This window comes from Mercenaria mercenaria, chromosome 19, assembly GCF_021730395.1.
Source record: "Mercenaria mercenaria strain notata chromosome 19, MADL_Memer_1, whole genome shotgun sequence".
Lineage (NCBI taxonomy): Eukaryota > Metazoa > Mollusca > Bivalvia > Venerida > Veneridae > Mercenaria > Mercenaria mercenaria.
In genome coordinates, this window is record NC_069379.1 from 13,369,204 (window position 1) to 13,436,062 (window position 66,859).

The 66,859-nt window shown below is 33.5% G+C and overlaps 3 protein-coding genes across 11 annotated transcripts in view; 2 read left to right on the forward strand and 1 right to left on the reverse strand.

The window, feature by feature from the left end:
• The window catches only part of LOC128550974 (uncharacterized), an 11,403-nt gene extending 6,716 nt beyond the window's left edge, over positions 1 to 4,687 (forward strand). Inside the window, exons 4-7 of the mRNA XM_053531179.1 lie at positions 1,406 to 1,630; positions 2,176 to 2,490; positions 2,805 to 3,029; positions 3,733 to 4,687. Of these exons, the coding sequence (XP_053387154.1) occupies positions 1,406 to 1,630; positions 2,176 to 2,490; positions 2,805 to 3,029; positions 3,733 to 4,070 (1,103 nt within the window). The 3' untranslated portion in view covers positions 4,071 to 4,687. The remainder of the gene's footprint in view (positions 1 to 1,405; positions 1,631 to 2,175; positions 2,491 to 2,804; positions 3,030 to 3,732) is intronic.
• Positions 4,688 to 14,154: 9,467 nt separating this feature from the next.
• LOC128551059 (interferon-induced protein 44-like) lies at positions 14,155 to 27,244 on the reverse strand. 7 transcript variants are annotated; one of them, XM_053531367.1, is made up of 10 exons: positions 27,170 to 27,244; positions 26,648 to 26,843; positions 23,238 to 23,306; positions 21,647 to 21,727; positions 19,404 to 19,480; positions 18,381 to 18,575; positions 17,113 to 17,253; positions 16,740 to 16,917; positions 15,959 to 16,092; positions 14,155 to 14,877 (listed from the first exon to the last, which is right to left on the reverse strand). In XM_053531367.1, exons 2-10 carry the CDS (start codon positions 26,775 to 26,777, stop codon positions 14,716 to 14,718), a joined length of 1,167 nt encoding a protein of 388 aa, XP_053387342.1. In that variant the 5' UTR covers positions 26,778 to 26,843; positions 27,170 to 27,244; the 3' UTR covers positions 14,155 to 14,715. The 7 variants fall into 7 exon arrangements, with proteins under 7 accessions (XP_053387342.1, XP_053387343.1, XP_053387345.1 ...); XM_053531368.1 differs by lacking the exon at positions 27,170 to 27,244 and adding an exon at positions 27,092 to 27,116; XM_053531370.1 differs by lacking the exon at positions 23,238 to 23,306.
• A 1,225-nt stretch (positions 27,245 to 28,469) lies between these two features.
• Positions 28,470 to 55,420, forward strand: LOC128550886 (uncharacterized). Of its 3 annotated transcripts, XM_053530849.1 has the most exons (12): positions 28,470 to 28,653; positions 29,621 to 29,661; positions 32,835 to 32,968; positions 35,521 to 35,589; positions 38,451 to 38,525; positions 40,449 to 40,508; positions 40,891 to 40,974; positions 44,608 to 44,680; positions 45,527 to 45,751; positions 46,868 to 47,206; positions 51,574 to 51,801; positions 52,999 to 55,420. In XM_053530849.1, the coding sequence occupies exons 4-12, from the start codon at positions 35,584 to 35,586 to the stop codon at positions 53,439 to 53,441; spliced, it is 1,533 nt and encodes a 510-aa protein (XP_053386824.1). In that variant the 5' UTR covers positions 28,470 to 28,653; positions 29,621 to 29,661; positions 32,835 to 32,968; positions 35,521 to 35,583; the 3' UTR covers positions 53,442 to 55,420. The 3 variants fall into 3 exon arrangements, with proteins under 3 accessions (XP_053386824.1, XP_053386823.1, XP_053386822.1); XM_053530848.1 differs by lacking the exon at positions 32,835 to 32,968 and having other exon boundaries at positions 28,471 to 28,653; XM_053530847.1 differs by lacking the exons at positions 32,835 to 32,968; positions 35,521 to 35,589 and having other exon boundaries at positions 28,471 to 28,653.
• The last annotated feature ends 11,439 nt before the right edge of the window (positions 55,421 to 66,859 follow it).

Sequence of the window (66,859 nt, forward strand, 5' to 3'; positions counted from 1 at the left end):
CAACAGCGAAAACCAAAAATGCATTAATGTCAACACAGTGTTAGATATTTTATTAATAACTAAAGGGTTGTGTAGAAATTTGCTTGCCATTCATGCACTTACTGGTTATGACAAAATCATATTTCTGTTGAATCTTTACAAATGTGCATTTAAAGTTTTTAAAGCCAATGCAAAGCTATTAGAAGGACCGGGACATGACCGTCTCATGAGGTACTGAAAAACTTTGAAGTCAGTTTGCAAAATGTTTGGCCAACATACTATATTAGCTTTATTATGGAATCAAGCAACTGATCCCATTCAAGACCTGCCTGTACCTGCAAGGTGGTGAATGACACACTTACGCAAGCTGTTATTACTCATGATCCCATTCCTCAAGATTGTGTGGAGTTTATTGCTTGCAAGTGTGCATCAGATATAGGGCCCTTAGCTGTATACTTAGACTAGGCTCTTTTTCAAAGATATATGTCAGTGCGATAAAAGTATTACCAGCTGTATGAACTCTAGGCAGTAAATTAACAGATGAGATGGGGCTGTGAAAGCATACCTTACGATTCAGATATTTCAACCTATGCTATTTTAAGATGATTATATGGAGAGGACATTCTAGCTCTCTCTCCAATATCTTACTAATGCTATGTAATGTTTCATGTTTCATGAATTTCTGAAATAAAAAATGTTTTAACTTAATGATTTCATGATAAACAGCTTATGGATTTAGCTTCATTGGAGTAAACTGATTCCAAACATAAAATTATTGTAGTACTACTATATATAACAATAGCTTTGAATTATAACCAACGAGTATATTTATGTGCAATTATAACAAGCGTGAATAATTCTGTTACATAATCCTTTATTTCGGCAAAAATGCTAATGTTTTTATGTTGTTACTTTCTCCCTGTCGAATTGGTCATACCCGATTGACTTATTCTTTTCTTCTGAACAAAGAAGATCCACCTGAATATGTCACATGCTAAGCACCGCTTACTATTAAACAATATTAATTGACTGTCTTGACTTCGCTCCATGATATTTTCACATATTAAATGCTCCTGGCTAGAGATGTTTTTCAAACTGACGTTTTCAATACAAATTCTCGGCGATATAATGGCCTTTTTTTTGCGTCGATCACTCACTCACTCTTCATCGAACTTGGTTAGCGTCCTCCCCAAAGTTTCTTCAAAATGGGACACTTGGCTCCTTTAAGAGGACGCTAGAGCTCAAAATCGAAAATACCTGTATATGACTTTTCAAGAAACTTGGTCTGTAATATTATTGCAATGATTGTGTTTGGTCCAGAGATAAGGTTTAAAAAATAAACTAAATGCTTCGTCTAATCATACAGATTGCTCTGATAATAGCACAATTTTTAAATTCAAATTAATGACAATATTAAAATTTTCAGAAGAGCGAATCTCAATGACAGCACAACTATTTAATACAAGCGACACAAAACCTGCAAAATCGTTTCTAAAAGAATTACAAAAGACTTTGGGAACATTAGATATCAACGCAAATGTGCTAAGAGAATTCGGCGAGGCCGATCAGGCAAAAGTTCTTATCATCGTCTTTAACAAAAATGTCAGCGAAAATTGGCAAGCAGTCGACAAATGTTTATCTCATATAGAAGGTAGGACTAAGTACATTTTAAATACTAATAATCATTGTTTAAACTACTAAAGATTGTGTCTCAAAGAGCGGCATTAAGCGGTTTAGTGGTAGAACTAATTACTTCCAATCTTTACGCAATATGATTTCCTTCATAATAATTAAGATTTATAAGATGATCATCATACTCGTCATTGCTGGGGAAACGTTTGTCGTAAAACGATTGACCTCATTACAGTCGATATCATCATTAATTTAATTTGCTACATTGTAGTAATACTTTACATTTTACGGCGTTTGTCAACAGTTTTTCTGTAAGATAACCTTCCCAGTATTAGTGAATTCTGCACCAGTACTTAGCTGTTTTCCACAAGTAATTTGCAGCTGTCCCACGTGAATCAGAAGTGGCAGGCAAATATGGTCATACACATTGTCGTCTGTTAAGTCGAGGAGAATATATCCCTCGGCCAGTAATATAATAGCAGCATCTCTGATTATATTTTTGTGCTTAACCTACTAAGATAATCAAGTGGGATAAACAGTAATAACTTTGTCATTTTTTTGTAGAATGTCAGTACAGAAGGATAATATTTATTATATTGCATGTAACGAGAAAGCCTCCTCGCACGTCTGTAAGAAATTTACTAAAATCCAGTGACTTCCCAGAGCAATACAGGACAATAGGTAGCGTGGTCATTATGGCATTTCTTCTTGAGAAAGGAATATATGCGTGTGACGTCAATGATCTGGCATTCAAGGAAATTAAAGAATTCTGTTCGAAATTCTGTTCCATAAAATCTGCAGAAAACGAAATTAAAGGCAGACCTTCAGAAAACATGGCAGAAACTTGTTCATCTGTAGCAAACATAATTGAAGGCAAAGGTAAAACTATGAATTTTCAAAGCAGCTTTTAGTTTTTCATTCATTTTATTAAAACAACTTTGATAGACTTTATAGGCAAGAAATAGATTTGTAAATGAGCTAATTATAATTTGTATTTTATTTATTCAATAAATGGCAATCGCCTAAATACTTTACAAATGAAGAGGTGATTTAAATGGTTGCTTATGTTACTGTCTACATTGGGAAGGTAGTACTTTAAAAGATTAAATGTTAATACTACTATCCAATGTCTACTACTTGTAATTCTGAATTTCTTCAAAAAATACTTTTCCAGAATTATTCCTTTTATTCAGATATTCTTAAACCATTGGCTTACATAACGAACCCTACAGATACGGTGGCTTCTAACAACTTTACTTATAAATTAAAAGAAGAAATGAAGACGCATGATATTGTGTTGAGTGAGATACAGCCTGTTGAGGCAAGCCAAATAGACCCAGATGTCTTCTTAGTCTTAGTCTGTAATAACAATTCACGCATTGAAACCCACGTTGACAGATGTCTGGCTTTTATAAGCAGTAAGATTTTATTGTTATCATAAGTTAACTCGTCTACGAAAGCGTTTTTTACACCAAGGTAAGGTTTTCCTTCTATCAAATCTTGATAAAAACTTTCATTAGAATATGCTGCATTATTTAAATTCAGAATGACGTTGATTGAATTGTTTCTTGTGCTGTTTAAGGTGTCCGATCCATGAATAGATAATATTTCGATGTCTGGTGACCCCATGTTTTGGTACCATTTGAAAAGTGTTGCGTCTGCTTAACAAGAATTAGTAATGTAAAATAAGACGACCAAGATAATATTAACGAATCACTAAAGTCATGTTTTTGACTGCGAGATGATATTCGTACACAGTAATTGTTGCATTTCTTTTGGAATGTCACTGAAAACTATAAATTAAAAAAAATGAAACTTCTGTAATATATTTTTGATATCAAGTAACTCTTAATTTGTTCAGTAGAAAACGATACAAAAATGATATTAGCTTACCAGCTATCAATATTTGATATACATTTTGTATTTTTGTATTTGTAGTTTTGTATTTAATTAGTGCTGCTATATAAAACTCGTTTATTTGTAGGCCGAAAACCTTATGTGGTTTTGATTTGTTGGGAAATGAGTTAAACATTTATAGAATAAACGCAGTTTTATTTGACCGATAAATGATGTTTTCACATGATATAACCTAGTTTGTAAATCATAAATTTTAAATTGTAGGCAAGCAGTACAACAAAACAATTCTTATTGTTTTAAATATTGTCAACAAGGAGCGTAAACCTAAAGATTTTGGACAGTACCAGGACATATTTCGGATCATTGAGATGTCATTTACAAATGAAAAAGGAATATATGCATGTGAAATGAATGAAAAGGCATGCAGTGAACTAATTGAATTATTCAAAACCCACGGCAACACAGGTGCAGTGAAAACAAACATGGAGGGGGAAGAAAGTCCGAACAATACTGACAGTTGTAGCGGTAAATCATTGGACGAATCACAAAAAATTGAAAATGCCGTACCTGTAAAAAAGAAAAAGTCTGATCCGACAGAGTAAAGTCCGGAAACGTGAGCCTACGGAAATTCAATTGAGCAAAAGGGCAGATACAAACATTTACATGTATCAACATCGATATTTATTAGCGCTGCAAATATCATTTTGTTAGGTTTCGTAGAGAAAAAAAATGGATTGCTAGTAAACTTTTACGAGTAATCAGTTACACTTGTAAACTTCAGTGCGCAATACAGTCTGTATTAAAAAGTTTTCACTTGCGGCATTTTTGAACCGGATTTGTCTAACTCAGAAAGAGCTTTAAAATAATCATTCAAGTATAAATGTGATGAAAAGACGTCGCGTAAGGAATGATAAGAATATAAGAAGAGTTTTATTCAATTTGTCACATATTTGTATTGGCAATGATATTAAAGCAGTAATTCATTAGAAATTATCATTATATCCGTTTTGTCTTTGTTAAGCGGCAAAGGAAAGCTAAAACACAGCCTAAATTGGAATCAAATCAAAAGAAACTTCTTTTTAGCTTAGTTCCAATTCTTCATAAAATTTGAAAAATCTAGACAAACCGGACAATAGTACCAAATTTTGCACACAGGTAGTTTGGACCAACACAAGACTTTTGGCTGTAAGGGCCAAGGTCACAGCTCTTTGGAATTCTATTTTTAGAACATTCAAAATGGCCGCCATTAAAACAATTAGCTATTTTAGTAAAAATTAATTTTTATCTCATTCTTGATACATATTTATGCGTAAACAGGTTCATACCTACTCTTAGAGTCAAGTGATACATTTGCAGGAAGTGATGTCAATTTTCACGTCCGTCTGTTTGTAAATCCGTCTGTCTGTATGTCAAAAATGCTGTTTATAAACAGTATACTTGTGATTATAAGTATAAGATGGGCCCCGTAATGTGCAGCTTGACTTTAATTATGTACTGGTGCAGCTGAAACAAAATTCTGTCTGTCTGTCTATTTTTGGGTGAAGCATGTTATTATTTGTTCCGTCCGTCTGTCCGCCCGTCCGTCGCAAAATTCATATATATATTTCAGAACAGCTGTTTTGGCTATATCTCAGGGTTTTTAAGATTTTTGACATTATTTATTCTATAAATTGTTACATACCTATTGACTTTTGGAATTTCCTAGTGACTGTTCCTGAAATACCCTGTTAAAAATGAATTAAAAAAGTATAAAAACGATTTGTTTTAACTGCTTATAGGGCCATAATGGCTTTGGTTATTATGTGACTGCCGCATGTTCTGTTATAAACATAAAATATATTAATAACTTGTTAAATCTTATTTTTGATACTTTATTAATAACATATTTTTCAAAGGTACTTAAAGTATGATTCACAAAGTATAAAGTATTACTGAGTCCGTTCTTTTTTATAACCTCCCTTTTATGCAAAAGGATAAATACATGTGCAGCACTGAAAGAAGTGCTTTTCCAACCATATAATTATCATGCATATTCTCTTTTTTGAGAGTTGCTGTATCGGGTTAAAACATTATGGAATTTTAACACAGTGAAGTTCACCTAAACAGACGTGACAAAATATCCTATTGAAAAGTACTTTAGGCAAATTGAACAACTGTTAAAGATGGTTGAGGGGAACATTTTCTTAATGTCTATTCAAATCATGTTTGATACCTGTACCTATTTCTTAATGTCTTAAATAGAGAGCACCAATTACTACATGTACCTGTATTATCTAAAACAACTGTGTAGATGACAAAAGTTTTTAATGGTGAGATTGCCGGTGTAATGAAGTATTTCGACCCCCATAGAATAATGACCCCCGGTCATTATTCTATAGAAAAAGTGACCCCCGGTCATAGTATTATGACCTCCAGATCATAGTACTATGACTCCCCCACGTGAAGTAAACTGAACCTCACGAAGAATATTGACTCCCATAAAAAACGACCCCGGTCATTTGGTCAAATTTAGTGATAACTCATGTATCTAAGGCCTAATTGCAGCATTTTATGCCCCCACTCGGGGGAGGGGGCATATAGATTTACCCTTGTCCGTCCGTCCGTCCGTCCTTCCGTTTGACCATTAGCCCCAGATACCATCACTTGACACAGAAATCAGAGCATTCCGCAACGGGAAAAGGGATTCTATTTCTAGACGCTGTATCTTGGTGTATACATTTTTTTCAGGAAAATAACAATTCACAATACGCTCACAAAACACACCAGTGTCAACCTGCAAACTTCGGTATGAAGTAATTCTTCAGAAGAAAACTGCACAAGAAACTGCTAGCATAGAATTTAGTTTTAATAGAAGTTGCAATACTTAGCAGTGGCAGTAAAGTACGGTAGCGGCAACAATAGAAAGTAGTAGTAGTAGTAGTAGTAGTAATAGTGGCAGTGGTAGTGGCAGTTGCAGTAGCAGCAGCAGCAGAGGAATAAGTGACAGCAACAACAGCAGCAGGAGAAGAAGAGGTAGATGTACAAGACGTATTAGTGGAAGCAGGTATAGTAGTATCAGTAGTAGCAGTTGTAGTAGTAGTAGAAGTAGTAGTAGTAGTAGAAGAAGAAGTACATGTAGTAATAGCAATAGAAGTAGCGGCACCAGTAGTAGTAGTACAATCAAAATGTTAACTATTGGCAATGGAGGGTATTAGAGTTGTAGATCTAGTAAAATTGTCCGTTAGGTTTGGTGGGGATCACTTTTTAATAGATATTATTTCGTCGAAAGTCTTTTTAGGAGCCGGTGTTTTACACGGAAAGAGTAACTTTTTTAAATAGAATAATGCCCGGGAATCGATATTGTATGAGAGTTCGAATGTAGTAATTTCGGCAGTGAGTATTTTACATGGAAGGAGTCACTTTTTCTATACAATAATAACCGGGGTCGTTATTCTATGAGATTCGAAGGGAGTCATCTTTAGGGAGTCAGTATTTTACGTGGAGGGGTCAGTTTTTCTATAGAATAATGACCGGGGGGGGGGGGGTCGTTATTCTATAGAGTTTTCAAAGGGAGTCAGTTTTTTTATAAGGGGAGTCAATATTTTACAGGAAAGGAGTCACTATTTCTATAGAATAATGACCGGGGGGTCGTTATTCTATGGGGGTCGAAATACTTCATTACACCGGCATTCTTGTATCTATGTGTCAACGGGGCTGTTGCATTCTAGGGGTTATTTCAAGGTTAGAGAGTTAGTTGTAAGATAATTTCATAACATTACTAACTGCAAATTGCTTTATTAATCAATATAATGATAATAATTGTATAACAGCTTATGTATTTTATATGCTGAGAAAGAATGCTATGCTTATAAATGACTTATGCATAGATCAATCATTAATTTAAGTATATCTGAAATAAATTAACTTATTGCCCGAACAAATGCCATTTTAATCCAGTGTGATGAAAACATATTAAATTAGCATTGAAGATAAAGGGAAACTAGTTTATTCCATTTCTTTTATTGCTGGTGTAAATACTATATACTGTTTTCAATCTATTAAGATATGTTGTCGTCGTTTAAGAAGGAATTGATGTCATTGATCTAAGTGGGAAATTTCGAACTATTTAAAAGGCAATGCATGTATGCTGCAATCAATACTTTGACTGTTTAATTATGCTTTGCAATTTTGTTGCATAGTATTTCCATTTATATATTCATAAAGAGTATGTCATAAAGGTGCATATACTTCTGGTGATATAATTTGTAGTGAAATGGCATAATTACTTGGGAGCTTTTAGTGATAAATGTCAGCATTCTATATCTATCTATATCTCCTTTTGGCTTTTAATCATCATTCAGAAGAGAATATCTATATAAAAGAAGAGGCTTTTTAAAATAGAAATAAATCATTATGTTCAAAAAACGCATGTGCACACATCTATTCCTCTCTTGTCTATATGAATAACTATAGCTTTCTAGTTTATACTAATTTATTTTTAAGCTCAATTGTGATGAAAGCTAGAAGCTTATCTGAACCACACTCGAATCCTGGAAAACCGAGTACTTGTGTCATTTGAGAAGGCTTGATTATGATCCAAGTCGGTATCAAACTCTGGGTTGAGCGGCCAATACCTTAACCTCTAGACAACCGCTTCCCTTACCTATAGTTTCTTGATGAGTGACTTATCCCAACAAAAATGTCCCAGTACCAGAAGGCTCTGGCGTGATATGTGACCGGGATAAACATGAATAGTAATCACACCAGAAGATGTCGGTTTGATGATTTGAACAGGAAAAATGTCCTGTGTGGCCAAAGCTTTCAGTTGCAAGTAATGTTAAATTTGTTTGAGGCAACTATTTGTTCATGCAAAAGATGAAGTAAGGGTGCATATAAATCATGCAAACACCTCTAAATGATAAATTATAACAAGAACCCAGTAAATAAAGACATAATCATTAAATAAGAGTTTTAACTTTCCATTACAATAAAGCTTTTCAAGATACATATATATAAATATATGTAATATGTGTTCTATTATGGGAATTACAAAGCTAATCACAAAGCTTATTTAGTCACCGTATGACCTAGAGTTGTGTTAATGCGATGCTAAAACTACCAAAAACAAAAGAACAAAGCTTATTATTTTGATACATGTATATGATGCAAAAGAACCATAAATGAAAATGAGCTATGTCTCCCAATATAGCTTTATTTCAATAGAAGGATGAATGGAATTATCTGAGGCACTAGCGGACATGAAATGCTGCCTTTATATCATTTGATCTACACTGTACAACAGTAATATTAAACTGATGTTGCGTTCCACATATGGTTTCATTATGACTACAAATACAGAGCGGACACGATTTTGCGATAGACAGACAGACAGACGGACGAACGAAACAAAATGGAACATATCTTCTCCAAAACTTTAGTCGGTTACACATATTTATCACCTCTAGATCAATCGAGATCAAGCAGCACATTACAGGGCTTATTATGTATGTACGTAAAAGCGTATGGTTTTCATAAAGAAGACATTTTAACGTACATACGGACGAATGTACAGACAGACCGATATGTAGAATGGCCTAACTTTATGCAAATATATCACTTGACCCTAAGAGTAAGTATGCACATAAATATGTATCAAGAATAAGATAAAAATTATATTTTTCTAAAATAGCTATTTGTTTTAATGGCGGCCATTTTAAATGTTCTAAAAATAGAATTCCAAAGAGCTGTGACCTTGGCCCTTACAGTCAGAAGTCTTATATTTTCTCAAGCTACTGTTGTGACCTTGGACCTTACAGTCAAATGTCTTATATTGTCCCAAGCTACCGTGGTCTTGTTATGACTAAAAATACAGAGCAGACACGATTTTGCGATAGACAGACAGACAGATAGACAGACGGACGAACGAAACAAAAATGGAATATATCTTCTACAAAAATTAGTCGTTACACATATTTATCACCTCTAGACCAATCGAGATCAAGCAGCACATTACAGGGCTTATGATGTATGTACGTAAAAGCGTATGGTTTTAAAAAAGAAGACATTTTTAACGTACGTACGGATGAATGTACAGACAGACTGTTATGTAGCATGACCTAACTTTATGTAAATGCATCACTTGACCCTAAGAGTAAGTATTAATCAGTTTACACATAAATATGTATCAAGAATAAGATAAAAACTAACTTTTACTAATTTAATGGCGGCCATTTTGAATGTTCTAAAAATAGAATTCCAAAGAGCTGTGACCTTGGCCCTTACAGCCAAAAGTCTTATATTGTCCTAAGCTACCGTTTTACAAAATTTGGTACTTTTGTCCAGTCTGTCTAGATCTTTCGAAATTGGCACTCTACTATTTTCAAAATATCACCTGAAAAACAAGGATAAATATCCAACAGGGCAAGCCACGTTCTAAACATGCAGCATCCCCAGCACGCGGACGCGCACACGACCAACACACACACAAACCAAACGCACAAGAACAAACAAACAAATAAAGGAACACAATGGGGCACCGCTTTGGAACAGTCAGTGGCTTAAAACAATAAAAGGTACATTCTTATGGGATCTAACTCGATGTAAATATTCTTCAAGAGGATATATCGAAAAATACTGATCATATTTAGGGAGAAATAAATCTTTAACAGAATATGTAGAAAAAGAGAAAGACAACTTTGTTCTTAGTAAGATATGTCAAATGCCTATTAGATCAGTTTTAAATAATTAAAGGCAGTGAAATGATATTCAAGACCGACTTGAGATGAGAGTAACTACGATTGCAAAACATCTGATAACAATTGCAGTTATTTTGTTTCCAAATCCAATGTAAACAAGAAAATATCTTAGGAAAAATTCAAACAAGAAGCGGTTCTATAGTATTCAAATGTTAAACAATCAAAGGGCAATAACTCAGTGAAACTTCATCCGACTCAAACATGCAGCTTATCTGCACATATCCTCTTGGGACTGAAGCTTCCCATGAAGCTTTACTAAATTCCATTCAGTGATTGCTGAGACAAGAAATGAGGGACTCACGGGTGCACAGACGGATGGACATTATAAATCTACACATATCTAGGCTTTTCGTTTCTATACTAAGGGTCTTACTCCTTTAATAGTATAGTTTTACTAGGTCTTAAAGCATACCTGTTTATCATTTTATTATTATATTGTCACTGTATTGTATGTCTTTCCAGCATTCACTTAACAAATTGCTAAATGGCCAAACCGAAGTGCGTATTAAGCTGAACTGATATCAATGATGATATTGTTGTAAGTAAATAACTGTTTACCAGAAATGTCGAGTTGCTGAGTAACCGGCTATTCTGTAAGGCTACGAAGTGTTTAATTCAATGAAAATGTTCTTTTTAAATAGGTAGGCATGTTTAAAGTAAGGAACCGACTTTACATATTTGCCCTACCTTCAAATACTAGTAGCCATAAGATCTACGGAGCAGGCAATCAGACGCCAGTCTGGAATAATGACCGACTGGAGGTCTTGATATAAAAAATGAACTGACGTATAAATAATGGAACACTTAGTGATAATATTATTCTTTAAAGACTCATATAGAAGTATTTTATAAATAAAAACGCTAGAGTGTGAATCGGGTCTGGCTTTTTGTAAGTTTATAGAAACGCGTGCGTATCTGATCTACAGGTGGTTGCACCCCAGCTGAAGAAACTATCAGATACCAAGCTGGGTGTTTACCTGACTCTCTACTAGAGTTGTTGTCCTTACAAACGTTCAAAAACCGAAAGATTGCGGTATTGAAATAACGAAATGGTGAGTTAAAGCACGTTAGTTAGCTAGGCCTTTCACTTAAACTGGCAGTAAATAAAATGATTGCAGTGAATATAAATTGTTCAAGTCATATTTTTGTTGACAAAAACTATGATACAATTAACTTCACTATTTTTGTGCACCAATTTTGGTGTCTGTATTGCTTCCAATATTCATAGCATGAATGTATCTTTCGCTGGAATCAAGTCTGAAAGAAGAAATAAAGGGAATTAACTTACCGTAAAACAAAGGAAAGACAATCATTCGTGCCGATTAATCACACACTTCTTTTTTTCTTGATGTAGTTGTACACACCGATGTTAAAATTGACTTTCAATTACCATAAATGTGACCTACTGACCAATTTTTTTTAATATTTTGTACATACTATACAATTATTATCGTTTTTAAATCACATAATCAATTAAAACATCTGACGTTCGAGTTCTTAGGGTATTGATAGCAAATTCAGACGAACGAGTTTTACAATATATATACTATCAGTAGACCGGGTTTTTTTTGCGTCCTAAATGTAATGGAGATCGTATGTTTCAAATCAACAAGAGGGCAATGGTGGCCTTATATCGCTAACCTCAGTTGAAATGCTTGCTTGGAAAGTTTAAGTTTCTACTCAATATATACAGGCAAGTACTGTGTATGTGTGCGTTAAGGTGGGAGCGGAAGGGGTTGGGGTGAAGGTGGGGTAAGACATTTGGGTAATGATAGATGTGACAATATCAAACATAATATTTTGTTAAGATTCCACAGCATAAACAAGGGGTAAAGTGAAAACATGTCCTAGTGGCAATGTATTTTTGATGAAATAATATAACTATTATCGCCGCAATTCAGTAAAAAGATACCTTAGAATGTTTTAATTCACAGAAAGGTCCATAAATGACGATTCTATGCGACCAGTTTGTTTCTCAAAATGAAGAGTAAGTTGGTCAGGTCACAACTGAAGACTGCAAACATTTGAAACTTTAGTGTATAGCACGACTTCAGATTATGGTACATGGTGGTTTATTTTATGTCAGATCAAAAGCAAATTCGTCTCAGTCATAATTATCATTGATTATTATCATTATCATCATTATCAACAACATTCATATTATTATGCATTTCTATCGTTACAATTTATCAACATTTTTATTTAACTTCATTATTCAACATTATTTCCAGCATTCATTCATCCAAAAGCAGTATTATCACCATCATTGTATATTAATTAATTAATTAATTAATTCATTCATTCATTCATTCATTCATTCATTCATTCATTCATTCATCGTGTAATTTATAATTATCGTCGTCATCATTATATCATCGACGTTGTTTTCGTCATTTTTATAATCATCATCGTCATCATCACCCATAAAGTCGTCGTCATCATAAGTTATATTTCATCATCATCCTCATCATAACTGTCACAATACCTAGCCTTTGGGATGAAATCGACATAACATTTAAAGCGATATTGTCTTCGCCTCAGTCAAGAAAACATTTTACTGTGAATATCAGATCATGTTCAATGGCTCACCAGTCATCAACTATGAAATATTTTCAGAAACTCGTATACAACATTTAACAACATTTGTAGGCAGCAGCTATTTGTATGATAATACAAACAAAGATAGAACTGCAAAGGCCGATAGTGGTCGTTTGTAGTTAATTTCAATATAAATAATTCTGATCACACAAGTTCACAGATATGCGAGCCATATTAGTAAATTCAACCATTTACACCAAAACATTGAACAACATTTGTCTTTTGCAAATGGACAATTTTGATATGCATTTTTCGATAGAAAGAAGCTTCTTTGTTATATGTAACTGACCTTTAATAAAAATGCAAAGCAAAAATTAAGAGCACATGCTCTAATATTATGTATCAGCTCAATGTGAATAAGAAGTATCCCCGTACATTCAATCAGGGTTGTTATATTTCGATCTTCTCAGATCGTTCAACACTACTTTTATGTCGTGTTATTGGTACTGATTAGTTTCTTAGCATGAACATTTCGGCCTGGGTTGTTCCAATACTCCCGCTTTCATAGCTTTGGGTATTGTATAATAACCCCTTGGATTTTTATTTTTGTCTTTTGATTTTACAGTTTCTGTGATATACAGGCTCCAATAACTCAGATCCCCTATCTAAATCCCAGTTTGTTTAGTTCTGCCCATTGTTTTCTCGTTTAGGACAAAAACCTATTATTTTATCCGGGGACCATACGTCGCTTTTCATGGAATTACACGCTAGTGTATCATTGAAGGTTCACCGCCGTATGAACTAATCTGCTGATGTCTCTTAATTGTTGTTGTTTTTGGTTTTTTTGTACTTTTAGCATGTGTAAATGTTGAGTTCTCTCAACCCGGTGCTAGAGGGCATGGAAGGTAGCATGCATTTCCACTACCGTCCATGAACAGGCTCAATCAAACCGAGCCTGCAATATTTTCGTTTTTGTCGTGGTAAGCGATCTGTGTACTTTCCACTTTTTCTATTTTAATCATTATCATGTCATTGCTGAGGAAGGACAAAAATAAATATAAATATAAGGAAATGAACGGATCATACTAAATCTAGTTTGATACCGAAGTAAGTCTCAGTAAATTTAAATGTCAATAGCAATCTCTCCCTTAGTTGGCAGCTTAATTTGACTAACAAGATATTGCTTTGGACGTATACAAAACAATATCGTTTTAAATAGTTGAGGCAATTTCTCTGATTTTCAAAATTATTGCGGGACCGATTTTCTATCTAACTTTATATTTACCACTAACAAGCATCTAGGGGACTTCGTGGATGAATGTAAATAGCCGGCTTGCCCCTTTTTGCGATGGGTTTGAAGCAGTTTGGGCGAAGAAGTTTAACAGATGGTGTATGACATATAATGAATGCATAATATGTTCTAAATGTTTTATTATACAAACTGATATATGTAACGTATTTTCCAAATTAAAGGGTTGCAAACAATAAACATTATATAAAAACCAACAGTTTCTTTTAAAGTAACACATGTCAGCAGTATACCGGGATACCGAACATTAGATTCGTTCGCTTGTTTTGTTTGGAAAATGCAATTTAACCACTGTACATGACCAGTGTTCTTTTCCTCTGCAATTTTTTCCACAAAATTCAGCAACGGATACTGAAAATTCTTAAAGGTATTTCATTCAATGAAACAGAAGAATGATTTTCTCAGCCGAGATTAAAAACGACCACTTGTGTACTTAATGACTTTAATGGGGTTAGTTTGAAAATAATGAGCAGATCGTGGTAATATTCAAACTCGAATTATCTGTGTGCATAATTCGTAATCAATAGTATGTAAGATAATAAACATTTGTTTTCATTATGGCACTGCATAAATCTAATGTAAGTCGAACTCGACAAAGCCCGTCTACGGAAATTTAAATACAAGATGAGATATGAAGGATTACATCCGGACAAATTCTTCATATCTTTAAGAAGCCTCTTCGTCATCGCTTGTTTGTGCAGAAATATCGTTTAGGAAATCAGCTCCAAAGAGTATCATTTGCTTGAGGGCTAAAAGTGATAGTATATCTTTATTCGTGTCCATTTCCATCTCTTCTGAATAATTTTGCACAGGAAAAATATTTTGTTTCTGCAAAGTATAAAAGCATCTCTCTTGATTAATATGTACTTTCAAACTTGGATATGCATGTCATTGTTTTTAGATACTGGTAACCAGTTAACTAACCAACGCGTAGAACTTAACTTTCGGTCATATAGGTCATACAATTTTTTGAAATTAGAAGTCAGCTAAATTTGTAGAACTTACATGTATTACACTTAAGAAGCGTTTTACGAATAATTTAACTCAACTTATCCTTATAATAAAATGACACGCTCATCATTATCTCGAAATTATCTGTGTGCCGCCCAGTGATAGTCGGAAATCGACTGTTGGGTGAAAGATGTAGAAATGACGCACAGAATTCAAATTCATCTCCAGCACGTTCTGTCTATATTGACATTTTCATTGCCCCTGGCTCCAGGCTGTTTGGTTTAGCCATCAGATAAAATGTGCTGTTTTAGAGGCTTAATATTCACTTATAAAATGTTTGCTTTATGTATAAAATATAACAATAAAGACAGGAAGCCAGGCTAGCTGTGTTTTTGATCAACGCGAAGTATATAGTTCACTGGGACAGTGCGTAATTAAGTTTAAGTATAAAACCAGACTAACATTTGTTTCCAAGATATCATCTGAGACCGAAGAAGTATTTCTGTTTTTGTCATGATTTTCCTTTCTTTTAACGTGTGTAAATTTTAAACATTTATGAATATTATGATGCTATTTTAAAAATGGGCTGATAAAAGTACATAAATTGATTTGATATAGAATAGCATTTACAATTTTCAATCTCGTTGAAATTTAAAATGTTATTAACAATATATTCCTCTAAATGTTTGATAAATTCATAAATGTACTCGACTTATGATGAAAGGTATTGGAAATATAAAGTGGGAAAGTCTACCTGGCTTGCTCGATTTCTGCGATTCCAAAACCTTTGTATACATCTTTTGCTTTATTAAAATTAAGACATCATAATTTAAATATTTATATCAAATGATAATTACGTGAGAGGGTCGAAACGATATAAAATTGTGAAAATGTTTCTGACGAATTCAAAATACCGCCAAAAGCAACTACAGACACTAATAAAATTCAAAAGTTATACCGGAACACTAAATAGCTCTTCTGCCAGATCAACAGCATTCTTCACAGTTTCACTTCTAAAACAATTAACAGTGTCTGCTTCAGTCATCCCACAAAGCACGTCAATCTTGGTAAGTATAACTATCCTCGGAATATCTAAAACAATAAATTTAAGTTATAATGACAGTTTTCTAAATCAAAAGTGTGATCCAAAAGCAGCCTTATGTACATTAAGATGTAAAATCATTTTGGTTTGTAATTTTCTTAGTCCCTCAAATTTTTCAGAGAGGGAATGATGGGAGTGTGTGTGTGTGTGTAGTGGGGGTTTGGGGGGGCGGAGGTCACCTTTGTCTACCCGTCAATCTATTTTATATAGTTTGTATCTCAAAGGTATTTGAGCTAGGGTACTCGATCGTAAAATGTGTATTATTCAGTATAATAAAATTTACCGTTATCGTCATTTACTTAATACAGCTATAAATTATGGGCGTAAATGATGTCATGAAACTTTATGGGAGTGTTGGTTACCATGTGAAGTCGTGAAGCCAACACCGCACAGTCCTAAAGATAAAGCATGGGATACTCTTACAGTTTCTTATGTCGTGTTTTTCTTTGTGATGTTTAAAAGTATATTTAGTACTGCGTTGTTAACAACTACCTGACTGAGAGCAGGCGCAGCAGTGTCCAGTGGACAAACATCTGATTTCTCTTTTAAATTCCAGGCTTTATAAAACAAAAACATTGTTTTCGTTTAAAAACTGAATATAATTTCTTTGTAAGGTATAATACATATATCGCCTTACCAATATTCATTAACTCAGCTTGTAAGGCTTTAACTTTCTTCTTTGTTGCATCCGAAATGTTGTCCTGACCAACCACATTTGCGTCCATCACAAAAACTACGCAGTGTATTTTGTCTTTGCTTTTCGGGTTTTTCTTGAAATCTTTACTGTCTTCAAATATTGGGTTGACGGGATTAAACTGGAAGTAAAATCGTATGAAACTGGATACAATGTACATACATATAAGGAAATTTCGTCTGGGAAAGGCGTGTTAATGTACGATGTGTAAGATTATCTCCAGGATTATTTCCAAACATCGACCACAATTAGAGACTAATTAAATGTTTAGGCCCATACATAGAATATACACTTCAAATACTATTTGTAGTCTCACCTTATAATCAGGTGGAACATGTCCTTTGACAACAAACAAAAGATCTCGAATATTGAATCCACCTAGATCTGTATCTTCTATTCCCATTGTATCCAGTAATCGGAAATTCTTCAATCTTTCTTGTGGTCTAAATACCTTGAGCTTTGTTAAAGTATAGAATTATAAAAATATTAAGAAATAGAAAAAACAAATAAGCTTAGTGCAAATAAGTCTTCAAGATAGAAATGCTTGAAGATTTTTAAATACAATTAGACTTAATTACATAATTTCTCCGATTACCTCTCTCAGTGTTTGTTTATTTTCGCTTCGCTGTTGCACAAAGAAGCTATTTATTGTATTTCGCAAATTAACGAAAAAAAAAAAACAAAAAAAAAAAAAAAAAAAACAAGAAAAAAAACAGGAAACAAATCCAGTATTTAATCACAAATTATGTCTTAAATAGTCATAAGCCGGTTTTATATAAATAGCTAATAAAGAACAAGGAACGTTTGAAAATGGCAAGATGGTCTTATATTTTTCCCTCACGACCCTTCAAACAGTAATGTTACGTATAAAAACATAATTTTCTTATTCATTTGAAACATTTTATTAAGCTGTTCTATTAAATGGCATGTGTAAATGTAGCGCAGTAATGCAGCAATGGTACACGAAATGCCATGATGCGTACTAAATAATACTGTTGCAGTTTTAATTATTAGTATCATCCGTAACGTCACAGCGAGGTTTACAATACTATTTAGTACATGGACGAACTAGAAGGTCTTTTTCCTGGAATGTTGTATACGACTCTCGTAGATTTTACCAGACCAGACCACACTCGTGGCTTGCGCGCCTCTGGTGATTTAGGTCTAGCAAAATCAATAAAATCTGGAAATTAGATCCCTCGGAAGCATCGAGAACAAGGCAAACAGTGAAAATTGCAGACTCGGTTTGATTGAGTCGAACCCAAAATCCTTAGTCTAACTACTCTTATAGATTATGATAACCTTCATAAATTTAACTGTAAGTGTAAGTGTAAGTGAAATTTAGGTGACACAAATCTCTCATTCTTATAATAAAAATACAATGTTATAAACATATAAGATTTAAAAACAAAAATCATTGTTAATGTAGTGAAAATTGTCCCTATACTGAGTTTACTAAGAAAAAAAATGAATACTTGCCTAAATCTACTCGTTGATGTTAACGAAATAGTGCATACAATTTATATGATAAGTTTTTTTTCAAACATGCCACTAGAAACTAAATAAATTGTATTAGAAACATACCTTTCTCGATAAACTTATTCCTGCTCCACCTGTTATGGTCACTTGAGACATTCTTCCTTTGTCAATGGAAGCTATTGTATTTAGATAAGACGACTTCCCAGCTTTTATGGGTCCTAGCAGTAAAATACGAACGTTTTGTACTTCTTTTTCCTTAATATGTGTGTTGCCTATTTCATTTATAAGCCGTTTTTTGTACTGAAATATATCATAAAAGAGTTGCAGGTAAACAGAAATCAAAGTTGTTATTATAGTTCATAATTCAATTCAGTTAATAATTTGCATGGTTGGGTGTAAATTTTTATATTTTGTTAATTGTGCAAAAGATAAACTAATAAATAAACAATATTCCTATATTGTAACAGTAACTTTGGTCAAATAACTTGTTGACTTAGCAATATATTTGTTTATTTTAGTTCTAGATTGAAGCGATATGGACAAGAGGTAATTTTTTGCTCAGATGTGGTTGACTGTGAATGAGCTAAGAATGTAGTTTTCTTCCTTTACAGTAAAGGATAAAAATCATATGCATGAAACCTGACGACTTTCTGTTCATAGCATACTTGCAACTGAAAATAAGACCAACATTTCATGAGAAATAAAGTGTTCCAATGAAGGCAATACGCAGTGGTTCAAAATGTTCAAAATCAAAATGACGGCATATTGCTTTTGAAAAACAAATGTACATATATATGTTACGACTTTTATACGAATTGTAACGTCTAGTAATCAATACTATGTGATAACGTCACGTATGTATTTGAAAGAAGTAGAAGTCATTTTGATAACAGAATCCTGGTCCGTACCTATCAAGAGAACTAATTTTTCGTGAATTGTACCATTATATTAAAACGAAGCAATAAAGAACTAGATAACACGCCTCACAGTATCTTGTCAGTCTTAGGTTTTATTTTGAATGAACGATTATTTCAATGCTAACGATCCTACAGATACTCTACAAATTAAGTTTAAAGTGTCCATATAACCGTATAAAGAGTTACGATAAAAAATAAATTGTTAGATTACGTTTTCATCCCATGCGCCGTTCTTGTCTAGACTTCTCCACGGCTTTTCTATTTCGTCTCCTTGTTCTTCTCCAGATGCTTGTGAGTTAAGCGATTAAATACATTGTATTAATTAATATCAACACTTAAAATTTCAGTCTCGTTCTGTTCGTTTGTTTAATAAAAAATAATTCATTTAATGAAATTTTTGAGGCTTTCAATATTGAATATTGCATTGTATGGTTTTCCCTTGGTATTTTACGTTTAATAGTTCAAAGTACATGTATGCATGCATATATTACTAAAATCGAAACTATTGAGTGAGTAATTATAATATTTTGCCATATAAATTTACGTATTGTGTACTTTCAAATTAAAAAAAAAATGTTTTTATACCTGTCTCCTGGAGAAGGAAAGCAGCGCTAATTTCAAATACTTGTAGGAATGTCATACGGCTAAGTGTAAATGTTACACATGAGGTTTGCATTTTGTGTCTGTTATAACTAGCAAATAGTGGATGTATCTTTGTGCAGTCGACCTGTTTTGAGCTTAATAGTTTCAGTGCCGTAACACATCGAGGCAGCTGCTTCGGTGTTTTTTAAGCAACTTGTATCTTTTGTTACATCTACATAAACAATCACAATTTCTGTTTTCGCTCTAAACATTTGATTGTGTACTTTTGCCTGTGAATCACATAACGTTTTGCTAACAATTTCATGTCTAAACAGGCTTTAAAAGGTACCATTTTCTTGTGGAACTTAACAGTTTTAAGCCCAATACATGTTCTCTGATTTACCAGTGTGGTATGGTAAACCTGTCAATCTGAGTTGCTCAGATTCATTTGTCTGAAATGATTTTTAAATGCATAGTTTGCCTTATTGAATTTTCCACAATTCTCTAAGAGGGTCGTCCCAAACCCATTTCTACTTTTAAACAAATTAGGAGTAGCACGTATGCGTACATTTTAACCTGATTTACTAAGATTCTTTGTCAGAGGTGGAGTAAATGCCCCATTGTATCTTATATCAATAAAATATTTCCCAAATTTGACCCTGTACTCAGTTATGCAGGCGGGTACTGTGTACATTTCCACCAAATTCTCTTAAATTCTTTATCGGAAATGTCTTAAAATGCACATTTTGTCTTTCATCATTTCAGAGTTTCTTAAAGAGGACCATTGAAATCCCACCTTTACCTGTATTTCAATTAGTGCAAACTTTTAAACCGTATTTGCCCATATTTTCTTTTTAATGTTTTATCAAAATTCACAGCGTTGTCTTGTAAAACTTCAAAATTTCTTCGGGAGTACCCCGAACCCAACCCTCTACGTGGTCTCCAATTACGCAGGCGAGTAGTATGTACATTTTACTCTGATGTGCTCAGATTTTTGTCTGAACTCGCTTGAAACTAAGCATTTATATGCAGCAATCTATCGCGTAGTCGCACCCGTGATCGTATAGTTACTAACAACAAGTTCAGTTACAAGGTTTACTACAACTTTTAATCTTTTTTCATGTTTATTGAGATAAAAACAAAACAGAAAAAGAATGATTACGAATTTAAGAACTGTTTTTACACAATTTTTAAGCACATATATCTTTGGACCTAACAATTAGATCTCGTCCAAAGGACTTAAGCAAAACATTTTGAATTGGCATTTACGTTATAATTTCTTTCTTCCCTTTAGGCATGGAGGATATTACACATCATGCACTGGTTAGAATATTGATTAGATAGATATCATTTATATCACGTCTGAATTAACGCATTTGTAAAATTATAAATTATGAATTTACGCACGTGATAAATTTGGAAATTTGAGACAAATTTTAATAAGGAACGTGATGTAGCACTCATATAACATCTGTTGTTTACAACTTTGCAAATAGAATTCGTGATCCGGCAAATTGTTTACATGAATAACTTTAAAACAACATGGAAATGCAATACATATGCAATACATGTATACGATTTGAATGGGTAGCATAAGAAAATAAAATCAACTACAAAACAATGATTCAAAACACATGATAATGCAAATATGTAACTATTTTAACACTCTTTCCCGAAAGAATTCTGCCTTGTTGTCTTTTTTTCAGGGCTATTTACGGCACTGCGTTTGTTTGGCAACTAACCGTCCCAAGACGGTGCCCAACTGTAGTCATTGAAATATTATATCTTATAACAACATATTATATTCTTACACGGGTAAATTGATAAAATTTCTAAATTATGGTTTGTCAAAAAAAAGCTTGCAAAACGTACCCTGTAGTGCAGGCCGTTGTTTTGACATATGACTGGTGAAATCATGACTAGTATCGCCATCTTGGTTGTTTCTACTGTTACCTGCTGGATAAATATGGAGTGGTTTGCACGAAATATCACCACCATAACAAGATAGCAGGCCAATCTAGCAAATTGAATACCGATTAACATAACATGCACAGGAGGGTTCATGTCCCACAACTCATCTACTAACCATGAAAGACAGTTTGAAGTTTCAATGCTGATTTATAAATACATCCGATTTACAATCTATATTTGAACATGTATATAGTCTAATACCTCTGTTGGCATGTCTTACCAGCAGAAGTGTCATTTAGGGAGAAAAAAGAAAAAGTTGTATATTATATCTATGAAAAATAACTGAATCGAGAGAATGCAACTACTTGTTTTAGTATAGGTAAAGGGCAGCATTGATTTCAGTATAATCTAGTTTTCCCAGACGTGGAATAGACGTCCACAGTTTGACTTGTTATCATTTATAGTTTAAATTATTCTAGAGAGTTGAGTTCTTGCTTCAGCTGAAGGGAGGGTCAAGAAAATATAGATTAAATATACATTTGATTTCATAAAAAGGTGCAATTGAGACAAGGCATTTCTGTTTAAAGCAAGTCTTGTTAGTTATGAAAATTGCATTACTAGTATTTTTCTCAATGCAAGAACCCCCTCCCCCTTTATTATTTCTTTTCTACAAATGTATTATTCGTACATATCAGTGGAAAAATAAAACAAAAACATCGACGGAACACACGGAATCCCAGAAGGACACAGGAACCTACAATATAATTCTAAAATATTAGAAAATATAAGCTCAAACAGTATCAAAATTTTTCAAAAAATCACCCTCGGCTTTTCAAGAGTAGCATAAATCAAAACAATGATTACTTCGATATGTTCTCGTGTCCTACTTATAAAGACATATTCTACAAACTGTTTGCATTCAGATAATACAATCATGAGTTTCGATATGTTAAATAATCTTAATTTCTTAAAAAAATATATTGTAACAGCTTTTGCTTCAGCCTAAAATCAAGTAAATACTAAGGTAATACGTGGTATTATCTAAGTGTACTTTCAACGGAATAAAACTTCAGTTTAAGGCATCTTTAAAGTGACAAAATAGTTGTAAATGAATACTTTTGAAAGGTGATCTTTATTCCTGTTTGAAAAAAAAGCAAACAAACGTGTGTCTTTTAGACAGAAACAGCGAAATTGGAAAATTGGAAATATATATTTCTGTAGACGAAATCTTCTTAATTATGTGGAAGAAAGCAATTCTAGCAATTCTGTTTTAGGAAACACTGAAATTCTATAAAATGTCATTATTAGTATAAGAGTAGTAGTCAACTACAAATGACAAGAAGAAGAGTTTATTTGTTTTCATTTATTACTTTGCTATAGTCCATTTTATCTGACCTGGCGGGGCGGAGTTAATCTCTGACTTATGCAAATAATGGTAATCTTAAAAAAAAAAAAGAGCAAAATAGGTAGAGCAATATAATTGTTTCATTTTGTAATCTTCGGTAACCAACGACTAAAATTCAACGCTACAATGGTTACATGTACTACATACCCTGCACAAAAATGTAGTGGACCGTCGCAAAACCACGCTCCACCAGGTCCAATAAAATGCACTTTATCTCTAAATAACAATAATTATGAATTCAAATCAACAATTCATAGAGATATAAAGTGTTTTTTTACAAATTTTAACTAACAACTATCTCTTTGTATTCATTTCCTAGCTACTAGATCAGGTTAAACAAATTTTTTAACAAGTACATGGATATAAACAAGAGGGCCATGATGGCCCTATATCGCTCATCTGAGTTTAGTTGCTTGCTTGAAAGTTCTTCGCTAAAGCTTCAAAAATATAAAATCCATGTGAGTAAGTCATGATAAAGATTATTCGAGATAACTACTGAAATTTGTGAAAAATGTACAGATGGTCTAAATCTCTTTACTGTAGCTTCAAAACCAAGAAAGAATGTCGGTAAGTCAGTGTTAAGTATATTAAAGATGAGTATTGAAATCTGTATCAAATGTTATGTGTGTGGTCTACATTTCTATGCTGTTGGTCATGTAGGTCAAAATTATGACTATTTAGGATAATTATTGAAATCTGTATCACAAATTTTACAGGTGGTCCAAATTGTAACTTCAAAAACAAGAAAGTAGGTCCGACGGTTACAAATATAACAAAAAATGTAGTTTAATATGAAACTGTCAAAAAAGGGTCATAATCGAGCTACTGCAATTGTCCAAGTTATGTAATCTTGCCTACATATGTAAACTATGCTGGTAAACAAGTGGTGAAATAGCATAGTCATATGACAAACAGGTTTGGCGAAATGGAGACTTGTATGAAAAAATTAACTTAATTCCAAGAAAAGGCCATAATATAGTCTTGACAAAGTTATATACTCTTTCTTAAAGAAAGATGAAAATCATAACGATAAGAAAGTGTTCAAAATCACACGTCGAATAATTTTGACAAAACATGTACTTGTGCGAAAACGGAACCAATATTCAAGTCCAGAAGGGCCATAATTCAGCCAAAATACCGTATAGAGGGTTATTTCTACCGCGGGAATATTTCTGCGTTTCTGCGGTCTCTCGGTAGAATCTATGACCAGCAGAATATTCATCAAGCAAAAATTTAAAACGCAAAAATTCTGCACTGTTTTCTCCAACGTTGTTTCACGCTATGTTATCCTTTGTAATCCGAAGTTCACAATGGCTTAGTCTAATTATTGGAAATTAACGTCGCCACTTAACAATTACCGGTAATGGTATAATTAGGTGTGATGGTCAATCAAAGTCCAAACTGTTAATCTCTCAGAAAACGTTTTTCTTTTGTGTATGAAATAAACTGAGTGAATTTCACTTGTGTTGTTCATATAAAATATTTGTAAAGATCTTCCGAACTATACTTAAGTAACCTTAAAGTTTATCGAAGTGTAACCGTTATGCTGATATACCATAGTCTGCAGTTGCTATTTGTACAATTGCTGTTGGACTAATATTTTTTCAATTCACATGTTATTATATCCTACAATGTATTCATTAAATACAAAGTTATTTTACAGTAGGTACCGGTGATTTAGTTTATTGTTTTCATACGCTATCATTGTCACTACGCCTGATCATGCGAGGAATTACCTCCTCCTTGGCATCGAAACCGCGGAAATTTCTCTTCCTTTTATGTGAAAACGCAGAAATTTGTTTCACAATTTTTGGGGCCAAAACGCAGAATATTTTGACCGCAGAAATAACCCGCTATACGGTACTTGACGGATTTATGTACACTTGGCTACAGGTAGAAGGTAGTATTTCAAAGCAGTGTTCAGAGTTTCAAAGCCATATATCAAATAATTTACAAAACATTGACTTGTACTAAATCTGAACCAATTTTCAAGTCCAAATAGTGCCATAATTCAACCACAATACTCGATAGAATTATGTACTCATGCCGACAGATAGAGATTGTGACGAAAACAAGAGTTCCAGGTTAGAGGTAAATATCTTTGATGGTATTCCATTTCATAAAAACTTTAACCAACGCCGATGCCCACGCCGGGTTGAGTAGTATAGCTCTTCGTATTCTTGGAGCCAACAAATAAGTCTGTGTAAAACAAGGAACTACCATTTTAATCTTGATACAGGACTACTACACAAAGCTTACCAAATATTAAATCCATAGGCCACGTGTTTTGGTTTTTTGTTCAAAGTTTTCACTATATAAGCCTGTATAAACCATGTGACCCCGAGAACGAGAAATTTGAACAATCTTGATAGGGGATAACTAGGTGATGCTACATACGAAATACCAAAGCCCTAGGCCCCGTTGTTTTAGAGAAAAAGATTTTGAAATTTGTCTCTAAATAAGTCTATATAAACAATGTGACCCCCATGGCGGAGCCATATTTGACCCTTGATTGTTAGTTTAAACAAATCTTGCAGAAGACCACTAGATGATGCTTCCTTTTGGAGAAGAAGATTTTTAAAGTTTTTTTCTTTCGTTTGCCATGGCAATCAGAGTTCTATATTTGATTCTATTATTTTAACAGATTTTAAAGGAAATCATCCAAGAAACATGCCAGTGAAGTTTCATCAAAATTGGTCTGGTGGTTTAGGAGAAGATGAAACTCTGATATTCTCGGGCAACATTGAAAGTACAATGCCTTAGTAGTGTAAATGGAATTAGTAAACAATCCGATTTCTCTTCGAAATTTTTAACCAACTTGTAATCGCTATATGATTACTAAATATGAAACAATCACAGACGAAGAATGGCGTAACATAGTTGATAAAATGAATTTTTCACGCCCATGAGTTGTTGACGAGGGTCGAGATTTTGTTCAAAGATGATTATCTACCAAATTTTTGGACATATCTCAAACTGAGGACGTAATTACGAAGGTATGCAATAAAAACGGCCATGATAGAACACCGTACTATGACGAAACGAGAACATGATCCGTGTGAGACAAGCAATGTGAGATACAAAATCATCTCAAAAGTGGTTTTATTCAGATAACTGTATCTTAATATGTGTATTATTTTAAGAACTTATTGTATTGACTTTTGTCTGAAGAAGACTTTATTTTCTGTTTTATTTGCTCTAACGATAATCAAAGGCTATGTAGCAAAACAATGAATTGAGACCGTGATGATTTGGCAAAATATTATGTTTAAGTAATTTTTCCTGGGCCACTGCTTTGATGTTAGGAAGTTACAAAGTACTTGGAGACATCAATTTATTACTTTAAAGATCTTTTGAAAGTTACCGCTGTTACATAACTGCAAAACAGTTGAAATAATACGGCTTGAAGCATACAAAAAGTATTATGCTTTGTCTGGAAATGAAATATTTACAGTAAGTGGAATAAATATAACAAATATACACTCCTTGTTTGTTTTGGGTTTATTTTTGAGGACTATAAATATACATGTAAACGATTTAAATTTAAAAAAGCTCACCGGAATGCATTGCTCTGTGGAATACTGTAAATGGTCGAAAAGCTGCAGGATCTACTTGAGCTGCGGTAGCTGCCGCATCATTTCCTTGCTTTTTTCCACTTTCCTTAGCCTTGGTGTTTTCATTGCCCATTTGTAAAGTTTAACAAACTATTGGAAGTTAAACTGGCGTGAAACTCTGATTTGATCAAGAAGCTTTCTTTAAGAAAATGAAAATAAAACTAAGATGAACAAAACTGAAGCTTGAATAAAAATAGGTTAAAAACTTATAAAATGAAAACAGTCTTTGTAACTCATAAACATTATTTTAGTCGTGTATTAGGATTGATAATATAAAAGATTAGTCATAAAATGCAAAAGACATGTGCGTAAAACTACTATCAAATGCAAGTACACAGTTATAGTTTATACTCCTAATTAATGCTTATACTTTAATTTAAACTTAACAGATAAACGTTGTAAATTCCGAATTTGAAATTTATAACTAAATAAAACTACAAAACTCTCATTCACAAACGTTTGTACCGAGTGCAAAAGTATTGTTATCTGAGATATCGCAGAACAGGACCTTGATATTATTAAGTGGTATCATAAACATACATGCTACTAATAACAAATGAATGTAAAATAAAACATTTCAGTTGAAGCAACAGATAAGTTCAGTATTCGTCTTCTTTTAACCAACGTAGACTTCATCAGTTTTCCCCGGTTATATGGAAGTGCATACACTTTTATTTTATCACAAGAAATGTGATATTATCTTTTACTGGAAATTTAGTGTCGGTTAATGATAAGCGCATATAAATTGAACGTAAAAGCTCGATATTTCAAGCATTCAACATTCATAATGCCCTTTAAAATGTCCTTTTTAAGGTTCTGCAATAATGGGACTATATTTTTTTGTCCGATAAGTAGCTCAGTATGTAGTTCGAAGTCAAAATATATTTAACAGACCCGCCCGCTTAGCTCAGTAGGTAGAGCGTCGGTCTACGGATCGCGGGGTCGTGAGTTCGATCGTCGGGCTGGGCGTATGTTCTCCATGACTATTTGATAAACGACATTGTGTCTGAAATCATTAGTCCCCACCTCTGATTCGCGTGGGGAAGTTGGCAGTTACTTACGGAGAGCAGGTTTGTACTGGTACAGAATCCAGGAACACTGGTTAGGTTAACTGCCCGCCGTTACATGACTGAACTACTGTTGAAAAACGGCGTAAAACCCAAAACAAACAAACAAACAAAATATTTAACATATTACAAACTAGGCATTAGAAATACAGATCAAGTTTTTTGGACCTTGTCAGGTATTAAAATAACTGTTCATAATGTAACATTTTTGATACAAGCAAAATTGTATTATCTTCCCTATAAAATAGTAAGTGATAATTTGTTTTATTATCGGCTTGTTAAAGTAAAATATTCTGCCATGCAGACAAAAAAAAATGAAGCAGTTCTTTCATGTAAATGAAACCCATATGAATATAATTATCCTAATTGTCTCTTTTGTAAAAATTATGCTTTTCATTTTTTACTTAACTGCGTAATTGCAAGGAGAGTCTAACTGGCATCTCTGCTTAGAAGTATTTTAATAAGGAAAGACATGACAATACGTGTGGTCACGGATTTAAACTGAGTATTAGCACTTCAGTTTTAATGAACAATATGATATAAACATTTCACATTTGTTAAACGCTTTTGGTTATTTGAAGGTCTAAGAAATCTATTTCTAGACTTTACTTAATGTTTTTCTTCCTTACTTTATTAGGTTCTATCTCTATACAAACAACGCAAAATGCGTGACTAGAAAATATGCTGGAAATACAGATCGTTGAGTATTTCAATCGTACTGGTTACAAATTGTGAATCATACTATAACTTTATGTCATGTGCTCAACTTGCAGTTTACTTAACATGGAAACGCCGTCAGTGATAACGTGACTATCGAAGTAAAAAGTGCCTACTTTAAAAACGACAATAGCAAAAATCGAACAAGGATAAAATGATAATTAGGTACTTCTTTAAATACTATTTTATAGTTTTGTCTTTAAAATGCTAGATTTGTAAAATAGTTTTATATCGTTGAAATTATCAACCGTTGTTCTCAGTGTTTTGGTTAAGTCTGCTCCAATAATAATGTTATAACACACAGTCCTAATATATTTAGCAGGTGTCCGAACGGTAGCAGTTGATAAAAGATGTATTAAGCTCAACTAATATTTTAGGACCGTTGGATGTCCGCCGTTTGTACATCCGTCCATCGTTAGGTCGTCTGTTGTCCGCAATTAAAGACCAATTTCAACCAAACTTCACAGGAATGTTTGTTTTTGTTTTTGTTTTTGTTTTTTGTGTGTGTGTTTTCTTTAGATTCCGTGAACACTATGTCAATCATGTTGAATTCTATTACATCCATGCTGAATTCTGATTGCCATGGCAATCGAAAGGAATGAAAAGACGAAAATCTTATTGAAAACGTTGGTCCGATTTTGAAGTTGCTTAAAAACGTTCCTTTCATAACTCTCTTCTAAATTCCTTCTAACCACTATGTTTCGTGGAAAGCAAGGTCTCAAGGGGAAGGGGTAACTTTTCCTTGTACGGCTATTTAAGCAATTTTGAACATTTTTTTTCTCTAAAACTGCCGGCCAGATTTCAAAATAATTTCAAATCAATACTACTTATTGTAATAATTGAAGATAATCTTTATCAAATTCTTTGAAATATTGTTTTCGTTATAAAAGCCATGGAACTTGGATAATTTTCCCTATATGTCTATAAGCAAAAACTTTGAAAACCTCCTCTGAAACCGTTTGAAAATAATTTCATTCAGTTATAGAACCATCGGCCTCCCGTTAACACGTTACATGGCTTTCTCAAACCCAGTCGAGGTTTCCAACCCACTGCGATGGGGCGCAAGTAACCCAAATTACTAGGCTACGGATTCTCATTTATAGTAGTCTAAATATTTGCTACTTTTTTTCAGGTACAATGGGAAATATTTTGAGTAGCCTATCATGTACAAGCGTAAGTTGCGACTTTTTTTCACTTTTACTTAAATATTCAATCATATTAAATAACATGATATTACCTATACTACAATTTGTCACATTCAGTTGCCTGACCGCAACAACGTGATCGGAAATATGAATATTAGCCCAGCAAAGCTTGATATTTCAACATTCAGTCGAGCCAGATGTCACTATAGTCAGACATATTAAAGGATGTCAGTCTTATTTTAACTATACTATATATCGTTGTTCGCTTTTAGAGACAGATTTAATTAACAAAAAGGCCCATTTCAAAGAACTGAATCACTTTTCGAAATGTTTGGTTCCTTTAACTTCTGTAAAAATGTGTAAAAATTAACAGTCTTGAATATTATCTATAGAGTGAAAATAATGTTTGTATGGTTTTATGACTATTTAATGATAGCCAAAACTCATGAATATCAGTTTGAAATTGACAAGGCTATATGAAAATTTTCCTTCGATTTAGAAATATTTTTAATTATAATCAGGAAATGCATTTTTGTCAGAAGCACACAAAAAGTATCGATCCGTACCTGAGCCTTACGAATTGGTACGGATTGATACGGATTACTACTATTCGTAGCTAGAGGTAGCTATTCGCGTCGTATGTGTGATTGGGATATTATAGCGAGACTTATCTCACGAGGTCGGAAATTAAAAAAAAAAACAAAAAAAAAATCAAAAAAATCCAAAAACAAACAAACAAACGAAATAGCCAAGTCTTAAGGTACTGCAGTCAGCCTCTCAGCAAATATGTAACGACTGGATTGTGCTTTGAAAAATGTAACTTTGTTAGTATTATTGGGTAATTATGGGAATACCGGTTTAGGTAGTTTTAGATAGCCTTTCGTCTACCTGTCGACTTAACAAAATACTACCAGAGAGTTTTGTGACGGCGTTGTAGTGTGGATTACCACTAACAAATCCATCTTGAACCATTGCTTATGTAGCCGTAGTCAATACACAGTGACATTCATAACTTTATCATGACAGTTCGAACTGACCAATCAGAGTGTTGCATTTTCTTCAAGTACCTGCCATCCATTTTCCACTTGGGTAAAACGAAGTATTTTTACAATGAATATATAATGACTTTAGACGTAAATATCACACGATTGAGAAGTCAAATTAGATTTTTGATTGCGCATGCTGCAGGTGATGATACAAAACTACAAAATTTCGAATCCTCATTGTAGTATTATATGGATTTAATACTTTAATTTTAGTTTAAAGTTTGAGATTTTTCACAAGGAGTCTATGATAAAGTCTAAGTTAAATGTACTCATTACCCCAGTAAAATTAGAATCATTTTGCAATGTTTTGGACATGTTAAAATTATGAATACGAAGAAATCCAGTAGCAGTTGTTTTGACGTTTGATCTGTTTTTGACGATATGGGCTATAGAAAAAACATACTAATTCCAGCATTATTGTCAGCTAGTAAGGATTAATGGGCGGACATTTCTGTTTCATTTCCATATAGAATAATATAAGAAATATCAATTATAGTCTGTTGAAAAATAGCCAAGTCTAGAAATAAATTGTACACTGTTATACATATTATTTTTCGAGTAGTGCATAAACATTACTGCTTAATATTTAAGCAGAACTATCAAAATTTCATTCTGATATATTTTCTATAAAATGCATGTGTATCAATTATCGTAACTAGGAGTACCTAGATAAGCATGTCAAGTAACTTCTCAAAACAGTTATAATGTCTCTGCAATAAAGACTTTGTGTCTTCTACTAAGGAAGAAATTGTGTTTTTATTGCGCCCCGAAGTGGAAGCATATAGTCACAACTTCATCAATCCGTCCATCCCGCAATTCTTGTGAGGGGTATTTATGGAATTAAGTGAAACTTCAAAGGAAAGGATACGCCCATATTGTCTTTGTGTTCCGGTCGGATGATATTTTCACAGAGTTATTTCTCTTTGATAATCAACAGTAATTAGTCCGAAGAAATTTCTGCAACCATTGTCTTTTATTTAGCAAAACTTCATAGGATGTATGGCTAAATTTCAATCATCGGTTGCTGAGAAATACTTACGACAAGAATTACGCTATAGTATACTTCTGTTGAATAATCGAAGAGCAATACCTCAATGAAAAGTTATCCGACCAAAACACGAAGATAATATACGTATTCTTTATAGTGAAGCCACCTATGAAGTTTGGCTACATTCCAACCAGTGGTTAAAATTTAGCCAAACTTCACAGAAAAGTCTATCATTAAGAGGAGATGTGCATAATGTTGTGTTGCGGTCATGTTGCCTTTTCACCGAGTTATTGCCCTTTCATTATTCAACAACAGTATACTATCATACAATTATTATCCTGAGTATTATTTAGCAACCAGTGGAAGCTTCATAGATAGCTTTAATGTCAACAGGAGATGCGTTCTGTCTGATTTGGTCGTATGAGTTTTCGTTGAGTTATTGTCCTTTGATAAAAACATATTTAATTAAGCATACTATAGTACTGATTTTGTCTGGAGAATATCTCATCAGCAACTCATTTGAATTAAGCCAAACTGCACAGACAGTTGACCCATCAAAAGAAGATGTGCATGTTAGCTTCGTGTTTGGTCCGATGAGTCATTGCCATTATGGTATTAAACATAGTATAAAATAGTATCATTTAATATGCCCGTGCATTTATTCCCCAGCAACCACCTTCTAGAATTCAACAAAACTTCATCTTTTAGGGAGCTTCACTCGGAAAAGGAAATGCGCATATGGTTTTCTTGTTCCAGTAGGATGAATTTCATAATTGAGTTATGAATGGTTTTCAAGTTATGATCTTGACAAAATATGACAAAGATTTTAACTTTCTCAACTTTAAGCTGCTGACTTAGTGCATATGCTCTTCACATTAGCTGGGCATATTACTAAACAACACTGCATTTGGTGATGCAAACATAAAATTTGGCATGTGTACTCGTCTGAGCCTACTTTTTTCAAAAGAAAAAAAAACAAAAAAAAGTTACCTACTTGTCAATTCAAAATTGCGGCCATATTTCAAGATGGCCGCCACAGGAAGTTGATTTTTGACTTGAACAGACTTATACCGAGTCTTTTTTGTCAGTTTTGAGGAAAATGTATCTTTTAAATTGTCTTGAATGTGCAAAACCTATTTTTGATACATAAATGTTTTAATGTTACAGTCAAATAACATATCTATAGTGTAGAAGGACAGTTTTTGTCTCGCCTGCGAATTAAGGAACTGACGGCGGACGAAGGTGTAGTTTTTCCGGCGGCGATTGTGATGACGACGGCGGTGTAAACATTAAGTTTTGATGTTAAGTGTTTTTTTTTTAAACTACTTAGACTATTAAGTTGAAAATTCACACATGCCTTTGTGGTCATAAGATGTTGTACCAGGCCAAATTCAATAACTCTAACATATATTTTTACAAAATTATCCCCCTTATTAACTTAGAAATTTCAACGTTATTTTGCGTATTTTTTTGTCAGAAACTACTGCGTTTAACAGGTTGCAACTTTGCCCATGCCTTCATGGTCAATAGGCACTGTACCAGACCAAGTTTCACAAATCTGACATGAATTTTAACAAAAGTATCCCCTTTTTAAATTTTTCAAAGTTAAGTCTTCGTGTCTCCACGTGGAATATTTTTAACTTTTCCCTTTATGACCGTCTCTGTTGATTGAACTTGTGGTCAACTTTACATAACACGGACATTTTTACTATTAAAGTGTATGTAGCACTTCGCGGAGACACATCAGTTTTGATAAACAAAATACCTACTTTGTGTCATAGGTAAAACAATGCAGATCTACTGTGCTTGCTTCCTTTGGAAGGCATGTCTCAAGACATTAAATTTTGTCCAATAAAATGTCCAATTTGCAGCGGCAAATAAATCTGTACGTGGGAGCCCAAAATGATAGCATTTACAGCTTCCACAACATTCTGTTTTACATGCACATTTTGTCAATTCTTTATTGCTTTCCGCAACTGGTGGTAGCGTTGTCAAGTGTATCTACCAGAGGTCACCTTGTTTTTTTTCCATGCCCATTCAGCAGGATTCACGATTTCCATTTGGCAAACAGTGCCTGTGATAAATTTATAATTTTCTTTGAAACAAAAGGTTTATACACATAAACACGTTTTCTATGTGTACAAATGTAACTGTATTACATCTCCTATCAAATCCATGTTATTGCTCTGCTATTTAAAGAAGCCGTAAATGTTTTATAATAAGTATAATCCTGGTAATAAAATTTTGAAGACTGTAAAATATTAACACTGGCGCACAGTTGGGACATCTATTGAAATTGGAAGGTAATGGGCATATAGGCTATGTAGCAAGCGAGAGAAATAATCGGCCATGTTTCCGCGAAATGATAGTTCGCTCTTGAACACCATACTTAAACTTTTCACGCGTGGCTGTGCTATTCGCATACAACACTGCACTTAGTGTTAAACAGGGTGAAAGATATTTCAATAAACAAATATTTAATGAAATACGGACGGTATCTTTTAACGATGTTTTTTGGATTAGAACGAAAACGTTTAGAAGTAGATTAAATGACCGCTTAAGAACATTGTTTGCTGGATAAAAAAAATGATTAGTGGTTAGCTTTCAACAGATTCGTTCGTGACTTATATTGATAAACTGTACACATTTCTTTTAATCGTAATCGTACGTACCAAACTAGGCCAGAATTTACAATGTTGTGCGCAATTTCTGCCCCTTTGAATTAATATATGACCGTCAGTACTAAGTGACTCAAATAACATCTTGGGATAGACAGTGACATGTAAACCCATTTCACTGGTCTGTTGGTTCTTTAATTGCGAAAAGACATTCTTACCTGATTCATTAGCGGTAAGCATTAACTAAACAAGTCTGTATAAAATATACAGTTGTTCAATTATACCTCATGAAACGCAACATCTGCGAGGAATAACAACGAAAGTGTTGTTTAAAATTGTATGACGATAATCCTTAATTTTAACATATCTTTAAATGCTTAAACATGAAAGGTGACAGGAAGTTCCACTTGATTTTAATATTTGAATCTATAAATGTATGTGAAAACATTATATATTGTATTCTGTCTTAGGTATTATGTATAGACTTTTATTAGTTAAAACATGTATCATTTTCGTCCAATATACGATTTTGTCTCTTTTTCTACTTGTAATGTTGCAATTAATTTAACTTCCGAAGGCTGGCTAAAATCATGACGTCTGGTCGCTTTTGCGGTTGTCCCTTTTGGTAGCAATGATAATGTTCGTAAATATGTGAATTAGTTATCAATACTTAATATATTCTTATCTATTTTCAAACTGCAGCAAAAAAAAAAAATGATTGAATAGAGATTGTAGAGGGATTTTTGTGGATTTTTAACAGCCTTCGTATATAAAACAAAGTACGGTTACATGCATATCATAATTAATTAAAACTGGACGTTTACACAGGGGCAATTTTTTTCGGTATACACCAAAGTTATTGAAAATATGTCAATGAAATGTAATGTTTCGGCAAAGAATAGTCTTTTTAGTGAACGTTATCTTGAACCAACTGACCAAAATGACGTATAGATGAATTATTTCTTAATGAAAACAAATACCAGTAATAAAAATCAAATTTGCTTCGTATTTGTGTGTGTGCGAATAGGGCGATATGTTCATACGACACTTTCGGTTAAAAGAATATCATATCTACATATCTGATTTTGTTAGAGTAAATCTTATATAAAAATACATACCGTAGTTGTGTTTATAAATCTTGCATAAATTTTCAAATTTTTTATTTGTCTCCTCAGGAACTTTGTTTGGTATAGTTTTTTTTTATGTCGAGCATTCACATTGGTTTCTTATTTCAGGATGCAAGTTCCTCCATATTTTTACAGATGACGGTTTAAAGGAAATTGCGATAACTGTTGTTTATGATGGTATAATTTTTCCAGTTCTTTTATACGATTTTTTCGTGTTGACAACGAAGTAGACACCGTTTGAAACAATACTTTTTGATATTGTCCTTGTTGAGTGGAATGAAAATGCACAACATTGTATATTCAGTCTAGTATGCGACTTGTTAGTTTTGAAATACCATCGAGGTAAACAGTGTTAAATATTTTCATAGAACTTTTCTAAGCAAGTTGGAACTAAAGTTAATGTCTTAAACTGAATGTGATATGCATTTTTATACAATCAAAATATCTTACGTTTTTCTCTGGTGTTATCATTTGAAAGTTTCTTCTCTCCATTGAAAGGTTCTTCTCTCTTGATCACATATTTATGTACCAAGTATCATGAAATAATGTATTGTGCTGAAAGCTGTTTGCCACTTGCTTGTCATATTCTGGTATATTTCTGTTTGATATCCAGTTATATTCATTCATTTGTTTTGTCCTAGTTTGCTTTACATCCCTAGTGATTTTTTTTCTAATGAAAAGAGTAACCGTGAAGAAGATTCTAATATCAAATACAACATCAACAAAGTACGTGCAATTTATAGAAGCATCTTATTTTTCGGACTTCATGCGAAATGAACGATAGAATATGATATGCAAATTAACCATGGATGGTGAGTGCAATTCACAGATATGCAAATAATATTTTGTCGTTCTCTTAGCATGAACTTTTAAAAATAGATGCATTTCCTACTCGAATGAATTACATGATCCGAAAGGACTAGAAATATAAATTACTTAGTTTAAGTCGATTTGCGAACTAGGTAGGTTTATTCATTGAAGTTTGTTTTTAATAAGTTACGAGTTATCGTGAAGATAGGTTAAAAGATACAGATCAGTTATTCACCATTGCTACTTTTGTGTCATGTGTTGATAAGTTACCGAATCCAAGTAGATGGTCATACTAGACAGTAGATTCTTGTATACATGGTACAGGTTAATTAATAGAGTGGATTTTACTCCTCACATACATTGAATAGATAGATGTTGCTTACATCTATATATATATATTTAAAGTACATTTACATTTAAAGTAATTCGTTTAATTCCAATCCTTTAGCTAAATTGAACCATAAATATTCGTTTATATGATGCTTGATTTTGACTTTACGCCGGTGTTATGAAGTATTTCGACCCCCATAGAATACTGACCCCCCGGTCATTATTCTATAGAAAATGTGACTCCTTTCCTGTAAAATATTGACTCACCTTATAAAAAACTGACTCCCTTTGAAAACTCTATAGAATAACGACCCCCGGTCATTATTATATAGAAAAACTGACCCCTCCAAGTAAAATACTGACTCCCTAAAGACGACTCCCTTCGAATCTCATAGAATAACGACCCCGGTTATTATTCTATAGAAAAAGTGACTCCTTCCATGTAAAATACTCACTGCCGAAATTACTACATTCGAACTCTCATACAATATCGATTCCCGGACATTATTCTATTTAAAAAAGTTACTCTTTCCGTGTAAAACACCGGCTCCTAAAAAGACTTTCGACGATAATATGTATTAAAAAGTGATCCCCAACAAACCTAACGGACAATTTTACTAGATCTACAACTCTAATAGCCTCCATTGCCAATAGTTAACATTTTGACTGTACTACTACTACTGGTGCCGCTACTTCTATTGCTATTACTACATGTGCTTCTTCTTCTTCTACTACTACTACTACTACTACTACTACTACTACTACTACTACTTCTACTACTACAACTGCTACTGCTGATACTACTATACCTGCTTCCACTAATACGTCTTGTACATCTACCTCTTCTTCTCCTGCTGCTGTTGTTGCTGTCACTTATTCCAATGCTGCTGCTGCTGCTGCTGCTGCTAATGCAACTGCCACTACCATTGCCACTACTACTATTACTACTACTACTTTCTATTGTTGCCGCTACCGTACTTTACTGCCACTGCTAAGTATTGCAACTTCTATAATAAAAGTTCTATGCTGTGCAGTTTTCTTCTGAAGAATTACTTCATACCGAAGTTTGTAGGGATTATTGACACTGGTGTGTTTTGTGAACGTATTGTGAATTGTTATTTTCCTGGAAAAGATGTATACACCAAGATACAGCGTCTAGAAATAGAATCCCTTTTCCCGTTGCAGAATGCTCTGATTTCTGTGTCAAGTGATGGTATCTGGGGCTAATGTTCAAACGGAAGGACGGACGGACAAGGGCAAATCTATATGCCCGCCTCACCCGAGTGGGGGCATAAAATGCAGCAATTAGGCCCTAGATACATGAGTTATCACTACATTTGACCAAATGACCGGGGGTCGTTTTTTATGGGAGTCAATATTCTTCGTGAGGTTCAGTTTACTTCACGTGGGGGAGTCATAGTACTATGATCTGGAGGTCATAATACTATGACCGGGGGTCACTTTTTCTATAGAATAATGACCGGGGGTCATTATTCTATGGGGGTCGAAATACTTCATTACACCGGCTTTTAGAGCTCTTGCTTTTAACAACTATCTTCAAAAACAAGCATAGGTACGTGTTGAAATAGTTATAGATTTTGGTTGAAGTAGGTCTACCATTTTTCGAAAAGAAAAGTACATTTATGAAACAAAGTGCATGTGTTTGCATCTCGAAGGTGCTGTAATACTCTTTGAGATCGAAAAATTTAAAGGTAAAGTAGGAAAGGAAAATAAAGGAATGTGTGTAATGTATTAATACAATTTGATTTTCGAAACTATATGACATGAAAACATAAAGTCATATATAACTAACACGAAAATATAATAAGTTCTGTAAAATTGTTTTCAGCGTTAGATTTAAATTATTATGTTATGTTCTTATATTTTTATCGTTTCAGGGGTCAGGTCAATCTAATGAAGGTTCTCATAATCAACTCATACGGGATTGTTCAAGAGGTAGTAACCAAGATCGTGTAAGTTGAGAAAACTCTAAAATGTTATTTTTAATCTAAAACAATTCAAAAGGCAAAGCGCTATAGTTGTATGTTCTTTTATTATGTAGCTTTAACAGTGGTTTAGATGTATATTAGAATTAATTTAGATATTAAGAAACATAAACAATTACTTCATATTAATGAAGTCAAACACATTTGAACCTCGCCATGAGAAAACCAGTATAGTGCGTTTGCGACCAGCATGGATCCAGACTAGTATGGGCATCCGCACAGTCTGGTCAGGATCCATGCTGTTCGATAACGATTTCTCCAATTACTGTAGGCCTTGAAAGCAAGCAGAATGGATCCTGACAGCGCAGGCTGGTCTGGATCCATGCTGGTCGCAAACGCACTATGTTGGTTTTCTCATGGCTCGGCTCATTTAAAGAGGATTTTTTACAATTGAAGTAAATGTCAAACAATAAAAACGTTTTAGTGACAATGTCCATTGGATATCTTTGATAAACAAGATTCAAACCTGTAAGACAAGTGCGACTCTATGTACTAAAACTGTGTTTTTTTATTCAGTTTTCGAAATTGTATCGATATTGTAAGATACATATCACGGCCTGCAGAGCGTGTTTATATAAACTAAACCAAACAATAGAAGTTAGACAAGATATAGATCAATTCATCACCTGCCACCAATCACAAATTTTACATGTTTTCGCATCAAACTGCCTCTACTTTCCGTGTTTACCTATAGCCGACTCGTCGGAGTGGCGTTCTTCCTCTTGTTTCAAAATTGCCGAGTAGGGTAAGAAAATATTTACGTTATTGTAGAATAACATCCTTGTCAGTGTTTAAATTATATTCAGTTTTCTTAATGGTTATTAAAAGATTGCTGGAACACCACGGGCTTTATGGATGTTTAGATGGTATTTTGACCTGTATAATCGTTCAAAATGTAAATAAAGCGTCCGAGAACTTACGACGGAACTACTCCATTATAGTTCATGTCAGTTTTAATAATAATACTAGATACACATACAATATGATAACAGACAAATTAAATGTTCTAGCAAGCAGACAAATCAACAGAGGATGCCAGGTGTTGGGGTCGGCACGAAAGGAAGTAGTTTGTGCCGCCTGTCTATGGCTAATCATTACTTTTGAAACTATGTACTTTATTGTTTTCATTTGCGTTTGCGTGTTTGTGCGTGCCTGCGTGTGTTCGTGTGTGCTTACGTGCGTGCGTCAGGTTCTCTGTGTTTGTGTTCGTGTGTGTGTGTGTGTGTGTGTATGTGTGGTTTTATGTATATTTTGTTGAATGTATATACATTAAAATTATAATTAAACATAGTGACGTACTATTTACACCTGAGTCAAGCATACACAACATACATTGTTTCCATAAACACAACTAAATTTTCACCGCTTTTCGGCATGATTTCTATTATACAGGCAGGTATATAGGATTAACAAAAATGCCACATGTATTTCAATATTCATGAACGGCCGGCACAAGCACAGGCAAAAAAAAAAAATAATTCAAAATCAAACAAATTCGAGCCGCAAATTGACTCTAACTGACTTTAAAACTGCAGGTAAAAAAAATGCAACATTCTTTTGCTAAAGCGCAAATAAAACTGAATTTTACACACTGTAAAATTGTACATCTTTCACCACTCTCGAATTATGACCCAGTTTTTCTCTGTCTGTCTGTCTGTCTGTCTCTCTCTCTCTCTCTACTGCATCGGTCGTATGATTGGGACGTAAATATTTCTCTGCTGCCGCAAGATCTACTATGTTGTAACGGCGTTTTGATGAAGCAACAAAGAATGTTTCTTACCCTTACCAAGGACCGCAAAACAGTGTTATGATATTACAGTAATAACATTAATTTCTTAATTGTTTTAACTTGAAAACGTTTGAAAAACTTTTCTTGTTTTCTGACTTTAGAAACCCAGTGGAAGGACAATTTCCAGCAAACAGGAAACTTTAGAGAGTGTTTCAAACTTTGTAAGTTGTTTTAGTTTTCTATGATGGTAATAAGCATGCTTTATGTTAATGTTCTTGTAACTAAATCGATCTATATCATATTGGGCTGAGTCTTGGGCTGAGTGTGTTAATTGCACCATAATTATTGTCTAATTTAACTTGTATCAAATGATTATTTTGTATATAAACATGCATACGGAATTAAACTGTTTCTTTCACTGAAATTAGGTTTCTCTTGGTGCTCGTTGTATTAAATAATAAGATTGTTATACCAATAACACATGATGGCATGAGTATGTATATAGTAGCGGTCGTCATTTGTCTATATTTACACTATATTTAAAGGTCACAAATACTAAATGTGATATTATTAAGATTGTTTTGTCCGACGCTTTCATTTCAGTTCCATAAATACAGTGGTGGTAATCCTTCGAAACCTGTCACTATTCCTAGAGACGAATTCAATAACTTGCACGAGGTTATCAAGGTATGAAAAACCATTACAAATAACTATTTACGATGTTCTTGAGGCAGCAAGGTGAAGTTGTATCAAGTCAAGATGAAAACTTAAAATTTCGTGACCAAACGTTTAAAACTGTTTTCTTGTTATGAAATGTTTAGAAAATATATAGGTTTGCGTTAAGGATGGTTAAAGAAATTCTGTAAAAGGACCTTAAACGTTAGAAGTAGCACGTGTAATTCAATTGTTTATGTTAAGTTTGGTAGGCACCATCTATATATTAATAGGTATGTGAGAATAATAAAATATTGGTACAAATTAATAAACACTGATAATATTATATTAAAGAAAGTCTATGAGCTAGGCGTATCCGACTGTAATACAGGTTAAAATAATTGGGTATCGAAAATTAAAAGGTATTAGATATGTATGTCTTTTCTGAATATTTCAATAATACTTGTTTGTTAGATTGTAAAACGTTTACAAAAATTTTTAAATAAAGACTTATTGATAATTACATGCAAGAGTGGTGTGCATCTGTTGACAATAGTGCTGTGTTAGATCGTTTTAAAACTTGTAAAACAACTCTTCTATATTGAATGTTACTTAGATTTATTAACTAAATGTTACAGATTTTTTTGTTACAAGAATGAGAATGTCTGCATATACTCTTACTATTTAAACTGGTCGATACGGGCAGAATAGAATGCCATGTAATGAGCGATATTATCTATGTTGTAACACGATAGATATTGAAGATGAATGCCATTACATTTGAATATGCACATGTTATATAGATATTAGGAGAAAATACATTAAGAAGTACTATTGTAGCAGACCATCGATGTATAAAATTATTGAACTTATTATTACAAATAAAAAGACTACATTATTAAATCTTGCAAGGCATATTAAAGAATCTATTAAACTAGAAATATGATTATGAATGTTAATGTTGATAGGATTATTTTAAATACATTATGAATCTAACACCATAACTGTTCATTCTCCATCATCAAACATTGCTATTTATTGAATAATCATCATTGTTTGTGTAAAAGATCATGATACCGTGACAATGTATTATAATATTGTGTTGTTTATCATGCTTGACGATTTACTATGTACAAGTCTTTAATAAAATTCTGTTCTGTTCTGTTCCGTTAAGGATGTTACGGACATAAAAGAAAACGAAAATAAAAATGTGAATTGGGCATTTTAAATAACTGGCCTCATGAAAAAGTTATCTAACTATTTTTTTCTACATTTCTTAGTATTTATTCGGGTTCATTACCGCACAATGTTCTACAATTTGAATGAGTAGATATTTCAGTTAGTAATTTAGAAAAAATGAAATGATACCATTTTTTAAACTAGCACATCAATGCTTCAATGACCACATCAAAATTGAAATAAATGCAGCATTATTGTCTAAAAGCGTATTGAGCCTAAAGACATTGTGTACAATACCTGGCCTGTACAATAAAAAGATTTTTGACGGACGCAAGTAATAAAACATACGAAGCATTAAGGTACACTGTACCTTTGTCATTGAGTAAAATGTCAACTAAATCGCATTAAACAACATCTCAGTTTTGTTTCGAACAAACAATTTGATATAAAATAGGACATAGTTTCACTAGATCTACGAGAGTGATTCAATAAAGTTTGACATTGATCTTCTTCTGCCTAAATTAAAGATCAAATCAAGATAACTCTCCCGTTATTTTTTTCAAAGTATTCTCCCTGCACAGAAACACACTTTTGGAGAAAGAAATCTCCTTGAACGCGGTTGAAACACTGATATATTGCAGAACCAAGGGCACATCCGGTGACATGGCGTTTGCCTGCGATAATTTCTTTTTAGCAGGGGAAATAGGAAAAGTACCAAAGACTAAGGTCAAGAGATGTGGGTGTTCATTTTGAATAACCTTTTCTTGTTCTACGGACAACTGTTCGGTTTGGCTTTTGTGGGCGGATACATTGTCTGTTTTAATGTCTTTCAAACCTATGATAGGGCGTAAATTTTGAAATAAATTTTTGAGAGCTGTTAATACATTTAATAACTTGCCTGTTATGGTTTTGCCCTCTTTTCAAGGAAATTGTAGAATGAGTTCACTAGAATTAAAGAAAATGGAATATAAAACTTTATTGACATGAAGATCAATAAATAGGAAAAAGGAGATCAATAGGATAAAATTCAACAAAATGTGTCGATAGTTTTCGGGTAATTCTCTGTACAAGTATATTATGAACAAATTTGATGATACGAACCAGTAAAAAACAGCAAGTAAGAATCAATGCACTTTCTATTAAAAGTCTAGACCTTCAGTTGCGGTTTCAATGAATCCGCTCCAGCACTAGAACTAGTGTAATTATCACTGTGAAAACTTAGTTTGATAAAAGGAGCCAGGTAGCAATATGGTTCTTTGAATGTCCACTGTTTTATATGTTGAAGTTCAAACCGGATACCGCTGATAATTTTGAAGTTACTCGCCAGGCATTGTGCTCACTGCTACAAGTAGACACCGTCGTTTATATGACTGAAAAATTGTTGAAAAAGACGTTAAACCCGAACACACACACACACATACTCGCCGGGCAAGTGTTACAAATACTGGAGAAAGTTTTATAAAGTCCGCTTTTGACAAAAATGACACGAAAACTAAAAATCTCCACATGAAGTTAATTCAAAGCTATCTTTCATCAGAAGTTTATGTTTTCTCAAACACTTTTGTTTTTATGAAACTACATTTGTATGAAACTACATACTTTTAACAAGTGTGATATAGCAAACCATAAAGTTTGCACTGACTTTAAATACAAATCTAAAATTTTAATATGGGCACAACCGCCGACAACAAAAATGACCAAAATTCTCCTGAAAATAAACATGCTTAAAATGATTGTACGATCATTAACTATGTATTTAAAGCGTTCCAGTATGGCATAAATATAACACAAATGAATACTTTTTAACAGATTTGTTATTTCAGTGAAATATTTTAATAAGATGATCATGATGATAAGGATGCTTAAAAAATAACTCGACATTGAGATATACTTTCTGGTAGCGAACAGTAAACATTATTCGCTAATTTGTTAACTTTCCTGACGTGCGTAGGCCACATAACGTCTAAGATAACCTAGCTGAATAAAGATTATTTGAAATAAAAAGAAACACACTTTCAAAGTAAAGTTTATCTTAATCACTGCAAACCACTCAATATTCTCTAGCATTTACATAAAAAATCTTTTAAAAAGATTCAGTGTTGTAGCCCGGGGAATTAGGTATCTTGATATTGACAGACACCAAACAGACAGACACAATGATTATTATAATGCATCCGGAAATATGCTGGGTCCTTAACGACATTACTTGCTAAGATAATTGAAGTGGTTTGAGAAAACAAACTATTCAGACATGATTATTCATTAAATCAATTAAATGTATTACAAAACTTTTAAACTGCACTCAGTCTGGTTTAATGAGATTATCGGAAAATAAATTGATTTAAGACTATTATTTGTTGCCGAAAGGGGCTTAGTACTGTGCTTACGTCTGGTATACTCACAACAAGAATATTTTAATATAAACCTCTTTAAATGTATTTTGTATTCAGTTGAAATTTTCGGGTTCAATTTTATCATGAATTTTAGAAAAGTCTTCAACCTGGAAAAAAATTGTGTAAGGGAGAAACAATACAAGACGTAAACCAGTCTGCTAGAATGGGTAAGTATGTTTTATGTAAAGTTAACAAAAATTAGAATGTTTTTGGCAAGAGATCTCTATTTTGATGATTCATGCAAAAACTCTTGTTATGTTGTACTTTTAAAAGCAGTTACAGACCTCGGTGACATTTCACCATTAAGGTTCCTTCCGTAGAAGATAGGCGTTTAAACACAAACAACAAAACAGGAGTAACTGCAAAAAAAGACAATCAAAACCAAGGTTCCTGAATTGAATTGCCGATTATATCTAAATAACAAGGACAAAAATTCAACAGCTAATACTATTACCATATTTAAAGAACGTAGCCGTCCGTACACAATAATCCGGTAGTTTTATATAAGCGAATCATTATCTGATTGACAAAAAGGTGTAGGTCCTTACTTTCCCAAAGATATTCAGGAAGTGTTAGTTTGTTTTGTGTTTTTTTTTTTTTTTTTTTTCCAGTACTCTTGTAAGTTTCAGTATCTACTTTAGTTTTAAATTTAAATCTACTTCTTAAAACTGTTCAATACGTGTTTTTGTTTTTCTGACTGTCGAAAATTGTGCGTAATCGCAAAATAAATAAAGTTTTAATAAAATTCATAAAATGGAGAAGATCCTTTAAACGCATAGAATAAGCCAAAGAAAAGCAACAACAGACTCGATTTGATTGACAGGTATTGTGTAATACCCCTTGCAGCCCCTAGCACCTTCTTAAGCAAAACTTTATTACAGTGATAATGAATGATCTCCACGATTGCAAAGAACCAGATACTATCACAACATTAAATCCATGTACGGGGAGAGTGTTAAATATCTCTGATTTTCGATAAGCCATTATCAAATAAAGTTATATGTTCTGTTTAGAGAAGAAAGAAATGGTACATTTACTTAATACTAGCAACACAACGTCAGCAGCACACTTCGTTGACAAATTAGAACAGAACTTGAAGAAGTCGGCCATTGGAACAATAGTATTGAAATCAAGTTCAGATGTTTCGAATCTGGAACATGTTTACGTCATAGTTTGTAATAAAATTGACAACGAAACTACAAAACAGGCAGTCGACAGAAGCTTAAGTGATATAGAAGGTAAGACATTTTGTTGAACAATATTGCAATACCTTGGGATTATATTCATGACATCATATAAATGTTTGTATACGTACCGCAAAACCTTGGAGTTATGTCCATAAGACCATACAAATGTTTGTATACGTATCTGATATCTTCCGAGATGAAATATGTAATTCACAGGAGAAGAATGGATAAATAACGTCATTAACTCCCCTGTTTGGCGTCAAAATTGCGTCCATTGAGTATACATATCAACTGCTATAATGACAACATCAGGTCAAAACTTAATGATTCAGAATTCCTGGGCGTACGATTTGAAAGATACGAATAAACAAAACTAGACGCGATGTATCTTGAACTTAGTAGGTATTATCTATGTGTCTTAGGCTATAAACGATCAACTACGCGTTTAATGGCATAAGAAAGTAAGATTAAATACAATAAATAGTTATAAATTTCCTTTCTCTACCGGGCGATTGTCTTTCTTGTTTACATTAGCTACTACAGTGAATGTGATTTAACTGCATGCATATAAAATTTCGTACTTTCGAATTAAAAAAGAAATACATATATCTTATTGATTTTATTTACCTTTTTTTCGTTTGGATTAAATGTGACATCTATGATAATGATTCCAACAGGAATAATAACGATTTCATAGCATTTTGTAAGATAAAGTTCATAACATCTTGAAAATTAAGCAAAAGGATTATAAGACGGGAAATAAAATCTGGAAATTAGATCCCTCGGAAGCATCGAGAACAATGCAAACAGTGAAAATTGCAGATTCGGTTTGATTGAGTCTGTTCATGGGCAGTAATGGAAAATGCAACACTGAACACGCCCCCTAGCACCGGTTTAAGCAGTATTCAATCTTCAAATCTAAATGAGTTGAAATCAATGCTCCCGAATGACCAGAAAATATAACAACACTGAGATGAAGTCGGGGCGACTTTTTACGGCCGCCACACAGCACTTAACACCCGCCATATTTGTATATGTTGCACTGAAAACAATGTAAAAACTGAAAGTTTAACCCAAACTAGATGATGTCCGTTTTATTATGAAATTCGTCTGAGATTCCGTAAACATCTTTAGGAACTACACATTATTCTCATTTTGATTTTGTAGGTATTTACTACAAAAGAATAATACTAATTGTATTACATGTCACGAGAATACCACCACGTACTTCAACAAGAGATGAACTTATATCTGAAGACGCTATAGGAAAGTACGGTGAACTCGGCATTATTGTAGACATGGCTTTCCAATGGAAAGATGGCATTTACAACTGTAAAACCAATGAGAATGCTTTAAGCGAAATTAAACATTTCTGTTCGAAATATTATGCAACAAAACCTGGTGAAATCTCGGCGACAGCAGAAACCTCAATACAACCACCATGCGCTAGTCCATCTGATATAAACTTCGCCGACCAGCCCATCGGCGATTGTGAAGAAGTCAAAGGTAACGTTAGTTTCAGTCAGTGTATTTATAAATATAGATATTATGCATTTGTCTGAGAAGCAAATAAGCCATTTTTCAATTGGCTGTATGTTTCACTGTGTGTCATCGGGTGTAATATCTTCGATAAATCTGTCATCCTAGTCGTCAGTTTTACTACCCTCGCATAAACGTTTCACTGCTCTTCAACTTCTCTTTTTGGAGAGGTTCATTGGTGAAATGATTACTATCATAGCATGTGCCGAAATTTCTAATTAATATTATTGTTAGGATAAGTAGAAGGATGCAATCAGTTACAGAATTCAATGGTTAGTAAAAGCTTATCTAATATATTAGTCAACATTATGTAGAAATAGATAATAAGTATTTAACTTGTTCGAAAATTATCTATCTATCTATCTATATATCTATCTATCTATCTATCTATCTATCTATCTATCTATCTTGTTCTATTCTATTCCATTCTATTTGTTTTAATTGATTGATTCATTCGTCCATCCATCCATCCATCTGCAACTTGATAAAACAACAGAACACTTGTTTAATTAATAAATTCATATTACTTAAATTCATGATTAATTTTTCCTCAAATGACTTTACAACTGAATTGAAACTGGTCTGAAATATTTAGAGAACATTAACTCGTTTGTTCCATTAGGTGTAACGAAAATGTCTTTTCTTAATTCATTACATGTTTCTTCTTTTTGGCGGTATTTCAAAGTTTTCAAATTAAAATAGTAAAATGCCACTGTAATAAGTCTGTTAATATTTATTCACATTATGGTAAGTTTTAATTAAAGATTCACACTATTTCAATAGAATGTTTACATGTTTCCTTCTTGAATATGATTATATAGGTATCATGTTGTTATTATATAAATGAAACTTTATCTTGGATATAGTATTCCGCTAGAATTATGTAAAATATTTCAGTATTTAAAGGACTGAAATCTATTTTGAGCACGTATACAAGTATAAACTACTTTCGGACTTCTGGCAACAGATTCATGGTAAGTTTGCAAGACGTCACTAAGTGATTTATACCCGTATAAGTGCACAACAAATAACATTCAGTCCTTATATTTATATTTTTAGTAAATAGAATATGAGTTTACTTTGCAAAAATAAATAAGACAAGAGTGTCATGATGACCCTGAATCGCTCACCTGAGTAATATGAGCCACATGTTTAAAATGGCAAACTGATGCTAAAATATCAGAGAGTAGGTCAATAGGTCAAATTAGTGGTCACTGATAGTCAGTTTTAAGATCAGTGTGCAAAACTGTACACGTCATCCAAATTTCAAGGCTGTATCTTAAGAAACAAAAAAGTAGGTCAGTAGGTCAAAGTATGTTGAGCTCAAATCATCTGTTATAATAGTAATTTCTTCATTTTCTCTGAAAATAATTTTCTCTCTAGGCTCAGCTCAACAGTTAGAGACAGAGGCAAGAAATGTTGTAATTTCTTTCAGAAAATGGTATCAGGAAGGATTGATTTGATGGCCAGGTGGGTGCTTAACATTTAATGACTCTAACGACTAATGCCAGTCTAACCTAAAACTAGCAAGCATACATTTATGACAGCCTTAAATTCAAACATGTGATCAATTTAGAAAAAAAAACATTTGCTTGCTACGTTCGAAAGCACGGTACAGTGAAATTACCATCAGGCTTGTAGATGCATGGGTAATGCAATATCTTTTAAATAATGCCATATAATGATTAATGTCACAATTTTAGCATTAAAACCCTTAAGGCAGTTACACATAAACGATATCACACTGGAGACATAGCAAAATACTGTAGAATTTGAATGCTGAGTTTCTAATGGTGCTGTCGGATCATTTCAAGTAATTCATACAAATTAATCCCTAGTTGGTATTTTGATTCATTACAAATAATAAAGCCATGCGTTGCTGCTATAAAATAAACAGCTAAAATGAATAAATAAAAAACAAACAAATCGTGTATGTGATTATAACATGCAATGATTCACAAAAAGTAATGCTATTGCTAATTCATCCTACCTAATGCTAATTTAATGCATTATTTTGACAAAAATAGGTAATGCTAATGCTAATTTAATGTCATATTTTCCAAGTAATGCTAATTTAATGCATTACTTTTGCAAGTAATTATTAACAAGCCTGATCACCATAGACCAGGCGACAGACCTACTGTCTCTTAGATATTCAAGATATTTTGCTTCTTCTCTATTTCTGTACCCATCAGACTCTTTGTAGCTAGCAATAGTTCTAGAAAGTTATAGCTATTGTTTCACCTAGATTATTTAAAATATAGGTAGACTTTATTAACATTTCTGTTTGAACTTACAACAGATATTAAACCATAAAGGTGTCTATAGGGCACCGACCATGCACATTAGTTTCGTTTTAGTTTTTATTAGTTTTATTATATAATTATATTTTTCATAAGCCGGGAAATCATATTGCATAATATACATTAACATTCACTAGAGTTGTTCTACAATACAAACCTTGTCAAGGAGAGCATGCACCCTAAGCTTCTAATCTCATTTATCCTTGAAAATCAAATCTAGCTATGCTCCTGGTGTCTCATTTATCTTTTAGGTATCAGTCATATATAATTCATATATACTGTCTACACATTTATTGTAGATTTGAACAAATTTGCCGAACTTAGGATCTGTAATTATGGTCAAACTGCCTCAGAATCATAATTTAAACTCTAATAAAAAATATAGGACAACATATTTGAATTACTAAGAGGTTAATATACAGCTTAGTCGTGCCGTCTTGCCATAATGGCACACCTAGTGTCATAATTGCCCGAGGGCTATTATGAAACTAGATGTGCCATTATGGCTAGAAGGCACAACCAGCTGCTTATTGACCTTTTTATTATATACATTCACTTCATACTCATTTTGTTATTTTCATTTTACATGATTTTTTTACAAACTTATGGGCCCTAAACATCATTTGTTTTGATTTTTTCATCGACATTGCCATCATTATTTGTAAATCGATCTGTAAATGATTCAGCACCGTTTCACCCGCCATAATGTCGTTGCTACATGACGTCAAGGTCAGAACGCCCTGACGTTCCAGTTACCCGGAGCCATTATGATAATGGCGCGTGAGGCGCACTGCGCCATTACGAATTCGTCAGCAGAGGCCGTAATAACTATTTTTAACGGTTTTTGTTACTATTTGTAGTATTAATAATACATAATATATATCTTTGTCGTGCTTAATATGTTTTGAACAACGAAAGTAAAGCAAAAAGAAAAAACATTTGGGAGAAAAATGAGATGATTGTCATCACGATTAGTAAAATTTATGATTATTTGCTTTCCTTCTTAAGTGTTTATTCTATATATTGTTCCAAATAATTGTTATGTTAGTTGTATACTGTAACTAACAAATGTACTCCATTTTGTCATTTTGGCAGGAATTTATATACTTGGCGGGAAAAATTGTTCTTTAGTACTTCTCCAAATTTCGTGATATTTGCTTTTCATGCGTTTTATGTTTTGGCAGGAAATTACAGTATGTAATTGTTTTTTGTAACATGCTTTGATCAGTTAAAATTAGTGGTATCATTTTGGACGTAAATGTGTCAGAAAGCGTTATGAAATATGGGATTAAAATAGTGAAAAATTCAAGTGTTGGAATTTAAAATTGTGCTTATTTCCCTACGATTTCAATGTGGCAAAATGAAATGGTTTTAAGGCAAACCTGCAATAATGATCATTGGTTTACTCTGGAAAATATATTCTGTCCTTTCAGTTCAGAATCTTTTTTTGTCAGTTCTGACTTAAAAAAAAAAATAGAAAACAAAATCTTAGTTCTTTGAAAATTCCCAGCCTTTCAAAAGGTCGGCCTTAAGCTTGATAAATACCAGCAATTTTTTCCAAAACATATTAAAGGAAAGCTATACAATATGGCTGTATGAGACATATTTTGAGTTCAAATAGGTAAAAACATGTCAATAGAAAAATCAGTACTGTGACAACGTACGTCAGATTGGCGTATGATTTTTATTTCAAACTAAGAAATGTGTTATATCAAGAGATATTTAATGAAAACTATTTTGGATAGGCGGAACATGAGCGAGAGAAAGAAAATATCTTTGTCACAAAAACATTCAGATAAATGTTTGCGAAAACGTTTGAAACATCAAATCAAGTTAAACAATTGAAATGTATAATTTTAAGTCAGACACACATTGTTTGGTGGGGTCCTAAATAAAATGACAACTATTAAATACTTGATAACCAGTATTCTACTGTTACAAATTTCTATAAACCGTATTAGATGACGCTTTAAAATTATACCTCTAATTATGTGTACTTAATGTTCAATTTTATGTCATGTTTCTTTTCAGAAGAATTTCCTATACCAGTTGCTTACATTATCGATCCGTCTCGCTCGACGGCATCTAAAAAGTTTGTGAGCGAGTTTCAACAAAATATGAGGAACCATAACATTAAAATAAGCGAGACGCCAGTAAGTGACGTTAACAAGTTAGACCTAGATGCCGTCTTAATCCTAGTCTGTAACAACGCTTCACGCATAGACACGGATATTGGTACAAGTTTAAATGCTATCAGCGGTAAGTGCTATAAACAATACAGGTCGTTTCAAGAAGCATACACAAGCCAGTATGTAGCTCACTCACTTAAGGCAACAGGAACAGCCTAGATCTATGGATCACATGGTCGCAAATTGAATTTTTGGGCGGGGCGTATATTATCCTTGACAATTTGATAAAATACACGGAGTACCGTGTTTTCGTGCTCCACCTTTGGTGTATGTTGAGAAGTTGGTAGTTATTTTCTTACAGGGAACTGGTTGGTATTGGTACAGAATTCAAGAACAATGTTCATGTTAATTGCCCGCAGTTACATAATGGAATATTGTTGAAATACGTTACTACACTCAAAACAAACAAACAAAATGGAACAAATCAGAGCTGAAATATTTCGATCTTTCCAGATCGTTCAGCGCGACTTTTATTTTGTGTTATTGGTACTGCTTAGTTTTCAGCTTGAACATTTTGGCTTAGGTGGTTTCAATACACCCGCTTTCATAGCTTTGCTTTTGGTATTGTATAATCAGCCCTTATAGATATGGTGCATACTCTTTAATTTTGTCTTCTTGTCCAGTTTCTCCCTTTCTAAATTCCAGTTTCTTCAGTTCTGCCTATTGTTTTCACGTTTAGAACAAGGCAATTATTTTAACTGGGAATCATACGCCGCTTTTCATGCAGTTATACACTAGTGTATCAGTAAAGGGTTCATAGGCACCGCCGTATGAACATATCTGCGGATGTCACTTATTTTTGTACTTCTTACATGTGTAAATGTTGAGTTCTGTTCATCCCGGGACTAGAGGGTGTAGGTGGTAACATGCATATCTACCCCCACCCCACCCCCACTCCATCCCCTCCACCCCCACCCCCCACACACAAAAAAGAACAGTTTCAATCAAACCGAGCCTGCAACATTTTTTGTTCTGTTGAGCGACCTGTGGTATTTCAACGTTTTTCTATTTTACGGAAAGATATTGTTGGTAATCGTTTGACCAAATCTAAGTTTGACTCAATGATGTAGCACAAATTTTGTTAGTCTAAAGATGGGAATGATTTACTTTTAAAACTTTACTGAAAAGCTCATAAATACGAAATTAGGCGAAAACGTAGGTAAATTAAAATTATCATAGTTTAGTTGTGAAAAAAAAAAGAAATGACTGAAAGTGTACATTGTGTTTACCAATACAAACACATGATTTTTATTCTATTTGATTTCAGAAAATCGATACAGCAAAACAATTCTTATCATTTTACATGTCAAAAGCAATGATCATAATCGTAGGAGCTTACAACGAATAACGTCGAGAACAAGTTCTGAAATGTACACAAAGGTTCTCGGGATGATTGATATGTCATTTACAATCGACGAAGGGATATACGAGTGTACAATGAATACAAACGCATTTAAAGAACTAAAAGAAATATATGACACTCACGCACCTTATGGTGCAGCGAAAACTGAGCAGAAAGAGATTGAAGCCAAACATGATATTCCTGAAGATTTCAGAGAAAAACCATCGGACCAGACATCGGCATCGAATAATGCCGTACCTACGAAAAGGACAAAGACCCGGGATGAGCTAGAACAAACTGAAGACAGGATTGAAGAACGGCCTTTACTTTCGCCAGAATCCGAAATCAGTTATTGTTATTATTTTTAATTTCAACTTGTCAGTGGAAAATACTTCGACCTTTTTTCTGTTTTGTTTGCTTCGGTCGAAGCAACAGTGACAACCTTGATAAATAGTTAAGTGTTCCATATGCTTAGACTTAGACTCTGTGTTATCCACCCACTTCATATTCAGAAAGCGAAACTTTCATGTACTTTTTAAATTTTGTTTTTGAATTTTGGCCCGTCCGCTTAGATTAATAGGGAGAGCGTAGATGTACGGATCGCAGTGTTGTGTTTTTGCTCCACGGGCGAGGCATATTTTCTAAGAGACGATATAGATATTGTCTCCCAAATTATGTGTCCTCCACCTCTGATTCATGTTCAGTTGGCAGTTACTTGCGGAAAACAGGTATGAAAAGGTACCGAATCCAGGAACACTGGTAAGTGCCCGCTGAAATACTGTTGAAAAGTAGAGTTAACCCTAAAACAAATAAATAAACTTCACATCTGAATTTTTAAGTTTCTGTTCAATCAGAGAAATATAACGTGTATGTTAATTAGGTTCGAATTGGAAAATGTTTCTATTTTCTATGTAGGTGATACAGTCATATGAACCATGATGATATTATTTATGGTGAGTTGTCTAGACAGCCCCTACATGTGAACTTAGTCTCTGTGACATCAGCTAAAATGGTACAGTCATTTAATTAACGGGACACTAGTTTTATTATAAAATTATCACTCCGTAGAAGAAGTGGCAAATTTCAAATTTAGTGCTCAAGATCATCATTTTAGTTCTTTGTTGTAAATTTAAAAAAGCATAACCATAAGAAGGATTTTTTTATGGCGCCACAATATTCAGAATGAATTGGCCTAAAATGGTCGAGGAAGAAATACATAATGAATTTCTACGCCGGTCAAAATATTCTAAATATTTTTACTACCAAACGAAGATTAGCCAAAGAAACAATTCTTAGTGATGTTACTAGTCTTGGGTGATCTGTATTAGAAATATTTGTTATACCTCTCTTTTGTCTACAATGATAAAATCCCATTACCCGAGAAAGAGAGATTTTGACTATCAAAACATTTTCAACCTTTTTCACACGTGACCAAGAGAAAGCGACCGTCAGGGCAATTAACTCCTTCAATATTTTAGCCAAATGATTGTCTCCCTTGTACACATATAGTAGTGTCAATGTGTACACGGGCGATTACCGCATTAAAGATGAAACTGTTTAATTAAATTAATTAAAACATTTTAAACATTTTTATATACTAAATTTTGTTCGGTATAATAAAATAAATATCATATGACAGCGTGTTTGACATTCACATTGTCAACCCTCGAAACAGAATGTCACCACTCGGTTTTCGCCTCGGATGGCATTCTGCCCTCGGGTTGACAATATCAGTGTAAAACACGTTGCGATATGATATTTATATAATGTCAGTTGAAATGAGATGTTCTGTTCAAATGCTATGTTTTTTAAATCTTAACACATAAACACAATGCTGAAGTTGTAGATAGTGATACATATGTCACTCTGACGTTGGATTTTATGCTCTTCAACAATAATGTCGTTACATGTAATTTCATTCCAAACCTCTACTATTTGATTTTCAAAAGTAGACTTATTTTGCTTTATAAATCAATTAGTTTTAACTTTTGTATAGTACAAATGTGGCTGAAGAACTATCATTATTTAAATGCTCAATGCTTTGTTTTTAATCATACAAAAATCACTAATTTCCAATACTGTATATGAAAATATTAGCTGTTGCATCTTGAAATTATGTGCAGTATCAAATTTCCTGTTTGCAGCAAGAAGTTCTTCAGTCACTATAAATAATTATGTAGTTTTGTTCACGTCTAATACCTTTTACTAATCAGAACATATATCATGTGTTGTGTACAATGTATTATCATTATTTTACTCCCATTGTTTTAAAATTTACTGTATCACAAAGATATAATGAATACTTATAGTATAGATACAGGAAAATAATAAAATTGAATACATTAAGCTTTCCTAGTTGTGAGATTCACAGAAAATGATACATTTCTGCAAATTAAATTGTTACAGATATTGAGAGATGAATCCGGACCTATCATCAATAACGACAAATCACCTAGCAATATGGACAAGCGTATATAGTCGACAGTACATCCTCGAACCTATCATAGTCAGTTTAGATAATGTTTATAATTATAATAATGACCAAAACTCATATTTGTGTGTGGGCGGGTGGGGGTGCGTGTTTTAGGGATTTACATCTTTTTAAACAATTATTTAATCATACAAAACGACGGTGTCTACATGTAGCAGTGAACACAATGCCAAACTTTATAATGCTGCCTCACTGGAATTTCACGCCGTAGACACGTAACATGATACCCCATTATCACACTATACTGATACCAAACTAATCAGCTCAAGTACTATCCTCTTAAAGCTGCGTGCCAACCGAAGAAGCTACTAGACTAAGTATGTTTTTGGTAAGACGCAGCCAGGGTCGAACATATGACCTCCTGCACTCAAAGCGGGCGCCATACCACTAGGCTACCGTGGCGGTTTTTACTCTAACCATACAGACGATGCTATGTATAGTGCTTTCAAAGATTAGTGCGAACGGTTATAAACAAAACTGAACTGATTAACTGATCAAAGTCTTTAAAATAACTCTGATAACGATATTGTCGAGTAAGACATATTTTATTTCATAGGATACATCACGTGACGCCATCAGACAGTATGTGAATGTTAAATATTCTAAATAAATTGACTATCTGTAACAGTACATGAAAATTCATGAATTTTAGCATCAATACAATCATCATACTCATACTATAAACGTTTGGCAAATGGGTACTGGAATTTTATTCGGAACACTTTTAATCTTCAAATATTAAACCAAACAAATAACCTCTTTATAAATAGACGTAAATAATTGTAACGACTTGATCTGAGTCAAATTTACATTCTTTAAAATTGTACTCCCGTTAACAAATTAGTTTAAAGCAACACTATAAATGCGACTTAGTGAATTTGATCCTTTGCTGTTACAGTAGCGTATGTATTCCGTGAAGAATTGGTTAAAACAATTTGACTTTAGTTATTTGTCCTTGACGTCCGATAAACTGTGGCAAGCGGTGAACTATTATATAATGTCATTAATCAAGTAAGTTCTTATTGACTGGCCTTGTTACATTGTTCAAGGGTTGTTGCATTTGCCAACAGGAATTCACTTGAACAATAACAATATTCTTATCCCCACCCTACCTTCAAAGAAAACGGGTTATATTGTTTTGCTCAATGTCAGTCGATCAGTCAGTTTACAATTTGTTACTTCCCGATCCATAACTATACAGAATTTTTTTCCTGTAAAAAAGCAAAGACAAATATCAAACGAAACCCACAGCACGCAGACACGCACACCACAAACACACACACATACACATACACGCGCTTACACACAAAGCCAACACATTTAAGTTTACTACAATAATATAATTTCCTGTTTATACCGTTTTTGTATTTCTTTTACTTAAGTATAAATGTTATATCACTCACTGGTTGAGCTTTTAATTATGATTTTGACAGATATAGAATTATTGTTTGTCAATAAAACCAAATTACCGAGTATTCATTAGAAATATACCGTAATGATAAGACAGTAGACTAAGTGTACATGCATTTGTTTTATGTTATTGAAACGGACAACTCATGATCAATTACAGCTGCACTGAATAAAAAGTGTTACAAAATTTACTCATCAAGACAAGGAGTCTTTCAGTATTTGTTCAATATATCTATCTGTCTAACTAGCTATTCCTTTAAAAGAAGTTATCTGATTTTGTTACATAATTCCTACTGAGATTTACGTTAACAATATTTTCCAAGGGCTAGTTCTTTTGTTTTAATAAAAATAGCGTCATTTGAAAAAAAATCAGATTTAATTGCTGCTTATATTTCTACTTAAACATATAACTAAAAATCAAAATGTTCATTCGAAGGATGTTAAAGTAACATTATTTTTTTTATTTGAATATGGATGGCTGCCTATTAGATGTTACAGATACAGTATACTAGTATCGGAATAAAGAATGAGTAATGGCTCGTCAAAGATAAAATGAAACTGTCACTTTCATTCAATAGTGAACTAAAAAGTTAACGTCCTTAAACACTGTGACAGTTATCTTATTTACTGAACTTTGTCATATTTATAAGATTTATAAAATCTATGCTTAAATGCAATTCATTTTCTAAATTGCTGAATTTTAAGACCTCTATTTAAAGGAAAATGTCCAAGCTGATTGCACAAAAGAAAATGAGCATATAACAAACTCTCAAAGCAACTGATTTCAATTATAAATCTGATATACCTTTGATAGTACCTGAAAGTATTTTATCGAAATAAATCTCCAAATATATATTTGAAATAATGCCAAAATTTAGATACAACTAAGTCGTCATGTGGTCGCTTGCCATTAACGAACATTTCAAAGCTGGACACTGAGCAAGCCCTTGATAAATAGGTCACGTAACATATCTGTATGCCGTTTGATATTATGAGTAATATTGTTGATACTGTTGTAATTGGTATTTTTGTAATAAATATATCAAGTAACGTAAGTTTCAACCTATTTTAGGATGTAATATCGTTCGATTGATTAACTTCATGATATTTCTACAGAATAAATCATAAAACAAAAATATTAGAATTTCTTGCATGAATGCATCACTGGTGTGTTCAAAGCTAACGGTGCAGGCTTTCTAAGCATGCATGCATGATAAATCTATCCTGTTTCCAACAAAGTGACTTATCACAACCTCTCAATCATCAATTGTTAAAATATATTTCTGTCATACATTGTATAGTGATGTTATATTGTGTTTGTTAACGAACATATAGTTCCGAAACATACGTTACTGAAAATAGATAAAGGTAGTTACTTTACAGTTACTAATCAATCATTACCTGTTTGTTAGAACTCCACTTCAGTCAGTGCTAAGGGACAAGATGGGTGTTTTCACTTTTCATTATCTCTTATGAGCAGACTCAGTCAAGCAGAATCTGCTTTTACTTTGCTTCGTTGATTTGCTTCTATACTTCGAACGGATTTTCTTATAGATTTCTTTAACGCTCACGATGTCATGTGGCGGCCGTGAGAAATCTCTCCGTACTTGGATTAAGTGTTGTTATATTTTGAATCATTTGGGATCATAAAATCCATTCATTATCTATGTAATACAATAGACCTTTTTACAAATGTTACGATTGCTATTCTGTTCCACGGATATTTTTATTTCAACGCGCATGCGCTCTTTACGTGCGGCGAAACACGATAAGAAAACCTACATAAAATTATCATTACATTACAATTTTTGTTTTCACTATGAAGATTATTTCAGTCAAATAATTCATTATACAGTATACTTTGGTTAAAAACATGTATGTTTTTACTCATATCTTACCTGAAAAACCTGCTTTATTCCTATTTTTGTCAGAAAAGAACAAGCATTTCCAGTCTATTGCCACACATCATACACATATAAAACTGTTTTGTTACATTTAAAAATGTCATATTTTATTCATTATATCTATTTTTTCTCACAACTACATCTACATACTTGGGAGTCGCGGCTCCATATCACTGAAGTTGCTGTTTTAAGTGATCTACCGGAAATCATTACGTAACTATTATGCAAATGACATGATAAACATAGGATACCTAGGAAACCAAGACCCTTTCTTCGAGGGTTTCCCCTTATTAGACCGGATCATAAAATTTACTGAAGCATATAAAGTGACTTTGATGTGATATTCTTTTATGTCTTCGTTCATCAATGCCATAATTCAAGAACACACTCGGATTAACATATCATGTGGCGGAGCTGTTTGGTGAATCAAAACTAAACATTCCACGAGATATCTAGTATTTTAAGATCTATAAGATTATACTTTGTAACTTAAGGACATTTCCTTTTAAAACCGTGAATGTATAGTTACAAAAAATTTAAATTCGCAAGATATGAATCAAATTAAGGACTAAAACTACATACTGAACATGCTGAAGGAAAATACCTGATATAAATCTCTGTTTTCTATTTCTTGTATTTACATGCTGGATCATTTTCATATCGAAAATATATCGTTCGCAGAATTCATTATCCATTATTTAATATAATAATTATGATAAACTTGAATTTCGAAAAGAATATAACAGATAAATAATGTAAATGTAGAACACCCCTCCCCACTACATGTCCCCTCTCTATCAAATCGGACCGCTGTATTAACCATCCCAACTACTTTGATATTTTCAAATACATGTAGAAACTTTCAAATTCGAATAATCAATAGAAATAAAAATCAAATTTAAAATGATTTTTTATTATTTTTTTGAATACGGAATGAATTGATACCCATTTGAGAATAATTGGATTTAAAATCAAAGGCTGAACAAACTTACCAATGATAATGCGCATTAGTTAAAGTATATCAGCTGTGGGTTTGCAAAGATCTACATATATTTTCCTTTGTTTTGCGGTGGAGTTTTACTATAAAACAAAGTCATTATTGATCGAATAGATTGAAATAGAATATAACTCTACTCTTAGTATACATGCGCGAATATTGTTTCCCGTTGCTAAGGAAATAGCTTTGTGTAAAAAGGTCTGTTCCGCTTAAAACAGTGTTATGGGGACGAGAATGATGTCACGCTTTTCATTAACTTTCTTTAACATGTTTAACAGACTCAGTCAAAATGAGTCTTCTATTATTTTGTTTTGTTGCATTCAATGCTAACATTGAGAGGCGACCGTTAAAATGTGCATCTTTCAGTAAAACAGCATTTCAGACACATAAGAACAGCAATTTTTATAGGCTGATCCAATTAATTTTCTTATCGTTTTCCTTAAGACAAACTTACACCCTTAGTTGAATGACATCTATAGATATCTTTCATATGGGTGTCAAAAGATCAAAAATATTCCGACTGTACACGTACTGTGCTAAATGTACAGTTAATTTATCATTATGTTAAAAGCAGAAACAAATGCTTATCTATGTTGTTATCATTATTATCTTACAGTATGTCGACATTTGATAATTCAGTATAGTATAATAATTAAGTCCAACTAAATAATTACCGTCATACGTGCATGTTCAGTAAACATGATTTTTTTTTTTTCAAATTAAAAACATACTGAAAACTGAATTAGTTTTTATTAATGCAATCGTTTGTATGTCTTAAGTTACCCAGTTGAAACATTTGAGTGGCGGCAGTAATGTATCTTACATGTTAGCGTACGATTACCAAATAAAAGTCAAAGTTATATTAATTAGCTAACTTTGGGATCTACAAGGTGGACGGATAGCTCAGTGGTTTGCAGACTGGCCTTCCAATCCTGAGGCCGGTGGTTTGATCCCCGGCAGCTACTCGGGAATTTTCAGAAACGCTTTTCAATGTTTCCCACCCAACTAGATGTGTACTGGTCAGAAACCCAGGCAATCCTTGCGTGTACCAGTGCTATACACTGGGCACGTTAAAGAACCAGGCTGTCTATTCGCAACGAGCTAGGCTAAGTTAGGCGGACAAGCCTGTATCTGATTTCTGATCTCTCTGTCGTGTGGGCTTTGTCTCACTCTGTCCCTCTGGTCAGATCGCTCAGTGTCTGTACTAGTAGAGGATGAATTATGCGCCCTGTGTGGCTGCATTTGAACTATGTAAAGCGCCTTTGAACGTGAAATTGATTATAAAAAGGGCGCTATATAAATCTTGTATAATAATATTAATAAATAATAATAGAACATAAATTAACTCGATTTTGAGAAAACAACGTGCGCATTTGTAAGCATGATTTTGCAAAAATCGGATTATGTGAAAGAAAAAAAACACACACACACACACACTCGGAGATCGTCAATAGTTAATATAGTTAATACGGGTCTACCTTAATGAAACTGTCACTTAATTTCTTACGAAGTTCGGTATTGGGCACATTGCATTGTATGCGTACTAGTAACATATCTCAAATATTAAAAACTATTAGTTAAATATAATTTTCGATAAGCACGTTTCTGTTTTGCTGGTTTTTAGCACTGAAATCGGGTATAACAATTAAGTTATATTAATTTATCTTCTTCTTTTTTTTTAACTCGAAGTCTCCATTTAATTTAGCAGTATTTTGAATAATTTACGACAAGCGGTGTCTATTTAAAGTCATATCTAAAGACAAAAATATAGGAAAACTCCAATAGCTGTCAGGCATACAATATACATGTAATTAAACAAATACCATATTCACCTTTCTGCATTTATATTTCAGCAATATAATCCGGGAAAATCTCTCAGACTACCTTAATTCCCCTAAATTGTGCATACGTTTAAAACAAGAAAGATAAAAGATCCTACCTGTTGAGTAATCTCGAGACTACCTTAATTCCCCTAAATTGTGCATACGTTTAAAACAAGAAAGATAAAAGATAACGATGTACAAACAAGTTCGGTATAAACAACTGTAAAATTTCATACAGCGCGATCGTAAATAACTTTTTTATACAATGAGTAAAGTAATAATATCGAAATTATCATTAAATATAAACTTTAGACAAAAAAGTGCAAAAACATTAAAAAATGACAAATTGACAGCAATTTAAAAACATAGAGTAAAACAGTATTGTTAAAGTACAGTGAATGTTTAGCGCATATAGAGTAAGCATATTTATCGATGACACAATTATGCAGTAGGCGTGACGTGTAATCTATAAATAACCTGTGTACTGACAACAATCGGACGTATAATTTATAAATGTTCTTTTTAAAGGTGTTTTTAAAGTTTAAATATTAATAAAATAAAGCTTAAGAGTATAGATATAGTTCATGGTTAGTGGCAGTTCTTCTCTGGTGTTTCATGAGTGTAAGAAAGGTAATCGCGATTGTTACCCTGGATGATAATGTTTAATAAAATTAATTATATATCTCATAATCTATTCAATATTTTGGCAATTTAGACACAATTCAGGGGGTGGGGAGGGGTACAACAATTAAAACATTGCAAAAACAATATAATACTCCAGCCAAGACTCAGACATGTTCCAAACAAGAGGGTCATGATGACCCTGGATCGCTCACCATGTTTCAAATGTCAAACTGATGATTTTTAGAAAATTTTTGGAACATTTTCCGATGTACAATCAAGTAACCCCTGGGACGGGGCCAATTTTACCCCGGGGGTCATGATTTGAACAAAGTTTGTAGAAGTCTAATAGGCAATGTTACATATCTAAGATCTAGGCCTTCTGGTTTATTTTAAGCAAATTTATTAAGATTTCCCTATATACAATCAAGTAACCCCTGGGGCTGGGTCAATTTGACCCGGGGGTGGGGGAGGGGGAGGAGGGTCAAGATTTGAACAAATTTTGTAGAGGTCCACTAGGCAACGCTACATGTCAAATATCTAAGCTCTAGTTCTTCTGGTTTATTTTCAGAAGATTTTGAAGATTTTTCTATGTACAATCAAGTAACCCCGTGGGACGGGGTAAATTTGACCCCGGGGGTCAGGATTTGAAGAAATTTTGTAGAGTCTACTAGGCATGCTACATGTCAAATATCTAACATCTAGGCTTTTTGGTTTGTTTTTAGAATTTTTTTTAAGATTTTCTATGTAAAATCAAGTGAACCCTGGAGCGGGGACAATATTGATCCTGGGGATCATGTTTGAACAAATGTTGTAGAGATCCACTAGGCAATGCTACAGGTGAAATATCTTAGCTCTAGGCCTTCTGGTTTACTTTAAGAAAAATTTTGAAGATTTTCATATGTAAAATAAAGTGACCCCCAAGGCGGGGTCAATTTTAACCCCGAGGTCATGATTTGTAAAACTTTAGTAGAAATCCACTAGGCAATGCTACATGTCAAATATCTAAGCTCTAGGGCTTCTGCTTTTTGAGAAGAAGATTTTTTAAGAATTTCCTCTGTAAAATCAAGTGACCCCTGGGGCGGGGTCAATTTTGACTCCTGGGTCATGATTTGAACAAACTTGGTAGAGGTCCACTAGGCAATGCTTCACACCAAATATCTAAGCTCTAGGGCTCCTGGTTTTTGAGAAGAAGATTTTTAAAGTTTTTCCTTTCGGTTGCCATGGCAACCCGAGTTCTGCATGGAATTAAATTCTTTGAACAATTTTTAAAGAAGACCATCCAAGGAACATCCCTGTGAAGTTAGGAGATGTTGTTTAAAGGAAAGTGTGGACGGACGACGGACGGACGTACAACGGACGGACGGACGGACGCCGGACGGTGAGCGGTCACAATACCTCACCCTGAGCACTTTGTGCTCAGGTGAGCTAAAAAACTCACAACCGGGCCTTGAATTAAGGTCCCGTTTTTACTATATCATATGGATCTAATTCTTTGGAATCAATCCAGGCACCGACCTGTATTTGGGAATGGGTTTCATAATCCAAATCTCGCTGGGCTTACGATTGATTAGTTTGACTCGAAACATATCAAACAATTAAAAATGAATAAAATCCAAAAAACAAGTTCGGTATACATTTTCTATTTAACAAACGTAGATTTTGTTAAAGAATTGTTCAATTGGATAATATAAACTTTTTAAAGATGTTATATTATTTTTATATAGTGTGAAATTACTGCTAGGTCATGTTACAAAGTGAACATATAATGAACTGTGTTCGAATTAAAAAAAAAAATCGCTGGTACAGTTTTCATGACGGGCATGAAGACTGACAAACCTTCACATATATCTTTTCAAATATTGTTTGGATGTGAGAAGAATTTGATTATGGTATAAAATTGTATACAACAAATTATAATAGTGAAAGTACACATATTTATTTTCCACACTCGCATAGACTGAATTGATGTTATGAGTTCAATTGTAACCTGTGATGTTATCAATGAAATGAAATAAATTATAATGTAAATATAGACAGAACAAGAAGATTTCCTGAAGCAATGGTGTTATGAAAATTGGACAAGGATAGACTGGATTGAAATTAGGTATATCTTCTGTACATATTGATTACATTATTTTATGACAAATAGATTTTTGTTGATAAACAAATTTAAATGACCTGGCCCCAACTTTAAGAAAAAACTTAAGTAATTACTTCGTTAAATCTGTTATTTTATAATCATCGTGCATTTGTTTAAGCTACCGTTATTTAATGTTGATTTATTTCTAAAACAATTTATTTATAATAGCTAAATTATACTAAGGTTAGTAGCACTTGTCTGCAGAGCTTATTTCAGTCACGCAAATGTGACTCTGCAAGATGTAATTATCTTAAGTATTTACTTAACTATATATATTTTTTATTTCTGTACTTCGTTTTCTGTAAAATTAAGAATTGTTGTTTGATCGATGAAAATAGCAAAATGCAAAATAACTTGAATATTTTATTTATGGATTAAATAACAATGTTCAAAGATATGATTCCATTACTATAGATATATGTACTCTGAATATGTTGAATATATCCAAAGATATTTCGTTTTATTTGGCACAGTATCAAAATATATACTTTTCTAACATTGCTCTTTTTAGTGACCAGATCGTGATTTTTTGAAATAAGTCCAAGCATAAATATTAATAAGAGTAGTAAAGGGCTCGATGATTTATTTCCCTATGACTAATCTGCCTTAACAGTCGCCTTGATTTGGCGGTCACCTGACCGGCCGGTAGACAATCTATGGAGATCGAAGTTGTACATTTGATGTGATATGATGTAATGACATCTGATTAAAAGAAGTGGGTGTGTTAATTATGTCTCCCCCAGGAGACATATTGTTTTTGCCCTGTCCGTCCGCCCGTTCTTCCGTCTGTCCGTGCCCGCGAAATGATGGTTAAGTGACTGCATAACGGTACTTTCTCTTTGATGTCATTCATTCCGTTCTGTTTATGTGACTATTTTTCTTTTTATGTGACTGTTAGAACAATAGAGAGAACAATGGGGGAGTCACATAAAGACCGTTTCGTTAGAACGTCCGTCCGTCCGTCCGTCCGTCCGTCCATCAGTACGTCACACTTCATTTCCGAGCAATAACTGGAGAACCATTTGACCTAGAACCTTCAAACTTCATAGGGTTGTAGGGCTGCTGGAGTAGACGACCCCTATTGCTTTTGGGATCACTCCATCAAAGGTCAAGGTCACAGGGGCCTGAACATTGAAAACCATTTCCGATCAATAACTAGAGAACCACTTCACCCAGAATGTTGAAACTTAATAGGATGATTGGTCATAAAGGGTAGATGACCCCTAACGATTTTGGGGTCACTCTGTGAAAGGTCAAGATCACAGGGGTCCGAACATTGAAAACCATTTCCGGTCAGTAACTTGAGAACCACTTGACCCAGAATGATGAAACTTCGTAGGATGATTGGTCATGCAGAGTAGATGAACCGTAACGATTTTAGGGTCACTCTGTTAAAGGTCAAGGCCACAGAGGCCTGAACATGGAAAACCATTTCCAGTCAATAACTTGAGAACCTCTCGACCCAGAATGTTGAAACTTCATAGGGTGATTGGTCATGAAGAGTAGATGACCCCTATTGATTTTGGGGTCACTCCGTCAAAGCTCAAGGTCACAGGAGCCTGAACATTGAAACCATTTCCGATCAATAACTAGAGAACCACTTGACCCAGAATGTTGAAACTTCATAGGATGATTGGTCATGAAGAGTAGATGACCCCTATTGATTTTGGGGTCACTCTGTCAAAGGTCAAGGTCACAGGTGCCTGAACATTGAAAACCATTTCCAATCAATAACTAGAGAACCACCTGGCCCAGAATGTTGAAACCTGATAGGATGATTAGTCATAAAGTGTAGATGACCTTTATTGATTATGGGATCACTCCGTCAAAGGTCAAGGTCACAGGGGCCTGAACATTGAAAACCATTTCTGATCAATAACTAGAGAACCACTTGACTCAGAGTGTTGAAACTTCATACGATGATTGTATATGCAAAGTAGATGATCCCTATCGATTTTGGGTTCACTCCATTAAAGGTCAAGGTCACAGGGGCCTGAACATTGAAAACCATTTCCGGTCAGTAACTTGAGAACCACTTGACCCAGAATGTTGAAACTTAATAGGATGATTGGTCATGCAGAGTAGATGACCCCTAACGATTTTTGGGTCACTCTGTGAAAGGTCAAGGTCACAGGGGCCCGAACATTGAAAACCATTTCCGGTCAGTAACTTGAGAACCACTTGACCCAGAATAATGAAACTTCGTAGGATGATTGGTCATGCAGAGTAGATGAACCGTAACGATTTTAGGGTCACTCTGTTAAAGATCAAGGCCACAGGGACCTGAACATGGAAAACCATTTCCAATCAATAACTTGAGAACCTCTCGACCCAGAATGTTGAAACTTCATAGGATGATTGTTCATGCAGAGTAAATGACCCTTATTGTTTTTGGAG

What these genes read in the sequence shown, in the direction of transcription:
- LOC128551059 (XM_053531367.1), bottom strand. Translation starts at nt 26,777, where the DNA reads ATGGGCAATGAAAACACCAAGGCTAAGGAAAGTGGAAAAAAGCAAGGA. An exon ending in CCACAGAGCAATGCATTCCG is followed by an intron (nt 23,307 to 26,647) that starts GTGAGCTTTTTT and finishes ATTGTTATTTAG; the next exon opens with AGATAAAGTGCATTTTATTG. An exon ending in ACAACGGCCTGCACTACAGG is followed by an intron (nt 19,481 to 21,646) that starts GTACGTTTTGCA and finishes TTAACTCACAAG; the next exon opens with CATCTGGAGAAGAACAAGGA.
- LOC128550886 (XM_053530847.1), top strand. Translation starts at nt 29,626, where the DNA reads ATGGGAAATATTTTGAGTAGCCTATCATGTACAAGC. An exon ending in ACTTGCACGAGGTTATCAAG is followed by an intron (nt 40,975 to 44,607) that starts GTATGAAAAACC and finishes CATGAATTTTAG; the next exon opens with AAAAGTCTTCAACCTGGAAA. An exon ending in AAGTTTAAATGCTATCAGCG is followed by an intron (nt 51,802 to 52,998) that starts GTAAGTGCTATA and finishes ATTTGATTTCAG; the next exon opens with AAAATCGATACAGCAAAACA.